Below are 72,089 nucleotides of genomic sequence, written 5' to 3'. Positions count from 1 at the left end.
GCATTATCGTGATAAAAAAACATACAATTTCGATTTGCCAGTTATGGTCGTTTTACTCTTATCGCTTCATTCAATTTATCTAACTGAACACAGTAAGTATCTGAATTAAGCGTCTGGTTGACTGAAAGTCGTTCAAAGTACAAAATACCTTGATAATTTCATCACACGGAGAGGAGAACTTTGCGAGTGTGCAGAATTAGTTTCGCAACTCGTTGTATTGGTCTCCTGTTCTGATTCACGTTCGTTTTCTTTGGAGATGGTCGTACGAAATCTACTTTTCACCACCAATCACTAAATGTTTTAAAAACGGATCTTTATCATTGCGTGCAAGCAAAGATACGCACGCTGCCACATGTCTATGGACAGATGATTTGGGAATACTTACCTGGTGGGTACTTTGAAGCGACTCTCGCTCTGAAAAGAACTTTCAGTATCTTTGTCAGAATGGTGTTGAGAGAGAGTGCGACACTGCGTTTCCTATGCTGGACAGAATTTCAGTATATGCTGGAGTCTTCTCCATCACTGCAATGATGACATTCAGCTGTAGCTTCTTTCCTGATCTTGTACAGGTATTGACAGAAGCAATCGTGTCGAGTTGCTCGTTTTTGTTTTCTACTCATTTATCTAAAATGGATAGAATTGCTCCAACGATTCTATGGTTCGCCACAGGTGCGAGCTTGTCCTTCCATTTTGCAAAGGTAAACCTCCTCGCTTCCCTTCTGATTTCCTTTCACGTTGGATGGAGCACGGCCGCCTATTTCTTCTATAATACAGGTATTCTAACTGTAAAAAAAGTCCGCCAGTAATGTACCGCGTCGTAAAATATCGTACGGTATCCTCTTAGGACACGGATTGCTGTACTTCTCCACCTACTCCGCAGAAGTTGTATCTTCCTGCCTTCTCTGTTGAGTGCGTCGCTCCATATCGGGGCTTCGTAAAGTGCGATTATTCGGCTTAAATAATTCGTCGTAGCATCCAACTGAGCGTCGTTCCATTTGTCGTCGAGGAACAGTTCGAGGTAATTCATCTCGCTCTGCACTGTAATTTTGGCCGGTCCGATGTTAACTACTTCGTTTCCTCCTCTCGGATTTCTTCTTCTTCTCTCAAAACAGAGGATTTCGGATTTCTTTGGTGCCATTTGGAGGCCCATCTTCTCGATGGCGTTTGCCATGGCCACGATTGTGATTTTCGCCTGGCAGATTGCTCTTTGATAGTCCGTGTCCATTACTAATATTAGAGTATCATCTGCATAGCAAGTTAGACGCACTTATGTTGACATTGGCGATTTTAAGACCGTGTCGTACCCTAAATTCCTCAGGAACGCCGCGATCTATTTACTTCTTCTTCGTTCCGTCACGACTTTCGTAGAGTATCATCAAATAATTGTGCAGGTAATTTTTCACGACCCTCTGTAGGTATTCGTGCCTTTCGAGCGCTTTACGAATCGTACTTTACCCGAAGGAGTTGAACGCGTTCTTAATATCTATTGATATTGCAATTGCAAGTGTCCCGCTGGCGATCACGTTCTCTGCGAGGCTCTTGAATTTCCTTATCGCATCGTTTATCTTCCTCCTCTGAAACCGAGTTGGTTTTCTGTTAAAATCAGGCCAGTCCACGATAGATACTTGACGAGCCGATTGTCACGTAATTTTGGGTGGAAAGACATCAGAAATCAAGCGTGGCAAATAGATTGATTTAGGCGGCTAGAGGAGCCCTTATTTGTCCAGTTAACTGTGATTGACGAGTATACTTGTCATGGCTCGTTCTGGCGACACAAAACTGTGCGCGCTCTCAACCGAGGGCACCACAGTTAACTGGTTAAACAGATTAATGCCCCTTATGACTAAGCAGTGTCAGCGATGGAAACCGTCCGGACCACTTGGACATTGTCCGGTGTTGTAAGCATGTTTAGTTTTCACATTATTTGTCGCATAAGCATGTTTATCCCTGGAATTTTGGTTGCCTCACGATCATAGATTATTCTTTCAAACAGTTTCTCAATCTTGTCGAACAGAACAATCGGCTAGTGAATTTTTCAGTTTTCCGGGTTTGCGAAGTAGGACCAGTCTGCTGGATTTCCAACTTCTTGGCAATGTGCTCATCTTCAAGCATGTCGAGAATAATCTTCGCAGTCTTGATTTCGGAACACTAAATGCCCTCGACGTCATGTTATTATTTCATGAGCCATCTCCTTCTCGGAGACGTCTTTCCCTGTGATCAAATAATCGGGTCCGTGGGAATCGGATCTTTGAGAATTTATCGAGTTGATCATCGGCACGGGCTCTTCAAGGACGGCGTCTCCATTGATTCTGTCAGTGGGGGCAACCATGGACGTAATTTGTTATTGTTGCTCGCGTAATATTTGCAGAAGCTCGTCCCATGGTCGTGCCTTTGTCTTCTTTATGGCGGCTTGTAGCTCTATTTTTGTCCCATATTTATTTACCATATAATATTTTATTACCATTATACACTGCATGTCTTATTTTAAAATTTGTTTAACAATTATTTTATATATACCTGTACAAATATATCTGCAACATATATATATATATATATATATATATATATATATATATATATATATATATATATATATATATATATACATTAATATTTTAAAAGTAAAGGTTCCGATAATGAAAAACCGATGATAACATATTTTTAATGAAAATATGCTTATTACAATAGAGGTATATATACAATTATATATTACATCTTATTTTTCATTTCTTCCAAATCTTTTCTTGTTTCATATTTCAGCTACTCGATCCACCTCGATACAAATCACAGAAAAGGAAGTCAATGACTTACTTCAAAATTAAATATTTCGTATAAACGCACACCCTTGCATTCAAAGCGCATTTATGTTACAGCATACGTTAATACATAACATATTACACAAACAAGACTGCTAATAAATAAAGAGAAAAGAAAATAAAGAGCAAGCGAGGCAAAAGTTCAGATGGCTTTGCTATCGAAATCGTAATAACGCGCACACGCATTAAATTTTTGGCAAGACAAAATCAGGAGAGTTGCGAGAATTGTATACTGTGACCACAGCCTCGCGTGATGAGCGTGATCGGTCGGATGCGTGTTGGCGTCGCCTGGATTATCGCGATCGTTTTCTCTTGGTTTGTTATCCACGGCGGCTTGTCGTGGTTAACTATAGAAAACATTTCAATTGTCTAATAAAATTCGTTTCTATATCTTCTGGTGTGAAGTTCTGCAAAAATATGCGTGCATTTAACATCGTGGCACGCCAGGAAAAAATCTCCGAATATGTCGACGGCCAGTGTTTCGAGCCAAAAAAGTGAATGGAATGTTATTCCTATAAAGTCTCTCTAAATACTAAAATAGTATTTCATAGATTTTAATTATCCTTTGCCAATTAATCGATCAATTTTTATTATCATCGAATCCCGTTACCTATTAACTTTTCTGTACGGGGTGTTAGAAAAAAATCATTCAACATTTACGTGGTATATAGACTGTACCCGCTAAAAAAGAACATAGTAAACATAGTTGAAAGGATTAACACTTTCTGAGATATAAACGTTCTTTTCTTTAGCGTTATAATCAACTTACTTGCTTCCATCGTATGCGATGTTTACTTCAGTGTTCATAAACCGTATTCTGAATGTACCCCATTTAAGTGCCAACAGTAGATTTCATCCAGAGTCAGCCTAATTTTATTATACGTAATGTGAGAGTGAGCATTTAAACACGTTGTTTGGTCAAAGATGGATTGGATATAATGGACCGTTTTTACCTAGTACAATGTGTTCTATATATAATATATATTTTAGATAAGATATTTGTGTTTTGCTAACACATGATAAATTTGCAACTGTATTTTTTAATCTGCGAGTTGTTATGTTTTTGATATTATTAGTTAAGGAGAGGGATTACAAAAATGGCTGTCAATGTCTATGCAACAAATGTGACCACTGAAAATCTGAGCTGGCACGATTGTCTGTAGTCGTCATTTACCAAGATCGAGGAGTTATACACTGGTGCTGTGTACTATCAATTAATCGTACCATTGAAGAGAGTCAAGTTCAAGGCTAATCTTGAACATGAGTGTATACAAAATTGTAAAATTTTACACTGGTAATTAATTTTCTAATTATATAAACTGAGAAATGGGAAAACCCAAAGATTACATATTACTTAAAAGGAGTCATATTTAATAAGTACAAGGTAAATCGAGATGAAGCGGCTGCGCTGCTTCGGTTTTTGCTGTGCTGTAAAGATGGAGGAAGAAAGAAGGAAGGAAAAGAGAGGGGAAGAACGTTTCGTCCTGGGCCTGCTAGTGGACTCATCAGTAAGGCTACCTAGCAGGCCCTGCCTTAGACGCTGGGATATTAGGGACAGTTCAGAACTTCTATATATTGGAAACGATGGGTCATCGGGTACTTTCAGGAAAGTGTAAATGGTGCTGTCCCTCTAGTGGCGAGTGCCGCCACATCACCCCCTTGCCAGTGGTGAACGATATCCAGCCGTGCGTCTTCGTTCTTCAAGGTGTTCCCTCAGGTGCGACGATGTGCGTAGAACCTCGTATGATGGTAGATTACTGGGTGTAGAATCCGCGATGCCATGTCTGCTGCTCCCTCGGAGCGCGGCGAATGCCGCGGTGCTCAAGCCTAGCCGGCGAGCGCGCTGCGAGAATACCAGCGCTGTGCAGTCGTATACTCTGCTGTCCTAGGATGGCCCGTGTGTAAACGACGAAGTTCGTCGCGCATTGTAGTAATTGCCGGAAAGTCCCAGTGATCCTTGCCTGCAGGTCCGGACTCCTGCGAGATCTTCGTGGGCTCGGCGTAGGGGCGTGGCCACCCTAGGAGAGGGGTTACGATTTCGGCGTGCTGCGGCGGTACCCAAGGCCCAACGATGAATACTTCATCCTCCCAGATGTTCTGGGCGAGGTTGTCGTCGCAGGTGGTATGCTCGACGAGCTGCTTCCTTGTCTTCCTGTGTCGTAGTAGGCTGCGTGTCCATATCACGTCGGGGTCACCAATTGAAGCGGCTGCGCTGCTTCGGTTTTTGCTGTGCTGTAAAGATGGAGGAAGAAAGAAGGAAGGAAAAGAGAGGGGAAGAACGTTTCGTCCTGGGCCTGCTAGTGGACTCATCAGTAAGGCTACCTAGCAGGCCCTGCCTTAGACGCTGGGATATTAGGGACAGTTCAGAACTTCTATATATTGGAAACGATGGGTCATCGGGTACTTTCAGGAAAGTGTAAATGGTGCTGTCCCTCTAGTGGCGAGTGCCGCCACAGAGAAATAAGGAATGTACAGTAAAGTATCTACAGTATAGTAGAAAGCACCACTTGCTTTGGCAATTTTACTCACATAAAAGTGTACAGTTACACAAGTTGAAATTAGTTTATAACACACAATCTTTTTGTATGTATCATGTATATTGTATGCATCGTATATTATCCATTTCATATATAAAACTGTGACGGGGTTCCGACGTTTCCTCGCCCTGAGAGCTCAGGGAGAGATCAATTAAGCGAACACGTTAACGGGTAAAACGAACTTTAATACAAATCGTTCTCTCGCTACAAGCTATACGCTTACGTACAACTTTTCGCGTGCTCGTGAATGCAAACTTTGCCGGTTAAAATGAAGGAATTCGAAGCTACAAGATCTCAGACTCTTGGACGCCAGCTACACAAAGTGTACGCCTATAATGTATGTATCATATAAGGAGATTTTCTGTTACGCGGAACGTTTCTCCAGCTTACAGGGGTCTACTATATACTAAAGCAAAACTGATATGTTTCATGTTTACTGTGCTACATAGATGTAAGATGTGTTACATGCTCTAGTTTTTTTTTTGTGTGTGCGTTGCCTGTTCTAAAGATCTGTCAGATTTTAAAAATCTATTAGATCCTAAGATTTTAAAGATCAGGGATGAGTATTTTAGGTGCTGGGTTCTTTGAATGAGGTGTAAGTCCAGTTTTGATAAAAGTTAGTTAATGTAACAATGAATGCAATCTGGTATGAACATTTTACCTAAAAACAATTTTCCAATACATCATGACTATTTTCAAAAACTTTTTCGTAATGATAAAAATTAAAAATGGCACATATTAATATAAAGTTGTAATTAAAGCAATTTAGATGGCATTATCTAAAGAAATATTGAAATAAGACCTTTCTATTTCTATTCATTTTTTTGACATATTTAGTGTGACGGAGACCCGCCTACAGTAAGTCAGAGAAGCTCGACAAAAGGGTTATTATTTGTCCAAACGCTTTAAGGTGTAAAACATACTTTAATCTAAAGCGATCTATCGTTACAGGGTATCCGCTCATGTACACTTTTCACGGGCTTACAAACGCAAAAAAATAATCACCGAAACGGGGGTATTTTGAAGGGGGCGGCAAGACTATAGATTCTTGGGCGCCAGCTACTCAGAAAGCAGCGAAGAAATAGACTACACAACCCGAGGAACCAGGGGCGGAACAACCCTCGAAACTTCGAAATGTTCCTTCTCTCAACTACGTCTAGCCGAGTACGCAAATTCGGGTCGCGGGATACTGAAGTCACGGCTTCTTTTTATATTGCCTCGACGCGGGTTTAACAAGGGCTACGGGAATTACGCAACACGCCGCGAATGACCGGGGATCACCACCCGCTTCACGATATCAGATACAATACACAATATGCAATAAAAGAAATGCAGCGGGAGAATGGAACGCTTTAGCGTATAAGAACTCACGCTCTCTTCTCCAGATTGTTCTGAACTTCGATCCTCTCTCTCTCTCCCTCTTTCTCTCGCTTTCTCTTTCCACAAATCTAATTCACTTGCTAATTCGCTCGCTAATTGAATTCGCTGGTGATCCTCGGGTCTCCTAGATCCTCCTTGGGGCTCCTTAGTGGGGTGGGCTGTACGCTTCGGTATTGTTCGGGGCATCAATCGGTGGATTTCGACGATCATCTCTTCTCGCCCCCTCGGGTGTCTCTGAGGGTGGTCTTCTTGACCATTTGAATTACGGTGCGCTTCGCTCGCCGCGCTCCCATGGCTCACCTGCAGGGCCGCTAGACTTTTGACTTCTCTTTAAGGGGGTTCAGAGGGGTTGAGATTCTTCTCACATCCCAAAGAACATCCTCTTCGTCGTAGTAGACGGCGGGCAGGGGTCACCTCTTCGCAAGGCCTACTCTGATGTTCATCTAATTGAAGGGTCTCCTCCATTGACCAAGCTTTCGACTCTTCCACCGCCGAGCCCCTCACGCGACCTCGGCGCACAGCTCTTCCGCGAACCCGCGGTCTGCTATTCAGCCAGAGGGACATCTTCTTCATGGTCGTTCCTTCCTCTAATTTCCCAGACGAACCCTTAAGATAGAGGGAGAAAGGAGGGGGAAGGGGGGGGGGGGGGGGTGAAGGACCTACCAACGCGTACTTTACGCTTCTTGCAAATACGGTTATCGCGATATCCGCGTTGCGCTCCTCGCACGGGTGGTGATCAACGAGCTAAGGCTAACAAAAAAGAAGGGAGGGTCGAGCCTTGTGACGTCACCACGTCATATTAGTAAAAATTTCATAAATAAACAATGGGTTCGATTCAACTGCAATCCCGTAAAATATATTTCATGAATGTATGATTTTCATACTTTGTTGACTTTGAAAATGATGTAAGTCTATTCGAGATCATCAAAAGTATAAATTTATTTTAACTAATACTTTAAAAACGATTACATTGTAAACATAAATCATTTTAATATTTAAAAAACATATCAATATATTTCGAACCATTCAAATACAAACCCTTAAATATTTCCATATAATATAAAATGGACTTATACCACTTAAAAAAAAGGTTCAAATAATGTACAACTAATGGAAAATAAAAAACTCAAACTCAAACTCAAATTTTTATTGACATCGCCTATGACGTGCTTACGAAGTAAATTGCTTCAAATTTATCTTTACTCCACGGGCGAAGAGGATGCAGCCATGTTTGCGTCATAAAGAACAGCTGTGCGTACCACTAAACAAAATACACGTACCACTTACATCCAATACTTATATTTGTACTAGCACTCAGACTACATATAGCACATATTACATAAACATTAAAAAAATGAGTATTATAGAGTTTTCATAGAAAGATTTTATAATAAAATGTAAACAGAAAGTAATGAATGAATGTGCAAAATAAAAGTAGTGAATACGTATGCCCAGACAACCAGCGATTGGCACGCCAGTGACACCGGGTGGAATGAAGCACTGTGCTAGAACGGTGCTCCCACTCAGTTCTCGTAACGGCATAGCGCTAGCACTGGGACGACACGCGTGTCACGGCACTATCAAAGCACCGCGAATAGCACAGGGGCGACACGGCAGTGCCAATGACACTATCAGCTCACCATAGTGGCATGCGTGGCAGTGGCGTAGGCTGATATTTACTAATGGAGAAGCTGTAACAGCTTCATAAAAATTATAAACGGATATTAAAAATGACTAAACTAAGCAGTTTATTTATTTTGATTCGAAAATAGATACACTGACACGAAAGAAAGATATAAAAATTTCTCTTTATTATACAATACATCGATTATTTTTAGAAAAGTTGTTAATTACTTTATCGTGAAAATTCATGCAACAAAGGGTTATATTATTTTTAATAATTCTTACAAACGATAAAACCATGTACCACAAGAATATATGTATCAAAGAAAAAGAAATAATTACGTTCAATATTTTCACCTGAAAATTGTGATACGCTAGTGAAGTAAACGTAACTTAATTAGTCCAACATTTTATAAGTAAATGTATCATTTGTGTTGAACCGTGATGGTATTATAGCGATGGTTTTCCCATACAACAGTACCAAAATGCAGCACCAAAATCCCTAGGATAAATCTCTGTAAAGTAAATAACCAATCCTGTAAAGTAGGTTACGCTTTAGGTTAAGTGTAGTTTAAGGTGGTGTTAATAAAACCAGAAGGAACAAAAGATTCTTTCACATTTGCCGCGAAAAATTTGTGTCGGTATTAGAACGAAAATTTATGAGAACATTCTTTTCAAGGTACTTTATCCCCTTGTATTCTTCTATATCGAAGTATCTGTTACAGAGCTATCTAGTGCTGAGAGCTATCTAGTACAAAACCTTTCACGTTTATGATTATTACATCGAAGCACGCGAATTGAAAACTGCCGTAGCTGTTTCATGAGGCTTAATGTAAATTGATTGCTGTATTACTGCTGCTGGAGGCACAAACAAAAACATGCCCATTGTTTTAGTGAAACAGTTTATGGAGAATTGTAATGTTATATGTTGCACGAAAAGTGATTTAGAAAATGGTAAAAGTTTCTGTACATACATACCCAGACAACCAGCGATTGTAGCGCCAATGGCATCGGGTGAAACTCTAAGCACTGTGCTAGCACTGTGCTATCAGCTCACCATAGTGACACGCGTGGCAGTGGCGTAGGCTAATATATACCAATGAAGAAGCTGTTTGCATAAAAATTATAAACGAATATTAAAAATGACTAAACTAAGCAATTTATTTATTTCGATTCGAAAATAGATACACTGACACGAAAGAAAGATAGAAAAACTTCTTTTTATTATTTTCTATAAACTATAACTTAATACAGCGATTTTTTCAGTAAAGTCGTTAATTACTTTATCGTAAAAATACATACACTTATTTTATAAATATTTTTTTCAACTCATCGTTAAAAATTCATGCAACAAAGGGTTATATTATTTTTAATAATCCTTACAAACGATAAAACCATGTACCAAAGGAAAAGAAATAATTACGTTCAATATTTTCACCTGAAAATGGTGATACGCTAGTAAAGTAAACGTAACTTAATTAGTTCAACATTTTATAAGTAAATGTATCATTTATTACATTTCCTTAAACAATATGCTGCCATCGTATTTAATACTCTCTATTGGCATGAATTTTCCTGACGAATTGAAAAAATATATATGGCTCTCTCAGTAACTATAAATGTTGGCAAAGAACTACCAAAACGTCTGTCAGTACTGACGTCTGTCAGTCTCTGACGTATTTAATTTGTACGGAATAACGTGATTCCCCATTAACAAATGTGACGCCTACGCCAATGCAGAAAAAATTTTTGAATGGAACGATGACACGCGTGTCACGCTGGTGCTGGCGCAGTGTCATTCGCACGCGTGTTACGCTGGTAACTAGAACGTGCTGCCACTGCGTGCCGGCATTTTAGCTAACCAATGCGGACGTAGATGACTACGGATCTGCTGACACTCCTCGGAAGTGTCGCTACAGTGCCGGTATGGTGTCGCCACCATCTTATCTTGTGTTGTCTGGGTATGTATCTACGGTCACTCACACTAATTACAGACACTATACATTGCCTGTATTTATTGCTATATGTAAGTAAGAATAATTTAAATACTGAGTTACTTATTTGATAAAAAAGTAGTAGTTTGAAATTCAGAACAATTTTTTCTGACAATAACATTTAGGGGTAGAATACATTTTAGACAAAAAGTTGTCTCAATAACCCACTAATGCAGACAGAGAAGCTGACGAATGAAAATTGTGTAACTAAACACAAAATACATATGTAACACATGTATAAACTATATAACTAACCATATAACTAAATAACTAACTATATAATATAAACTAATATAATATAAACTAATATAATATAAACTAATATAATAATAACTATATAATATAAACTAAAGTAACGCACCACTTCATTTGTATATGTAGACCAAGCGATAACAGGAAGGATTTGCAAAAAATTTATATAAACCCTTATATTGGGACGACTGGCACTAATAGGATAATATATAGTTTTTTTTTTAAATAAATATTTTGTACGTAAATTTTATAAAAATTTATGATTTTAAAATTTTATTGCAAATCTCCTTGACTTAATCCAATGGTAATGCATTTAAATACCTTGTAGTATCCTGTAAAATCTGATTGAAATGTCTCAGCAAGAAGGATAGTAGCATAGCAATACGTAAAATGTCATATAAAAGCAACTAGTAAATATTTTTGTCTGAAACTTTGAATGTGTAGTACTAAAAGCAATTCTTTACCAAAAATGTCATAATATGATTGTATTATATGACAAAAGGAAGATTTCCTTGCGGCTGCTTTTTAAGGTATGAAGAAAATGAAATCATTTTTCCTTAAAGCAAATCATGTAAGATATAAAAAAAAGATAGTTTTGAGGAGGCTTTACGTCTGTGTACATTACTATTGTGGCGGCACTCGCCACTAGAGGGACAGCACCATTTACACTTTCCTGAAAGTACCCGATGATCCATCGTTTCCAATATATAGAAGTTCCGAACTGTCCCTAATATCCCGACGTGATATGGACACGCAGCCTACTACGACACAGGAAGACAAGGAAGCAGCTCGTCGAGCATACCACCTGCGACGTCAACCTCGCCCAGAACATCTGGGAGGATGAAGTATTCATCGTTGGGCCTTGGGTACCGCCGCAGCACGCCGATATCGTAACCCCTCTCCTAGGGTGGCCACGCCTCTACGCCGAGCCCATGAAGATCTCGAAGGAGTCCGGACCTCCACGCAAGGATCACTGGGACCTCACGGCAATTACTACAATGCGCGACGAACTTCGTCGTTTACACACGGGCCATCCTAGGACAGCAGAGTATACGACTGCACAGCGCTGGTATTCTCACAGCGCGCTCGCCGGCTAGGCTTGAGCACCGCGGCATTCGCCGCGCTCCGAGGGAGCAGCAGACATGGCATCGCGGATTCTACACCCAGTAATCAACCAATACGAGGTTCTACGCACATCGTCGCACCTGAGGGAACACCTTGAAGAACGAAGACGCACAGCTGGATATCGTTCACCACTGGCAAGAGGGTGATGTGGCGGCACTCGCCACTAGAGGGACAGCACCATTTACACTTTCCTGAAAGTACCCGATGATCCATCGTTTCCAATATATAGAAGTTCCGAACTGTCCCTAATATCCCGGCGTCTAAGGCAGGGCCTGCTAGGTAGCCTTACTGATGAGTCCACTAGCAGGCCCAGGACGAAACGTTCTTCCCCTCTCTTTTCTTTCCTTCTTTCTTCCTCCATCTATACAGCACAGCAAAAACCGAAGCAGCGCAGCCGCTTCACTATAGAATACATTTCCGAGCTATTTAAGAGCTAGGAAAGAAGTTGAATACATTTGAATACATCAGTGCAGGCTTACCAGCTGAACTCATCATACAATTGTACAACCTCCTTCGTATCTTAAAGTAGATTTTACATTTGTTAACTACAAACTTTTATTTATTTGCCTCCATACTATTATACTTTTTCATTATGAACCAAAAATCTACTCTTGTTAGCAAAATAATATCTTTCCATCAAGCTGGAAATTTTTTATGAACTCTTTGGTAAAAATCGACCCTTTTCTTCTATTTATTTCATTTATTTGTAACTTTTTCTTTGCCATTTGATCTTGGATCATTAAATTCATTAAATTCATTTTTCTTATTACTCTATGCTCTTCTTATGACTCTATTTTAAGCCCTGTTTTTTCCTAATTTTCATGATGAATTTCTGAAGCTAATTGTGTGAAGCATTTACATGGAGATGTTTTGTAATTTTCTACATTATTATTCTTTTTTCCTTTTCATTCAGAATTTGAGATGGTTCTTTAAATTCAATTTGGTCTCCTTTTTTTTTATACATTTTATTAATATTTATAATTGTTATCTGTATGATAAATTGCAAATTGTATTTTGTCAAAACAATTCTCTTTTTTGTATTAAATTTTAGATGTTAAGACTCTGAAATACAACTTTCTACTAAGGGAAATTTATACTTCAGTAGTTTATACATAGAGCAAAGCTATTTTGCTCTTAAAGTAATCGTTTAGAATTAATAAGTAATAGAATGTACAAAAGTGTTAGAATATTAGTTAAGCTACTTAGTTAGTTAATCTACAAAAAATGGTTTATATTCTTATAAAATAAGCAATATAGTAATTAAATTATTCCTACTTATATATAACATTAAATACAGGGAATGTGTAGTGCCTAAATATATATATAGTAAATAATCATATTTATACTTGGTATATTATTTAATACTTATTTTATTATTTAAACTAAAAAATAACTGAAGCATAAAAAGTTATTTAAAAACTAAGAATATGTTAAAAAATACTGTGCTAAAGAATGAGCTGCGCTGAAATGAATAAGGTAATGTCCTAGTAATTACACTTTTAAACTGATGGTTACAACGATTAAAACTGTTTATAATTTAACGTAAGATGGAGTATTTTTCAGTCATAATGTATATTGTTACCTATCATTTTCTTAAAAAGAAGTATTAAAAGTGTATGACACCATGATAAATTGGTTGAGTGATTAGACAGAATAAAATTATATTTCTAAAGAATTCTAATGGAAATGGTTGATAAAAATGAACAGTTTTTCACACTTTACAATCTTAAAAATTTGAAAATGGATATGAATTTAATATAAAAAATGTAAAGGCTTACTAAATAATATAAAATATAATGTTGTATTGTCATAAAGCAGGGTTTTCTTCTTTCTTCTGGAAACTTTCAATTCAATTCAATTCGGGAAACTTTTTCACATAGTTTCTAATCTCTCTTCCAAATTATTTCCGGCTTGTCTATTTCTTTGCCTTCCTTGTTCTTCTCTAATCTATAATTCTATCTTTCTAGCTCTTTCTTTCCTATATTAATATTAATTAAATACATTTTCTAATCTGTTTGCAAAGATTTGGAATAGATTTACAATCCATTAATTGATTTCTTATCATTTTATCATTTGATCTCTTCATAATTTTACAATTACTTTTTAATCTTTATTATGTTCCTCTCTCTCTGCAGTGTTTCATAGGTTTTTAAATGATTGGCAACGTAAAAAGTTAGTAGAGATAATTTTTTATTTTCTCAGCTTCATGTATAGTTTTTTAAAATTCAATATTGACAAATATTATTGATAGTGCCCAATGATTAAGTCGGCTCTAATAGCTAGGATTTTTACCTTATATGAGTAGGCATGTATGTTATAAATATTAATTTCACTGAAACAATTTGAAAGACTGAAGAATAATTAGTAACTTAACATGCTTCATATGTTTGTAATATATGGAGGTTACATGGTTCAAATCAACACAATTTATACAAAGGCAGAAATTATACTCAATAGTAGATACTGCACTATCCTCTGTTTTTCTAAATTCGTGTTAACAAAATTCGATTAAAGCATTTCATTAGTTTAACCTAATACTGTTTGTACCTTTTTAAAGAAAATATAAAGATGTATCAATTCATGAGAAAAAGCAGTTATGTTAGAAGAACTAAGATGATTTTAGTTTTGTATTAAATAGAGACTGTTTGTATTGTAATTCTTTTATATGTAATTTGTTAATATATGGTTATTAACTAACTCTATGTTTGGTAAAAACATTTTTATCAGTTTATCGAAAATGCATGCAAATGAAAAATTGAAACGACTGTTGAGTATGTGACATTTAGAGGTGAAGGATAAAAATATTTACATTTGTTTGAAATTTTTTAAAAATATATTTTGGAAATCAATTATATGTTACATGTACAATGCCTAAATTTAAATCATAGCATAAATTGATGTTGGCAAGGGATATTTCAGAATCTGACTCATCTACTATTAAATATTGTTTTATGTTTCATAAATTATGTTTCCTATTTTTTCAATATATGTGCATTTATTTATAATGGAATATTGTTATTATTGCCTTAAAATTTTTCAGCTATAGCATATCTTATGCATTTAATTTTCATGCTTTGCTTTCAAGGCGTCTTCTGATGACTTTCATACGAGTACTATTGCATTTGATATATGTAATATCTGTTGAATGAAATAATAATTTCTGCAAGATTGCCGATCTGTTGTATGTCAACTATATAACAATGAATATAACAATCTTATTTTATTAATTTTTGTAAACTCTATTATATTAATTTTGTGTTCATGTTAAATAACTTCTAAAACGGTAGCCAAACTAAAGATCAGTTTATCCTACTTTAAGCAAATCCTACTTTAAGTATATTAATTAATAGTCACATTTTTTTAATTGCTTTTAAATTCGTTTTGTTAAAGATTTATTTATTATGATTATCTTCCCTTACTTGTCATGTTTTAAAGAGCAAACCACTTGTGATATATTGTCAATTGTTAAAGCATTGAATCAGAGGTGGATAGACGACAATTGAAATTTATATTGTTGGATAGACGATACTTTGAATCTTATACTGTTGGATTCCGCGTGAATGGAATTACAATTACTGAATCTCGGTTTATATATGGTTATTTAGAATAAAGAATACCTTGCGGAGGGCTGTTCTATTAACATGTTCCCATGTAGACCGTTTTTTTAAGGACTTTCCATTTAGGCAGCGTGGGGTGTATGCACTCCATGCTTTACAGTTGTATTGTTTTGTTTCTGGCATATGCCTTACAAGGATTAAAATAATGCAAAAATCATAACTATCAAGGAAAGAGTGTATAGTTTAAGATGCATAACATAACAAATCAATAAATTTATTTTTCTAGGAATTATTTGAACAAATACCTGGCTGAACGTTACTCTACTAAGCGAGTTGCATCCTGACACATAATTTTTTTGTATCATGTCTATATTAGTTTAAAATAAAACATTTTAATTGAAATCAAATTCGTATAGAATTACAAAGGATGTTACGGTGAACATTGTTAAAACATATAACCGTATTATCAGCTAACCAATTTAATATCCCAAGCAGATCGATGAATGTTCAATTTTTAGTTATTCAAAAGTTTTATTTCCAACATTATTTTAATATTATTAAATTAAGAATAATATTTAGAAGCATTAGAAATTCAATTACATAATTTTTCTGCATGAAAAAAAACAACACTCTTCTACCTTTTTAAGATTGCTTTTTGAAATATTAATTTTTGTAATTTGCTATTCCAACAAGAATGATACAACAAATTTCTCTAATACGCGTTTATACATATATTAAATTAAATACATACTTTTAGAATGGAGAAGGACTTATGATGTCGTAAAGCATATGAAAATATAATTGTATGAAAAAAAGAAAACAGTTGCAAAATTTGAACATAATAGTTCGAAGTTTATCTTTTACGTTAACTGAAATAAATAACCAGCAATATTTTTTCTGAGAACAATCATTTTCTAAATTCTTAACTTGTGACGTTAACGCGTTGCAACGTACTATAAAAAAAAGAGAATAACGGTTGAAAGGAAAATTTATAAATGTAAAATAGTTAATAATTTCCCATCGTTTCTGTTACTATTTTTCTACGCTTTGTTATATCCCGTTAATGCTTAATATATGCGCATGCGGAGATATAATTTTATTAAAAAAATCATTGCGACGTTTGGGCATAATTGTTCAAAGTTTATCTGTTGCACTAAATGAAATAAATAACCAAGCAATATTTTTATGAGAACACTTGCTCTCAATATTTTTAACGAATATTTCCTCTAATTTTTTAATGTAATCACAAAACTAACTGCTTGCCATATTTAAAATTCCAAATATTATTGCCTTCTTGATTTTCATCAGTTAGGAAGGAACAATTACAATTTAAAGTAATCTTGTTTTTATTTATAAATTGTATACACAATTTGTATACTAAATTTTTTTTTTTTAAATAACCGTGTACATATTCGAATGCATTTGATTCTGGCAGATCCATTGCACGATAATCATGCTTCCAAATGTTTAAAATTGGACGATGCTACGGATTCTGTGAACTCTGTAGAATTTAACGCGTCGACAACATTTAATATCTCGTCAAGATCAGTTGTACAATTCTGCGCTTCCGAATGTTCCATAAATTTCATACTAAAAAATTGATTAAAACGCGCATAAATTGTATAGGTATTGGATTAGCGCAATTATTGTTTTATTGTTGGATAGATCCAAAGAAATTCTTGGCGCAATCTTGATTTAAAAAATATTTTTAAAATGTTTATACTACTTTATCGTAACCTAAACAAATCCTCGGCCGAAATCCGATTTTAGCGGAATGCTATCTCGCGGATCAGACGGAAAGACAGACAAAACAGGCTTGGCGCTTAACGTTTTATAATCATATCTATTTCTTTACAATGCATTAAGTAAATAATATGTTTCAATATTATTAATAACAATAAATTAAAATAGATAACAATACCAAGAGTGGAACGTAATAAATAACAAAACTAAGAGTGGAATAATATATAATAAATGACACATTGTACTGTTCACAGTGATACTTAGATTCGCGTCTCACCACCAACCGTACATACAACGCACCTTCGCTTTCGATTTTTCTTCCCCGACCGGTATATCGAAGGAAAATGTCTCCCTGTGAGCCTAGTGACATAATTATTTCCTGACCTGCTGCACCGATGATATTCTTAATTTTTGTGGTATTCTTGTAATATTTCCCTAATCAATTGAAGGTGAAATTTCGCCATTGTGATTTGTTTTTTTGTGGTATCTTTATATAGGCAGAATGCGTTCCAGACGCAAACATCTATCAAGTGGAAAAAGTATTTGTGATACCACTTCAAACTTGTGCGAGTTGTATTGATAATATTGGATTGCCTGGAAAGTTCGTGCCGATTTTTTAGGAAAATTAAAACGCAGCTAATTTAAATATAGGTATACATTTATTAAATTATACAGGCACCATTCTGTTCCACAACTTTTCTCCATCTTTCATGCAATTTGAGGATTCCGTCCTTCCAGAATCTCTCAGGTTTTTCGGCAAAAAATTTGTCTAAATGAGTTTTTATCTCAACCAAAGAGTTGAAATTTTTTCCATTAAGGGAATTTTGTAATGATCGGAAAAGGTGGAAATCCGAAGGCGCAAGGTCTGGCAAATACGGTGAATGGGGTAAAACATCCCAATCAAACTCCAACAATTTTTGCCGAGTTGTCAAAGACACACGAGGTCGGGCATTGTCCTGATGGAATACGACGCCTTTTCGATTCGCAATTTCTGGACGTTTTTGTTCGATTGATGTCTTCAGTTTATCTAATTGAGAGCAATACTTTGCAGAATCTATTGTTTCATTATTTGGTAAAAGCTCATAATAAAGGATTCCTTTCCAATCCCACCAGATACAGAGCATTACCTTCTTCGAATGAAGACTGGCTTTTGGGATGACTAAAGGTGGTTCATCGCGTTTTTCAACGACCTTTTAGGCTGAGCGTTTTTATAAATTATCCATTTTTCATTCCCCGTCACTAATTGCTTCAGAAATGGTGTCTGCTCTTGTAAAGCAAGTCGCAAATGGAGATGCGGGCCGACAGATTTTTCTCCGTTAATTAGTGTGGAACCCATACATCGAGACGGTTTACATAGCCAAGCTTCACAGTATGATCGTAGATGGTTGATTTTGGATTATTTAGCATTCTTGCTAATTGACGTAATGTTGAGCACGGGTTATTCTCGATTTCTGTTTTAATCATATCTTCGTCTGTGGTGGACGGCCTACCTGGGCGTTCTTGATCTTCAAGGTCGAAATTTCCAGCTTTAAACCGAGGAAACCACTTCCGCATAGTTCTTTCAGCTACAGCATCTTCGCCATAAACAGCGCATATCTTGTTTGCCGCCTGTGTAGCATTTTTACCCTTTCGGAAAAAGAAAAGCATTATGCCAATAATGCATTCTATTTGCTACCATAATCTATGACGTATAAAACTGATAAAAATTAACGAATCGCAACTAAACCTTTTTCCAAGTATGGCGGAGGTTATCATCTTTTGGAATATGTACTATTAATATGTACTATTATACATTTGAATTTTAGATTAAATTCATTTTTTCTCGACTTTTTCGGTACTTTTGCAAATTCTGCGGTATAGATAGTGGAAAGCATATAAAATTCATTTCAATCAGACCATTTCATTGACAATAATATTCGGTTTCTTCATCAGAATCACTTTTTGAACCAATGATTTCCTTTATCCATTGCTCTCCTTTCAAACGTTTTACACTCATCCTGAAGGGAACTAAATTGAAATTGTACATTATACATTTCAAAAATTAAGCAAACATACAATATGAGCAAACATACCAATTTGTTTTTCGTAGCTTATATAGTAAAGTAATGCGCACTATTGAGAGTAATCATACCCACATAACTTTCCGTGGGTGCCGTTAAGGGTCAGCAGTAGTACCCACGTAACTTTTTAAGAATGCCGCCAATAAGCGGCGGTAGGATCCAGAGAACGTTTTGTGGATAACGTCAATGAGCGGCGGTAGGACCCAGAGAACGGTTCGTGAATGCCGCCATTGAGCGGCGGTAGGACCCAGAAAATGTTTCGTGGATGCCACTATTAGGCGGCGGTAGTACTGAAAGGGTTAATTTTGAGCCTCCAAGTAAGGAGGTATTCTTGGATTTTGGCGAAGGTATCTTAGAGTTGCGATTGTTTTTTCGGATTCGCCTGGGTTATGTTTTTGGTCGCATTTAACGTATCTATATTCCAAGTTAGTGATGTATGATATTTTATACTACGATTGCCAAAATGCATGCCTGGTTTTTTAGAATAATTATCACAATACTATCTTGTTTAATGACTTTTGCCAGGTTTATTTCTTTGAGAGCAGATGTTGCAATCCTTCTATTCTTATCTGCCAGCAGTTAAAGCATTTCACTCGAACGTGTTTATTATTACTACTAATTACTTTTATACTGTTTAAACGTAGCAATGATTTATGCAAAAAATCTGTCTGGTTTTTACTTCCAACAAAGACTTTACACCATGTTCTTTAGAACTAGTTCTGGTTGGCGAACTTAAAATATGAAATAATTTATCAAAATGATCAATGAATTCTACCGTTCCGTCGACCTCATTTGGAAGTAAACGGGTAAGCAGTAGTGTGTAGATACCCGCAGCTGCATGGTTACCAAATGCTTGTACAGCGTATTTGACTTCAATTTTGAGAAAGTTATTCATTGTTTACTATCTTGGTTATAAAATTCAACAATATGCGAGCACGAAGCGCTTTTATCATTAATTTAAAAATTATGTTTGAATCAATTGTTTCGTGTAGCTTTTATTAAGTGTAGCGTGTCAAACATATAAGCCACATTTTATTGATTAACCGAAAACGTGGAATTTTTAATGGATATTCCTAAATTACGGAACAACTGTACAAAATTAGAGACGCCATGCACTGTAATTAGTGCATGCACCATATAATGAACTGAGAAGCGCCATCGCGTTGCATAAAGTACTAGAACTCAATTACTTCGACACGTTGACACTTAGAAGCGCCATCCTGTTGCATCGATCTCTAGAAATTACATATTTTTTAGTATAGAAGCTGCTAAGCAGTATTCCGCTGTATAGAAATTTACAATGTATTTGCTTTGAAACATTGAACTGAGAAGCGTCAACGTATTGTATACAACTTTAGAACACAATTACTTTGACACGTAGACACTTAGAAGCGTCATTCTGCATCATAAGCACCGTAACCGTTCAATTTAATTATTATATCAAATATAAGATTCTTTAATATGTTACTAGGGTATGCAGACTCCACGAAACAAAAGTAAATTGGTATTTTTCAATTACCTGCAATACTACGTGTCATTATAATTAAAGTACTCTTTGCAGTTTTGGATGTCTGGTAACCTCTATAATTTTCGAAGCCAATTATTTCATCGTGTGATATATTATAGAATAAGAGAGCCTTGAAACTCATTTCATGTGCTCATAATAAGTAGTGATGCTCTGTAAGTGGCAACGTTTATATTTTTAATTCAAAAGCGCGAAACAATTTGTTATTAATTATGATCTCCACATGGAAGTTACTCAACGATTTCATGGGACAGACGACTATAACAGCAATAAAATTGTATCTCTTTGAACAAGAATTGCGCACGTTGCGCAAAATCTTAGCATACAATTTACAATATTGAAGCTCTAAAGATGGAACAATACAAATTGTTGACGCTTTAGGGATTAAGCATTCACGTTAGTTCTTTTTGGACCGTTGGCTCGGTTCAATATTCTTATTGCTCGCACTCGTGCTGTGGAAGTGTTTGGATGTCGGGTCCTCTTCTTCCAAGATCTTCTGGGTGTTCTTAATGGGCTGAACTGTGCGTTTCGATATTGGTCAGTAGCTAGTTCTCTCATGAGGCGATTGACGACACTTAAATCTTCCTGAAACATGCGGTTGTCGCATTGTCACTGGCCACCTAAAGAATCTCCTCGTTATGTCAGTCTTCGTCAAGGACTGTCCTTCTGCATTCTGTGGCCTAGTCTTGACGTTGCTAAAGTCATTGGGATTGTGTTGATTGGTCTCTGTAGGTCGTCAATCATCCGAGCTTCTGGTGTTTCTCTTTCAAAGTTTCCTTGTCGTTGTGCAGTGCTTACCTCCTGGAGGTCTTCCTGTAGAAAGGATGGTGCGTCCTCCTTGCTTCCTCTCTTTTCAATGATTTTTCTTTGATCATCTCCAGGTCGTTGCAGACCTCTTTAAGAGTATCTTCTCAAGCCGTTCTCATTTGTACTTTGTTTTGGATCTTGTTTCTTGTCGCGTTTTGATATAGAATTAGGGCTAGGAAAGATGTTAGCATTAAGAGGTGAATCCCCTCCAGTGTTCAGTTGTCTGAATCTAAGTTAAATACTGTCATGTGGAATGGTGTAGATAAGATGCCATTAGATCTGAGTATTTTTCCAGCTCTTAGTGTTTCTCTATGAGGACCTGGATCTGCATTGTCAGGCAGAGCTCTGATATCAAAGTTAGGTCAAGGTGTATCTTGTTGAAGTGTTCAGTTTTATCTTCTTCAGTTGGGCTGTCCCATAGTTGCGTGCGTCCTTAATTTAGATCAAGGCTACTACATCCAACACTACCGTTACTACATTATCTCCTTCCTTTACAACCAAAGAATGTCTTCTTAGGCCTCGATAGCACCCCCAACACCATAGCTCATCTGAATCCGTTTAGGCAAGGTCCCAGAGAGATTGCAAGGAAATATACGTGGCCCTTTGCAACAGCTCATGTTACAGTGTTACACAATATTTTTTACAAATATCTTAGCAGAATATTATTGTTTACAATAAAGAAGATACATAACAATAAGAGGTAAGTTTTTTTTTGGTGCCTGGTGTTTCTCGTATAACTGACCTCTGTGTCTCTTCTTCATGGGCAAGGTTTAAGAAAAAAATACTTTTGTCTCATCCAGGAGTTCTTCAACTTTAACTTAATTTTTGATTTCAAGACATATGAGAATGTGAAAGCTTTCAATAAATAACAGTCTTAAAAAATAGAATACAGTAATAATAATAATTTTTGGCCACACCCTGGTGTGGATCCCGTGACCCATAGTTTAAGAAACTCAGGTCTAATCCATGGACAATCTTTGAGTGTGGTTTTTTGTCCGCCATCGTTAAATTCCAACAGGTTTTCAAGTGTTTTGTTAGGTGGTATATTGCCAGAGCCTAATTAATTGAGTTTTGAGCTATATTGAGGTTCAACCGACTCTTGTTCTCCTAATTTATATAAACATAAACATGAGCGATATGAATTAAATCTTGGAAATTATATTTGAAAGTTTTCTGTAATTTTTTAATTTGTTTCTCGATGTAGTAGTACATTTTCTGTTTGAACTGGATGTTCTTCTAAAAACTGAAATTGATTTTAAGATATACAGTATGCGCCATGATATGTGTATCATTTGGATGCAATCATTGAAGTAATGCTTTGCACTCGGCTCCCTTTCGGACATTCACAATAGAAACTATATGTAATATTTTGATAGGAAATTAGAAAATAGAAGATATTCCTAAAATTAGAAAATTGAAACTAGAATTCGAAGACAGAAACTATTGCAATATTTTTTAAATTAGCAATATTTTAACAATAGCTTCTATTTATTCTAAAATAGCAATATTTTAGGAATAGCTTCCATTTTTTAATTTTCTATTACTGGGAGATGTGGGTCATAAAAACTAATGCTAAAATAGTAATATTTTAATAACAGGAAATTAGAAAATACAAAATTAGGAAATAGAAGCTGTTGCTAAAAGTAGAAAATAGAGACTATTGCTGAATTATTGTTATTATATATAAGATAGCAATATTTGAATTAAAAAAAATTAGGTTTATCTAATGTTTCTTCTTTTAAACAAATTCTTATATTTTTTAACTGATTTGCTTTATTGAAAAAAGTGAAAGACTAACTCAGATCGCTAGAATTTAATATTGTAGTAATACGTCTACGTTTTTGTGGACCTAATTACATCTTTATTACCATTACAATCGAAACTCTTCATTTTTATCGAAACTTTTTGCCTTTACCTAGAGAAATACCTCAAAAAATTTCGCACAAATATGAACTTACGATGCAAACGAATTAACAAAATTTCAGGAACGGAAATTGGTATTTTACATTTACATAGTGGTTCCTAAGTACCGCGATTGTCTAACACCAGGGTTTCTTAAAATTTTTAGTATGAGTAGACCATAATATTTAGGAAAATTTGTTCTAGGACCCCATAGACATTGCTGGCAAATATTTTTTCCACTTTTGACCGTAAGACAATGTAAAAATTTGCAATAACAATCATTTTTAGCTACCCCAATTGGGCTCGCGACCCATAGTTTAAGAAACTCTGATCTAACGATTATAAAATGAACGCTTGATCGGAAAAATAATTATTTGCAAATAACGAAAATCGTTTTACATAAAAATAACCTAGAATTTTAATAACTGCTGTTATTAAAAGACTCAAAATAACCAACAATAATTTACTAAAAATAATATAGGAATAAATGCAAATAATAAGTAAATAACTTCGAAATCCAAAATGTATTCAAATTTGATCAATATAACGATCCCAAGTAACAGACAAGAGTTCTATAGGAATATTTGTTCTATGATGGTTTGATAGTTTTACATCCATTTCCATAATCTTTGGTTTCAAATCCCATAGAAAACTTGTAGGATAAATTAGATAAATTCAAATAAATTTCAAAATTGAATTACAAACAAAACGAAAAGAATACTACTGCTTCATTTTCACAACTTCAAATCAAATGAAGACTATGACTTCAGCAATATTTCTTCAAAACACTAAAACAAACTATTCTTAATACGCCTGAACAATATAAGATCATTAAATATATATAAATATACAAATAGGCAATAATGCATACGTGTATACAAATGTATGTAGTTTCCTTCCTAGCTGATAAATAGCTTTTAATGTATCCTATAGCAATGTAGAAATGTAAGGTCTTCTCAAAATCATCTTTTCTTTGTCTGTTACATAGTTTTCTTCGTGGAAAAATAATTTCATTCCTTCATACTGTAAGGAGCTAACGGAGCAGCTATGAGCAAAGTTTAGTTTTGCCATGCATTACAATTGTATTAGGGACCGTCAGTGATAAAGACTTCATATTTCTATTCTTACATATGCAAAATTTCAGATAAAAATATTTATTGGTTATTTTTATATGATTTTTGCAATATTGTTATGCTACTATCCTTATTGCTAAAAAATTGATGTCAGATTTCATAAGAAATTAGAAGACATTTAAATACAATCTCACTGGGTTAAAGGATGCACGAAATAGATTCACGATAAAATATTAAGATCACAATTTTTCATAAACTTTATGTACAAAATATTTACTTTTTATAAAATGTTTGTGTATTAACCTATTAATGCCAATTTGTTGTAAATTTCAAACTACAATAAATAATGTATTTTTTTGTAAAACAAGTAACATAGTATTTAGATTGTTCTTATTTATATACAGCAATAAATATAGGAAATATATAATGTCCGAAATTAGTAGGAGTAATTGTATGTACATATGTATGTACAGAGTCGTAAGTTCGAATTCATATCTCTATTTTGTACATCACTTTTCGAGCAAAATACTAATATTCTGCATAAACTGTTTCACTAATCTTAAAACAATTGGCACGTCCTCATATGCATCCCCAACAATAATATAATACAGCAAACAAGTTACAGTAATGGGCTTCTCGAACCTACTGCAATAGTTTCCACGTGCTTCCAAGTAATAATCATAAACGTAGCAGGCTTAAAAAGAATTTACTGTACTGGTATTTGTGATCGTTAATGATGATATTAATTTTAAATTTTGTACTGGATAGGATTCACTGTAAAAGATATCTCAATATGGAACAATACAGAGGGGAGAAGTACTACGGAAAGAAAGTTCCCACTAATTTTCGTTTTAACAAGTCGACGAACGCGGGAGATGAGAGGGAATTCCTTTATCCTTTTGGTTTAATTAGCACCACCTTGAACTGGAGCAATTTAATCTAGAACCTAGAACGTAACCTGCTTTACAGAACTAGAATTTAATTATTGCCAACTGAACTTTTTGCTATTTTCTTTTTATCTTAGCGATTTTGATACTGCATTTTGATACTATTTGTATGGAGAAGAACGCCGCTCTATTATTATGGTGGTCCGGTTTGAGCTTTTTTGGAGGGGGACTGTCATCTGTGTTGAATGATAAATGAATCACAAGTTTCTTTCGATATATTTATTGGTAAAGCGGATTCTAACTTCCACTAAGAAATCTTTGCGACAATTTTGTTTGACAAATTTATGTATCCGTTTATAAATGTTCTCTTTCACCCGTTCGTTTCGGTGATTGGTCACCTTACATTTTTGGGTAAGCCAGTCACCTTATTTGTTCGCATTGGTGCCGCCCTTCTCATCGTTTGGGAAAAAAATCTATCAAATCTAAATAAATATGCGATCGAAATAATATAAATGCGCGATCAGTTCGACGATTGCTTAAAGAAAATTGTTATAGTGAGAGATTGGTAATAATGAAACCATATACCGTGGTGGAGCGACTTTATTTTCATCGACTAATCGAAATTGAACGTATCTGGTTCAGATGGACGACATATGGCGTGGCGTAAGCGAAACGAAACTTCAGAACCGTAAAATTTGTTACGAAAGATAACAGCCTAGCTTTATTTCAGTGCTATATTTATTATATAATGTTGACTGTTACATAGTGATGGATTATGTTATTATACAGACATTTATACGTACCACGTGTATGTGTATTAGCGTATGCTTGTTGGATTATTTCAACGTGTGAATGTAGAACCAAAAATGAATTTTGCGTTAAGAAATAGAATCCTGTATATAAACAGGATTGTATATAAACATTTTTTTATCAGTCTGGTACACAATGTCCGTAAATGTAATGTTTTTCAGATCATAGTAAACAGTCGAGGGTAATTTAATTTCATGTTGCACGATCAAGCGTAAAGTTTGTATGTCAACTTTATCGGCACGACTGCTCTTGTTGTGAAACGATTTCAAATCTTTGGTATATTCCAATAGTATACCACCAGGTGGCAATGGGGTATTATTTCTGTCACGTTTTTCATTCCTTCCAATCGTGTATGGGTCTATTAAATCGTTAAGTGTGATAAACCCGAAATATGTAGCAAGAAAGCACTTTAACGCTTCTTTTGAAAATTCAACAGCGATGTTTGCAGTTTCGATTTCGTTCATGCGTTCCAGAATTAGTTTCAGCTTTGTTCTTGTCCCTTAGTTCGTTCTTCTTAAAGATTCGTTGTCTTTTGCTTCGGTTCAGCAGTTCTTTGCCGCCCGGTATCTATTTCAAATGGTCAAAAAATTTACATTGTGGACTTTGAACTATCGTCTTTTCAAACTCCCCCCATATTATGTGAATAAATTGCAACAAATTTATAGACGCGGTTCCTAATTTTCGTTTGTTGATACGAATAGCATCGGTTTCCGAGCCGGTTGCGCGATACTGCTCGGTGCATGTTCTCGCGTTGTGTAATTCCATTAACGATCTCTATGTCGTTATTATCTCTTGCATGCGTTCATCATCACCACTGGCTCTTCGACGGGTGTAAAGAGTCGTTTGGTCAACTCCATCGAGTATAGGTTCTCTGCAAGAGGAAAATAAATATGTGGTGTAACTGGGCCCAGCGCATTCTCGGCAAAAAGCGATCCGTTTGGAGTAACTATATCACTGCTTGTTCGTAAAGGCATAGACGATAAAATACTACACACGGAATTGGAACTTCGATTGGGAATTTTGATATTACTATCCATATGACAAATTCTTTAACAAATAGAGAGATTAATCTGGCCAAATGTAACGAGGACCAAACGTACAAAACTCGGATAACAATCATGTAGCTCGGAATATTTTTCTTTATACAGATAATATCGATTGTTTTATGTATAACAATGCAATTTCTTCCATTTTATTCAAAATTCCATTTTAATTTATCCGTAATGATCCTATCTATGACCGTCTTCTGTTTCTTTACATTGGTCATAGCTACACTTACTCGTTTATCCATTAGTGATTGGTAAGTAACAGCTGCGTTGTTGTTAGCGGAACTGGTCGACGGTTGTTGGCCCATGACTTGCTATAAAGTTCTCAATTTTATCCCCTATATACTTCGTCTGAAGCATGCGTTGGTTCTGTTCGGACTGCTCCATCTATAAAATAGACGAAATTGCGATAAGTATAAAGCGCAGGGTTATATGTACCATGTCTTATACTATACGCGGATTTGCTTCCTACAGCTTGTAGGTATGCAATTTATTTTTTAATTTTTTTTTTACTATATTACGTCTACAACTAGTTTCACTGAGCTAACCAGAAAATTTGATGGATTAAATGACTTGCATGTGGTAAGCACTCATAGCGATTACCGCGATCATTATATGTATGTGATGTTTCTATTCTTTACTTCTGCAGGTTGGCTTGTTCCTTTTTAGTCTTCCGTGTTGCGAAATGTAATTAAGACCCTTGACGGTTTCGTGATACCTTTTCGTTAATAATAATAGTAGTTCCTCCGTGAGCAGTTCCGTGTGGATAGGATAATTGATGCTATATATTTTGTAATTGTAAATATTAAAGTAGATTTTGCCAGTAAAATGAGTTAGGATTAATTCTACTTCTCGTTTGTGTTGATGCAAACCGTTAACATTCCACAAGGCTATTCTAGTGTTACTAGATATTGTTATGCTTTGTTGATGATAATGATAAGCAGTTTTATAATCATATTTGTCTGATCTAATGTATGTAATTAATGTAGAAAAAATTTCACAATCTCGGATGAGCACCAAAAATTGGTAGGAAAATCTCTCATTGGTGTTAGAAGGACAAATAAATCTTCACTGTTGTTAATAAATAACTGTGTATATTGTCAACTAATAGTCTTAATCACTAAACGCTCTGTACTTCCTAACCCTAACTCGCTCTATTCTCAATCGCTGTTCGCTATAATGCTCGATGTTCACTCCGTCGCTGCTCACTAAACATTGACTAATCTTACACTATTGCGGCTCGCTAAATACTGAACCTCTTACACCCACAACTCACCCTGTTCCGCTCGCATTCCACCGGTTTCCATTCTTCAAACGCTCGTGGTCACGTACAAACCATCGTTGACATTCTCAGTCGCACGATCCTGTCACCAGGCCCTGCGGAATATCATAATTAAAAAAAAATATTATTTAACAAAAAATTATTACTACTCAAAAAAAATATATTATTGCTTAAAAAAGAATACCATTACTTAAAAGAAGTATTATTAGTAAAAAAGTAATATTATTACTTTAAAAAAATTACTGCTTTAAAAGAAGATATTACTAAAAATATTACAAAAATATTACTTAAAAATCTACCCATTAGGTTACCTATGTGTTAGTATATGATAATACAGGTATATTAAAAGTCTATCGTCATTTTGTGAATCAGATAGAATTTTTTATGGATTAAATTCATTCTTTTGCAATTCAAATTTAGTATCTGCAAATTCATACATCTAGTGAAACAGATTCATCTTTTCGCTAATTGAATTCATATCTCTTCGACTCAGATATAGTTCCTTGTAAATTAAATACAGTTTTTTACAAATTTAATTTACGTTCGAAGGCGGCCCTGTTACAAATCACATTCATCCTTTCGTAAATAAAATTTATTCTTTTGCTAATTAAATTCATTCTTTACAAATCACATTCATCCTTTTGCAACTTAAATTTATCCTTTTACAAATCGCGTTCATCTTTCTGGAAATCAAATTCATCCGTTTGCAAAATAAATTTATGCTTTTACAAATTCAATCCATCTTTTGGCAAGTCAAATACGGTTTTTTGTAAATTAAATACATTTTTTTATTACATTTATATTACATTACATTACATTACATTACAGTAAATATATATAAACAAATATATTTTTCTACAAATTAAAATCCTTTGGAAATCAAATTCATCGTTTAGCAATTTAATAATTATTTAATAATAATTTTCTTGCAATTCAAGTCTCCCCACTTGTAAATCATATATACCCACCCCCCGATTTGTTTCTCGAATGAAATTTATTCTCCTTCAAATTGCACTCATCCTTTCGAAAATTGCATTTATCCTTTCGCAAATAACACTTACATTTTCAGTCCTTCTGTATAAATTAAATATCGCCCAAAGGGATTGAAACACTGACCAGTAAAAATATTTGGTCGACGCAAAAGAACAAAGGAAATAATAAAGGGATACAATAAATGCGTAGGATATGCAATCAATTATGGGCATCTTAACATTGGTCTGGTCAGAAAGTCCTTTCGATTTTTTTTGGTGGAATTGAAACACGGTTTTTATAGAGTGTATAAACATTTTATTAAATTATATACCCTCCATTTTGAACCAATACTTTTTAAAAAATTCATTATGCAGTCAATTATGAATATCTTAATATTGGTCTGTTCGAAAAGTCATAGAGAGAGACAGAGAGAGGAATACTTCTTCATTCAACTTGCCACTTTGAATCACTCGAATTAATATTTGTGCCAGTTTTAAATAAAAAAAAAAATATGTAAATTGTATGGAGCAACGCGAATTACAAGTTTCAGTATAACGCGTTTCAATTACAGTTACAGTACAAGTATTCAGTACAACAAGGGCTTGTACACTTATATTTAAAGTTTTAAGTGTTTATATTCAAAGTTCCACTAAATATTTAAAGTTCTTTATTAAGTGCTAATAATACAAGAACGTTGTTTGCGAGTGCAAAGTTACGCTTGCTAATTAAATTAAATGTTAATAACGTTAGCTGGGTAACAAAAGTTTTTCGTTGTACCTCAAGTTCAAGCTTCATCTCCCTGGACCAACGATCTATGAGTCCACATTTCTACTTACAGTATTAAGTACTCGTTTCTCGTTACGATAGCACACCTTTTCTATTTGTTACGTGGAGAGGAGCTTGAAAGAAGTAATAGATAGAATAGTATAAAATATTAAGAATAGTATATGATATTTATTTTCTGAAATAAGTTAATGATACACATGTATATGTTACTATGAAAGACAGTAAGTTGCAACAGTAGAAAAATGGTTTTTCACTTTAACTGCTGGTACTGTTAAACCTTTACACTTGGATGTCCTCTCCAATATTTGCCAGAATTATTTTATATACAACTGTTTTTTATAAATTTAGTATACAGTCAACCTATATTATAGGAGGGTTTACGGTTTTAGAAATGTTTTATTTTTTATTGAAAAGGTTTCCAATATTAAATGTGTTAGACGTTTCCAATTTACAAGGAAACTTGGCAATTTGAAAATATAAAGAATCTAAAACTTTGCACTTACGCTACTAAAAGAAGTACTAAAACTTTTCATATTATCGGTTTCTATCATCTACATAGCGAATATAAAAAATTTGGAAATAGAAAACATCCCAGACAACCAGCGATTTGGCACACGAGTGACACCCGGTGGAACGAAGCACTGTGCTAGGACAGTGCTGCCACAGTATACAGCAGCGAAGCTTTCTGTCGGCAACTTTGATGTCGGTGTCCCAAAAAATTGAGTGCGCATGCGCCTCAGAAAAATTCAGATCGCAGTGGCATCTCAATTTCAATTTCACTTGCATTTTTTTACTCTCTATCTGCTCAACTTACTTTTACGTTTAGTTAATCAAAATTTAATAAAAATAATAAATGTATTATTTCTAATACACTGAAAAATAAGAAAAGAAAGCAAAAATCGAAAAAATATAAAATACGCATGTCACTATGACTATAAAAATATAAGAACATAAATATTATACAAGATAAACAAGAGAAAATATAATGAAAAATACAAAAAATATTATACATTGTATATTTTATTTTAAAATTTATTTTCAAGTTATATTATATATACTTAATACCTATATATACAAATATATCGGTAACAAACATATATCTTAAAAGTAAAGATTTCATTAATGAAAAAACGAAAATATCATATAAAAAATATATCAGAGTTGGAAGAAATAAAAAAAAATATATATATATATATATTTTTTTTTTTTTTTTTTTTTTTATTTCTTCCAACTCCTTTCATATTTCATATTTCAGCTACCCGACATAAATAACTGCAAAGTACGGATTGAAGTAATTCCATTGATTTTTGTTATTCCTTGTAAGTTCGTGGGCTTGAAAAAAATAGTGACAAGGCAAATTTTTTAGATTGTGAATCATATTTTCTGCCACGTTTACTTTTACATTGTGCGCCTATTTGTCTAGCTATTAAAATCTTCTGGTAATAACTTATAACCTAGTTCCCTCAAATTGTTATATTCATCTTGTCTACTCGTGGTGACTGGTTTTTCGTTCTTTTCCTTCACATACAATCGCCGAAATTGTTCATGCAATGTTCTATTTTGCGCTGATAATTTTTTACCTTGTTCGCATAATATTTTATTCTGAAACTATTATTTAACAATTTCTTTGTATGAGTCGTCACCAGGCTCCTCAGCCTCTGTAATATTCAAGTCTATCAGATTCATAAAAAGGACTTTTAAATATATGATATACAATTATATAATTATAAATTAGCTGACACAAAATGAACAACAAAATAATATGAAATAAAATAAAATAAAATACAGTAAAATTATAAACTTACGATTTCATTACTTCTATCTTAAAATTACTGGTAGCAGAATGGCAGGTTAGCAGAATTATTTTAGAGGTTTCTGCATTGCTGAAAACAATTTAGATATAATTTATACATTTAATAATTGAAAATACAAAAATTCATTATTCCATTAATATATATTACCTACTCCCTTCTGAAACTTTTACAGCCTTTTCCACACATATATTACTACAACAAAAAATATATATATTATAGAAAATTACAAAAAAATATAAAATATAATTTTAATTATTCTATTAATATATATTACTTAGTCTCGCCTTCAATTTTTACAGCATCTTCTGCACATGTTATTTTGTCTGCTAAGAAAGAGAGAGAAAGAAAAACTAAAGAGCAAGTGAGGCAGAAGTTCAGATGGCACTGCGATTCGGAATTTATTGACGCGCATGCGCATTAAATTTTGTGACACAAAATCGTGCTACCTGCGCTACTGTATACTGTGGTGCTGCCACTCAACCCCCGTAACGCCACAAGCTTAGCACTGGGACGACACGCGTGTCACGGCACTATCAAAGCACCACGATATAGCACAAGAGCTACGCGGTAGTGGCAATGACACTATCAGCTCATCATAGTGACACGCGTGGCAGTGGCATAGGCTGATATTTACTAATGGGGGAGTTGTTTTCATAAAAATTATAAAAATTAAAAATGACTAAACTAACCAGTTTATTTATTTTGATTTTAAAATAGATACACTGACACGAAACAAAGGTATAAAAACTTCTTTTTATAATTTTCTATAATCTATAACTCGATACCGCGATTTTTTTGCAAAGTCGTTAATTACTTTATCGTAAAAATATATACACTTATTTTAAAAATATTGGTTTCAACTCATCGTTAGAAATTCATGCAATAGAGGGTATATTAAATACGATGACAGCATGTTATTCAAGCAAATTTAATGAACGATATTAGTGGTCCTGTATATAGAAGAAATTGCCAGATTTCGGTAGCTTTAAATTTAGAAAAAATTTCGATTTCCCTGGGACGCCTTGTAAAATCGGAGGGGTAGTACTTTCTTAATCTCATTAACCTACTGGATATTATTGGAATATCTTTACTTGATAATTTGGAAGAATAGGAATATTTGCCGTCTAACCAGGAAGATAATAATTTTTTCATTACACCTAGACATACGAGATGCATGTATTCGAAAGGTACACTCCAAACGGTATCAAAGATAGTGGACTTAGACCTTCTTTGTGATGGTCCTCATCAAGACGTCTAACATACGTCTCATCATTTCTGAGAGAATGGTGTACACCAGTGAAAATATATCTACTTTTCTGACGTACATTGCTTACTTTGCACTTAGAACAAGGTTGGTAAGACGTATGTCCCCGATGATTTAAGATAAAAGCTCGAGCTTTTATAGTTGGTGCATCAGCTATAAAACATCTTACTGATAATGGAAATGTTTTGCTTACAAACTGCAGCAATTCAAAGTTCGATATGCTTTTTACATATATCTCAGAAACTGCGAAAACTTAGAAAACGTAGATACATCGTTGAACAGGTCAAATTACCGCTCATGGTAGGTAAGACAGACTACACATTTCTTCCAGAAAAGTAAGAATAAAGAAGAAGCGAATCCTGAAAAATGTATTGTACGTATATCGCATATAGAGGAAAGATCGTTCAGTTTAAAGGTGATCCAATTACATTTTATGTAGGAAATTGTAATCGAAATTTAGAAAATGATCATTTAACTGGTCGTAGTAGGTTTAATGTCAAAAGTACAATATTTTCCTTTGATTTTGTGATAATCCCGAGCACGGAATTGCATTTAAATTATAAATAGTCTGTAAATTTAATTTCTGTGAATTTAAATCGTAAGGAAAAGGAATAGTTTAATGTGCGAGAGAGAGAGAGAGAGAGAGAGAGAGAGAGAGAGAGAGAGAGAGAGAGAGATTCTCATACATTTATATCTTCGTTATTGTAGGAGAAAGCTGGAATTGAAGCGGCCCAGGGTGCCGCCTGGTTTTCGTCACCTTCGAGCCAAGCTGAAGAAAAGGGAAAACGATAAATTAGGCCCTTCTCTGCTGCGCTCCATTATGGAAAGAGGACCGCGCGATTGCCATGCAAGGACAGCTATTCTTTCTAAGAATCACTGAGACAACCTACAAGTCTATTGTAAATTTAATTCTATAACATTTCTTTAGTAATGAACTAACGTGTTTTCTTACATTTTCAAAAACACATTAACTCGCTTTTAAATGCCTGCTCTTGAGGACCTCCTTGGATTTCTCTTTTAAGGCCCGCATATTTGTATGTGTCCTTTGCATAAACATCCCTCGCTAGAAGCGTAGGACTCTTCAAAAAACGCAATCTGGCGCGCAAATAGAGTGACATTGAGATATTCCTTAGCCATCTTTTCCGGCATCAAGGATAGGTTGCCCTAAAATGTAAAGTGAGGTGAATAAACAAAAAATGCGTTACGCCATCGAGAGGAACGCGATCATCCGTCAGTTAAAATTTGGAGATCACAGAAGTAACATGGAACGAAAAAAACGTATGATAGCAAAACTGACGCGCTATGTGACACCGGATTCGGAGGACGAAGCGCCATGGAAGAAAAGGACCAGGAACATAACATTGGATATAGAGAGAGACATTAACATATTTCAAAAAATGCAATTTTCCAAAAACACAAGTACACAATTAACTCATACACTATCAACCGCACAAAATTACATATCGCCATACGCACTTCACACACTTCCTACCATACAAATTTATACATCAACATACGCAGCTCACACACTTCGTACCACGCATACATCGACATACGCACCTCACACACTTCCATCAACTTCTAGAAATTACCAACACACACACGCACATCACACACCCACTCTAATGGAAAAATTAGATTCCATCCTCGACAGTATGGAGGAGATAAAAATGCAAACTAGGTAAGTATACAATATATATATTATAAAATAAATTTCCAAATTTGTTGTGCCATTTTATAGCATTTTTCTATAAATGTTTCTAGAAGTCTCCAGGAAGCTATTTATTCCTTAAATACAAGGGATGTACGAGCATTAAATATGGAAAAGCCGTCCTAGATTCCGCTTTAAAGAATCGAAGCGTTAATACGCTTTCAGAGCTTGTAAGTATAAACATAGGAAGAATAGAACTATTTATTGTTATAAATTTCTATTAAATACATTTAATATGCATATTTATGTTTGCACAGGTTGCGTACCTCCAACAATTAGGCGGCTTCAGTGCAAAAGAAGCAATAGCCATAGCAATGAGGGAGACCTTGCACGACACAATTTCGCCGCACCTCTTCTGGTACGACAAGGAAAGAAACAAAGCAACATTAGCTGTCAGGCGGTTGAAATTTGCAATATATAGTACGTATTAATTTTCCTTCGTATTCATACCTTGTTTCTATGTTGTATTGCAAGTAATGCATGTTCACTACTTTTTCCTTTCAGAAGCTGCATGTTCAAACAGTTATTTTCTAAAGCCTACCAGGAGGCAGTTTCAGGAATATGCGCAGCAGGTTCTGCGAGCTTGTAAAGAAAGGTACAGAAAGGCAGCGGAACGATAGGGACCAGCTACTGTCCATTTTTGGAACAGAGACGAAGCTGACGGCGAAGAATTTTAAGAGGTACATTTTATTTCTAAACGAAAATACTCTCAATAACGTAAAATTATTTTAAATAACATTATATTTCACTATTTTATAGGAAAGCAATATATATATACGACGGTTTCGTCTATTGTTTATTAATTATAATTAGTTATATCTTTATTATGTATTAATTATATCTTTATTATTGTCTATTAGTTATATCTTTACTATTGCTTATTAGTTATATCTTTTAATTTTATAGTTTAAAATACATATATGATAATAAGAAGTAGAACATTTTTTTTGCACCCGTCTCACAGTCTATTGTAAAACATTTGCATGATTACTTTACATAAAAGCACTGTACAAGTACGCTAGAAAAAAGAATCGCGAAGCAGGATGGAAATGAAAGAATGGAGAATTGAAGTGAATTGTCTTCATTCCATTGTATTTTATATATCTCTTATAATTCCTACAAAAAAAATAAAAAATTGTTGTCGACTTCCTAATTACAGAATCAATTTTATGGTACGGACACAATTAACTAGCTATTTTTGAGGACTTCCAAATATTACTTATCTTTTTCCTTATTACTTTAATTTTTCTAAATGCAGAGATTAGAAAGGTTGTTTTGGAATTTGTAAAGATTCGCATTTTTAGTGTCTTAACTCAATACCTATGACGTGCCATAAACTCAATACGCCTAATTAGTATTCCGTTCGACCGCGTAATCCCAAGCGTTACCCTAACGGATCTTTCCGGGATCCTACCTCTAACGACCGGGCAACGATCATCTCTTCACCGAAGAAGAAGCAGCAAAAGAATCGGCTCGTGGCTGCTTCGGTTTTTAATATATAAGATTGTACAAATGTAAAATAGTCAGTATTAAATTAAGTATTAAACTAAACATTAACCCAACTACTAAACTATTCAATCAACACAAAAAAAGTCATCTTCAGCATTCCAACCGAACAATTACACAAGGCGAAGTTAGGGAAGTAACAGCATGAATATTTATTTCATAAGTAATTATTATTTTATAATTGTATCTTAGAAATAATATTTTCATTTCATGACAAGTTGAAAGAAATATATATGGCTCTCTTAATAACGATAAATATTGGAAAACAACTATCAAAATGTCTATCAATACTCATATGTTGAACACCTACTGACATCTAACGGTTTTAATTTGTATGAAAACACAGGTTTCCTGTTAGCAAATGTGACCCAACGCCACTGCTGAGAAGATTCATGAATGGAACGACGACACACGTGTCACGATGGTGCTGGTGCTGTGCGATTCACACGGCGTGTTACGTTGATGTCTAGAACGTGCTGACAACGCATGCCAGCATTTTAACTAACAAATACGGTCACAGATGGCTACAGATCTGCTGACACTCCTCGAAAGTGCATCTAAAGTGCCAGGACGGTTTCGCCACCATCTTACCATGTGTTGTTTGAGTAAAAGTATGCAGAGTCAAAGTAAAGAAGTAGCGCGAAAAGGGAAGAAGAATGTGAAATAACAAAGTAATACAAGGAAAGAAGACTGAAATCAAATAAAAAGAAAAATTTGACTCTGATCAAATTAAAAGCAACATAGTGATAACCGATAAACAAATGTTACAAAGAGTGACATCGAGGCTAAGTTAGTTTAAGTAAAATAGAATAAAATAGCTTAAGGCTAGTTTTAAGATAGCATAATATTAGAATAAGAAAAAATCTAGTCCTTAGCTAGTGAGGGCGATGTACCGGGAGTAAGGAATAATACTCGACCTTTTTGCTCTCAATTTTAATATAACAAACAACAATAATGGTGTAACAAATTCTTAATAGTGGGGGCGATGCTATGGCCACGATTCCTTCACGTCGCTACGCGACTCTACTAAAACTCTGATCGAATTCACAATTCTAAACGAATATGGAGGTTGTTCTAAACGAACAGTTCTAGACGAACCGGGTGTTCTAGCCGAACTGTTCTAACCGAACTATTCTGACCGAATCGTTCAAACCGAACTATCGCGAGGACGAAAATGTCGTCCCTTAAAAATGCGTATAGAAGAGGATGGGAAAGCCAAGAATGCAAAGGATGGATGCACAGACGGGGAGAGTGAACGCTTCCACGAAACGCAACGGACGGAAATTGGTCATAAATAAACCAAGTTTAAGGATCTTCTGTACGCGACTGGGCAATGCTCAGTCGCGACAAAATCTCAAAGGAAACAATTGCTTGGCCCGGATGATGGACACGAACCAGACGGGTATCGGGTTTAGGAAGCGCGCGGGCCTGGTCGCCAAGTGCTAACCCGCGGTGACCAGACCTGCGCTGTGTCGTGGGAACGCATTGTTATCTCGCTAGAAAATTTACGACGAGAAAATACTCGTAATCGTAGCCGCCACACTAGTAACTTTAATATAAGATAGTTGGTAACACTTAGCGTAAGGATAATGTTAGAAAAAATATAAAAAAAAAGTCCTATTCCTTTTGAAGCCTTGGAGTTGTACGGACGTCGCAATAACAAATAAAAAAGTAGTTCACACGAAATACACTTGTTGATCATTTTTGAATAAGATCTCCCAATTCTACGAACCACCACAACATGATTTCTCAAACGTCATCTACCGATGGGAAATAATCTAAAACTAGTAGAAAATAGCAAACACAAATATAAAAATAAAGCTCAAACCACAGTAACAGAACGGCGTTCTTCTCCATACAATAGTACCAAAGTACAGTATCAGAATGCTTAGGGCAAGAAGAAAATAGCAAAAAGTTCAGTTGGTAGTAATTAAATACTAGTTCTGTAAAGCTGGTTACGTTCTAGGTTAAATGTAGTTCAAGGTGGTGCTAATAAAACCAAAAGGATAGAGGGATTCCCTCTCATTTCCCGCGTCCTTCAATTTGGCCTTAAAACGAAAGTTAGTGAGAACTTTCTTTTCATGGTACCTCTCCCCTCTGTATCGTTCCATATTGAAATATCTGTTACGGTGAGTGCTATCTAGTACAAAATTCAAAATTAATATCGTCATTAACGATCACAAATACCAGTACAGTATATTCTTTTTTCGCCTGCCACATTTATGATTATTACTTAGAAGCGCATGGAGTGGAAACTGTCACAGTAGTTTCGAGAAGCTGATTAATATAAGTTGTTTGCTGTATTATATTATTGTTGGGTATGCATATGAGGACATGCCGATTGTTTTAAGGTTAGTGAAACATTTTATGTAGAATATTAATATTTTGCTTGAAAAGTGATTTACAAAATGGCAATGTGGATTTGAGCTTTCGATTTTCTACATATACATATGTATATACAATCACTCCTGCTAATTTCCGTCACTATACATTTCTCGTATTTATTGCTGTATATAAGTAAGAATAATCTAAATACTATGTTAGTGCCATTTCATTTTTATATATAGGCGAAGCGATAACAAGAATTCATGAACAATTTAAAAAAACTATTCCATGTTTATTATTCCAACTATTCTAAAATATGGATGACTGGGATTAATGGGTTAATATTAAGACATTTTATGAAAAGTAAATACTTTGTATATAATGCTTATGAAAATTTATGATTTTAATATTTTATCGTGCATCTATTGTGTTTAACTCAATGACATTATATTTAAATTTCTTCTAGTTTTTTTTATGAAATCTGATTTAAATTTTTTAGCAACAGGGATAGTAACATAGTAGTATTAAAAAAGAACATAAAAACAAACAATAAATATTTTTATCTGAAATTTTGCATGTGTAATAATGAAAGCGTGAAATCTTTATCAATGATGGTATCTAATACAATTGTAATGCATGGCAAAGCTAAACTTCGTTCATAGCTGCTCTGTTAGCGCTTTATAGTATGAAGGAATGAAATTATTTTTCCATGAAGAAAACCATGTAACAGACAAAAAAAAATGATTTTGAGAAGACTTTACATTTCTACATAGCTATAAGATACATTTAAAAGCGATTTATCAGTTAGGAAGGAAACTATATGCATTTGTATATATTGCATATGATTTACATGTTGTAGGAACAGTTGCGAGTATAGCTAATCATTTGATGAGTGGATTAATAATCTTATATTGTTTAGGCGTATTAAAAATAGTTTGTGACGGTTTTCCCGTTACAATTCGCAAGAAAGGGGGTAATTATACCAGTAATACGGGGGTATATAACAATTTTAATCCGGAGTTAGGTAGGTGTACAAAATATCCGCGTGACTAGACTTTCCGCGGATTCGCCAACGCCAAGTAACAGAACAAATTAATTGCCTAGCCAGTGGGTATTTCGAAGCTGCGAGGTTGGGACTTTTTGGACACCAGCTACTCAAGAAGTAGCAAAAACTAATGGCCTACGCAACCCGGGGAAACTTCGGGGCAGAATAACTCTCGAAACTTCGAAATGCTCCTTCGTTCGACTACGCCTAGCCGAATACGCAAATTCGGGTCGCGGGATACTGAACTCACGGCTTCTTTCTATATTGCCTCGACGCGGAATTACTAACAAGAACTACTGAATGTTACACGGTACGCCGCGAATGACCGGAGATCACCACCCGTTATACGATATAAAATACAATACACGTTATCAGAAATGCGGCAGGGAAAATGGGACGCTTTAGCGTATAAGGACTCACGCTCTCTTTTCCAGATTTCTGGATACTGATTCTCGTTCCTTTTCTTCTCTCTCTCTCTCCACAAAATCGCTCGTTATATCTTTCGTCTGGTCGCTTGCTAGCTCGCTCGCTTAATGCATCCACTGGGGGTCTTCGGATCACCTAGATCTTCCTTAGGGTTCCTTGGTGGGGTAGACTGTACACTTCGGTATCGGTGTTCGGGGCATCGATCGGTGGATTTCGGAGACCTTCTCTTCTCGCCCCCTCGGGTGTCTCCAGGGGGGGTCCTCCTGATCATTTGAACTGCGGCGCGTATCGCGCGCCGCGCTTTCCACGGCTCACCTGCAGATCCGCTGTATATCTTGAATTTCTCTCTTAATGTGTTTAGGGGAGGGGTGGAGGTTCTTCTCACACACAAAAACCATCCTATGCGTCTCCATGGACGATGGTAGCGGTCATATCTTCGCAGGGCCTTGGATCATATCCCTTGGATTTAAGAGTCTCCTCCTTTTACTCACTTTCCGACTCCTCCACCGTCGATCCCGTCACGCTACCTTGGCGCACAGCTCTTCCGCGAACCAGCGGTCTGCCTATCCGATGATGGGACGTTTTCTGGGACGCTTCTGCCATCAGCTCGCCAGTTTAATCCGTAAGATAGAGAGAGAAGGGAAGGGAGGGGGGGGCTGAAGGTTCTACCATCGCGTACTTCACGCTTCTCGCAAATACAGCTATTGCGATGGTCCGCGTCGCGCTTCTCGCATGGGTGGTGATCAGGGAGCTAAGCTAACCGAAGCAGGGCGAGAGGGGGGGGGGGGGTGGTGGTGGTGGTGGTGGTGGTGAAGCGACCTTTGTGACGTCACCACGTCACAAGTTTGTTTTAGTGTTTTGAAGAAATATTGCTGAAGTTATAGTCTTCATTTGATTTGAAGTTGTGAAAATGAGGCAGTAGTATTCTTTTCGTTTTGTTTGTAATTCAATTTTGGAATTTATTTGCATTTGTCTAATTTATCCTACAAGTTTTCTATGGGATTTGAAACCAGAGATTATGGAAATGGATGTAAAACTTTCAAGCCGTCATAGAACGAATATTCCTATACAATTCTTGTCTTTTGCTTAGGATCGTTATGCTGATCAAATTTGAATACATGAACTATTATACTTTTTCTTTATAAACCAAAAATCTACTCTTGTTAGCAAAAGTAATATTTTTCCATCAATCTTGAGATTTTTCAATGAAGTCATTGGCAAAAGTTAATCTTTTTCTTCTATTTATTTCATTTATATATGGCTTTCTTCTTGCCATTTGACTTTGGGTTACTAAATCTATTAAATTTATTTTACTCGTTACTTTATGCATTGTTTCACACTAGTTTTTCCACATTTTTATGATGGATTTCTAAAGCCAATTGTGTGAAGTATTTACACGCAGATTTTTTTAATTGTCTGCGTCATTATAGTATTTCCCTTTCAATCAAAAAACTTTGGGATGGTTTTGTTTTCAAAATTCAATCTGGTCTTATCTTTCATATGTTTTAACAATATTTGTTAAGTCCCAGTGGATTTTACTGTTTGAAATATAGCCACATTTGACAAACAGATATCCGTAGCAGGAATAATCTCCAAAAAGCCACTACTTTCGAAGTCGAGGTAATTACTGTTTATTCCACATACCTACTAAAGGTAGTCGTCGTTTCTTTAAATCTTTGTGCAGTTTTCCTATAAATCAAGTCGAAGCGCTTTTTGGGTGTATTGCTTGCTACGGTCAAGATTAGGACATGCGGAACTCACGTGTGCGTCACCCGAGGGTAAGACTGGGGACCGACGGTTTGGGGCGGTTACTTTATCAGAATTTGCAGTAACCAATAATAGTCTACAGTCGCTTCCCTCACCAAACTTCGAGAAATGTGTAAGGACGAATCCGCATGTCCTAGCTAAAAAAACACACCCACCGGCGAGTCTTTATATACGCCGGAATAGTTAGAGAGTCCATGAAAATAACAAGTATTTGTCGAGAATCAATTTGTCGTGAGAATCAATGTGTCGTGAGAATCACAAGATTTTGTCGAGACTCAAAAGGAATTTGTCGAGAGTCTTAAGGGAGTAACAACCGTACGATATACATACACAAACCTTGTCGACTACACTCCCCATCAGTCACCGAAATACAAACTATAAAAAACATAAGTGGTTAAGGATCATTTTTCAACAAAGTCTAATCCCTTAATCACACCCACGTTAAATCAAACGTCGTGAATTAACAATATTCATGACTATAACTTCATTTATTACAAACAATTGTACTATTCTATAACAACGTTTACCTTTTCCCCTATAATAAATTACAAGTTGTCCCTTTTTCAAAATAAATCTTTTTTTTATGTATTAAATTTCAGATGTTAACAATCTGAGATACAACTTTCTATTAAGGTAAATTTATATTTCAGCAGCTTGTATACAAAACAAAGCTATTTTACTCTTTTAATAATTTTTTTAGTTTACTACGTAGTAGAATCTACTGAAGTGTTAGAATCTTAGTGTTACATCAAAATGATACAACCTTTTGTTTTTAGTATTATATCATAAAATGTTACTTTTGGAAATAAATTTGTTTTGTATTTTCAATCTACAATAAATACAGTTTATCTTTTTACGAAATATTTAACATAATATTTAAATTATTCCTACTTATACATAACAGTAAATGCAGGGAATAAATATATGCATATATGTTCAGGATGATGTATTAAATGCTTATTTCTTTCAAATGCGCCTATGTGACTTCTTCTTCCAAGACTAAAGGTTGACTGCCCAAGAGGACACGGTAAGAGACGAACATGTCCTCTTGGGAAAGTTTCCCCCGTTTTCGTATGGGCCGTTTCTCAAGTTCACTTGGATCTGGTCTATATCACCCATTCAAGACGGACAGGCAACGCCATATATCAATGCATTTCCAGGCATCTCCAGATGCCTATGAAAGATTCTCTCGACTAAGAGTTTATTTTGCATATTCAGGATGTTCGAGATAGGGTGCAAGGATACGAAGTCGTTTTTAGAGCTTTTTTATTTAATGCTTTACCGAGGGATCTCTTTACCTCGTTGGTGCGATATATTTCCCGTGCCTTTCAATTGGTTATTCCCGTTTTTACTAAGTGCTAGTCGCTAACATTTTCTACCCTTAGGCCACCGCCTTCTCAGAGAAGGGTGGTGGTGTCTCTAGTGGGAGCTCACTTTGTCATTACCATATTTGGTCATGTAGCCAGATTTCCGCTGGGCCTGATACCTGTACCGGGTAACCAAAGGTAGCTTGACCATTGCAGTGGTCCCTTTGGAAATCCCCGGTTTATGGCTTCCGCATGTGGCATCGAGACCACTTGAAAAAGTTTATTATCGCATACACGGAAAATGTTAAAAACTCAAAACGGTTCCTCAAAAATGGCTTGATTGCTGCGCATACCATAAAATGTACTAGTTGTTTTTAGCGGAAGACCTTCTATTGTGCTCTACTGCTAGCCGCTACAGTCTGTTGTTTCGTTTTCGTCAATGATCATATCACGTATGACTCACCGGTTCTCGTCCGATCACCGATATTAAGATGCGTTGGGCGTGGATAGAACTTAGATGGCTGACCGCTTGGGAACTCCATGTTTTGTTCGCTTACATCCTTTTTTTTGCCGTTTCTATCTTCTTTATCACTTCTGCGTTTCATTTTCCGTCCATTTCTCTCGAATTTCGCGATCGAAGGGTGAAAGGGGGTTAGAAACGCTCGCTGCGTCGACTATAAAACGAGACACCAGCGAGGGCTCGGCAATTTTATATCTTGCATCGTCAGGTACCAAACTGAACAAGGGAGCAATCCTGCCATGACCCACTCGAATTCACGAGGACCTTACAAGAGCGCGCGACAAAGAGGAAACGTACGACAAAGAACTCGTTGGCAGCATAGAGCAGCGAAAGTGACATCTGTTGCTTGACATTCGTCAACGATCATACCACGAATAACTCACCGGTTCTCGTTTGGAGTTTCATGGCGTTGTGCGAAGAGTGCGGTTCGTCTTAGTAGTAAATATGGAGAACTGAATATACAGTTATAACGCAGCCTTAAATAAATAAGGAAAGAATGCGAAATTACTATACAGTTTTTGTTTTACGTAATAAAACAAACAAAACGGTCGAATTCTCTTTAGCTGATTTACTAAACCAGACATAACCTTTTCACATAGCAACAAGTGCAGACCACGCGGTCGACTAACCTTTTCAGTATAATCGATAGCGATGCAGCACAAACAAACAGTAATCCCGCAGAGAATCAGTTGCTAAGTGGAATAAGAAACGTTTATAAACAAGGGTTAGAAAACTCTCTAAAGAGGAAGTGGTCCAGAGAACCTGAAATGATGCAGCAGGAACGCAAAAGGCTATTATCATATAGAATAGAGACTGTGAATAGGTTCACAGTGCTTACAGAAAGCAAGAATATGGAAACAGATGTTACAACAAACAGCAAACAAAACGAAACAAAAGGTAATTATAAAAACATTGCAAGGAAACTACCACCCTCTATGATGCACGGCATAGTAAAGGACCATAAAAAGTTCATAGAACTAATAAAGAATGTGGTGAGTAACAAATTTTTTATAAAATATCAGAAGGATGCAATTTGCGTGCATCTACAGGATCATACGGATTATGAAAAACTAAAACTAGCTTCGAGAGAAAGGAATTTAAGCTTCTATACACACACGGAGAAGGACGAGAAAAAGAAAGTCTATGTCATAAATGGACTATACGAGAACATAGATGAAATCAAAATGGAACTACAAGAAAAGGGTATCGGCGTGGACAATATTAAACAAGATGAAGGGTACTACAGGAGCATTATACATGATCGCAGTGCCAGTCAGTATACACATCAAACAACTGCATGCAAGTATAACTCATATTTACAACACAAAAATCACATGGAATAACTATATTGCGAAAAGAAAAATAACACAGTATCACACATGTCAAGAATGGGGATATTCAGCCGTTAACTATTACGCGAAACCGGCATGCATGAAGTGTGCTGCAAAACACCATATAAAGGAGTTTGAAAATCCACCAACAACACTAGCAAAATGTGTAAACTGCGGTAAGGATCATCCGACCAATGCTACAGTTTGTATTGCATATCAAAATAGAATAACATGGCTGGACAAATCCAAAACGCCAAAGCAAGATAGTAAAAGTAAACACATGGAAGAAGATGTTTACAAACCCGAGCTAAAATTCATGCATATTTTCCAGAACTGGAAAGAACACAACGAACTAAAACCACATCAACGACACCAATAATACAAATACCAACAACACATAATTATTGGACTCAAAATGGATATGTGGCGGCTACGATTCCGAGTATTTTCTCGTCGTAAATTTTCTAGCGAGATAACAATGCGTTCCCACGACACAGCGCAGGTCTGGTTACCATGGGTTAGCACTTGGCGACCAGGCCGCGCGCTTCCTAAACCCGATACCCGTCTGGTTCGTGTCCATCATCTGGGCCAAGCAATTCTTTCCTTTAAGATTTCGTCGCGACCGAGCGTTGCCCAGTCGCGTACGGTAGATCCTTAACCTTGATTTATTTATGACCAATTTCCGTCCGTTGCGTTTCGTGGAAGCGTTCGCTTTCTCCGTACGCGCATCCATCCTTTTCATTCTTGGCTTTCCCATCCTTTTCTGTACGCATTTTTAAAGGACGACGTTTTCGCCCTCGCGACAGTTCGGTTACAACAGTTCGGTTAGAACAGTTCGGATAGAACAGTTCGTCTAGAACACTTAGTTCGTCTAGAACACTTAGTTCGTCTAGAGCAGTTCGTTTAGAACAACCTTCACATTCGTTGGGAATTGTGAATTCGATTAGAGTTTTAATAGAGTCGCGTAGCGACGTGAAGGAATCATGGCCATAGCACCGCCCCCACTATAAAGAACTTGTTATACTACTATTGTTATTGTTGTTGTTATATTAAAATTGAGAGCAAAAAGTTGAGTGTCATCCTTACTCCCGGTACATCGCCCTCAGATAAAACAAAATAATAGAATGTTATCACACAGATAAGGTGGAGAGTGTTTGTTGCTTCGCTGCCGTCAACGATCATACCACGCAAGTCCAGTCCCAACTCTCGTAGGGTACAGTCATCCCTAGCGACCGACCGGAAAATTACCTCCGACCGCACGGAAAATCTCGCCATAAATGCTCGCGAAATCTGCGAACCCACAATACTCACGTCAAACAAATTATACGACAAGCGTTCCCAGTGACAATACCGCATAAACCTGACAAAACAGGGAACGCAAACACAAAATGTGGGACCTCAGTTCCGCGAGCCGCTAACCATGAGAAAATCGACTGTCGCAGCCAAAAACAAGAACATCATCCCACCGAACTAAGCATAAGAAATCATGAAACAAGTAATACAAGCCTCCCTAACTCCGAAAGCACGCCGTAAAAAACGACCAAGAGCAGAAACCGAATCTGAAATGGGCATTGACATCGAACTCCTTTGCGCTGTTATTGAATGCCCTGAAATCGTCGCCGAAACTCGCGTCCAAGGAAAAACCTCCGCCAATAATTCTCAATGGAACCCCAGCTGGCATCAACCTATTCATCAGCAAATTGAAAAAAATAACGAAAAAGTTCCAGCTAAAGAACATCGGCAGAGCCACCCAGATCCATACCACAAACCCCAAGAACCATCAGCACGTCAGAGCAATGCTCAAACTCAAAAACATAGAATTCCACACATACGGACTCAAATCAGACTTCAGAGGAAATACGTATTCAGAGGTCTCACATCCACCTTTCAGCCATGCGACATACAAAAAGACATCGAGCACCAAACTAACAAGCAGATCACAATCCATCAAATAACCAAAATACTCGATGATGACACAAAAAAGTAGCTCATATTATTTATGGGCGTTAATCACCCAGTACTACAGACCCAGCGCGCATTGCAACTTGAAACAAAGGTGCGTCAGATGCGGAAAAGACCACGCCGCAAAGCATTGCGAGCGCACAAATACGCAAGTTAGATGCGCAAACTGCAATCAGCAACACGTTGCTAGCTACAGGCAATGACCAACGAGGAAAAACTACGGATGGAGAAAAGACCATAAGAGTCACTGACGCATATAACCTCACAATCGTCAACAATACTGGCGTACCAGTTCCATCCCAACAATACCGGAGTAGGACGGACGACCTCTCCTACGCGGAAGCAATCAGGACCTGGATTGTGCACCACTCATCAGCCAATCAACCTTCTGCCGGTCATAAACCCTCCGAAGGCAACCAGGTAGAACCCCCGACGACCATCTCTTGGACACCCATCGGAACTCCTAGAACTTTATGAGGAACTGAACAGCCTAAATATCGCCCAGATCATCTCTGAAATTAAAGCGTTCATGAGGGAGTAGAAGTGTGGCGGCACTCGCCACTAGAGGGACAGCACCGTTTACACTTTCCTGAAAGTACTCGATGACCCATCCTTTCCAATATATAGAAGTTCTGACCTGTCCCTAATATCCCAGCGTCTTAAGGCAGGGCCTGCTAGGTAGCCTTACTGATGAGTCCACTAGCAGGCCCAGGACGAAACGTTCTTCCCCTCTCTTTTCCTTCCTTCTTTCTTCCTCCATTTTTACAGCAAACCGAAGCAACGCCGCTTCAGAAGTAAGCCAACTCAGATACCGAAAAAGCAAAGGCAATCCTAAAATACAGGCGTATATTTGAACAAAATGATTCCTAACCGAACCCAACCACCTACCCTCATGATTTACAATGTACAATACCCCCGATTGTCCCCCCGATTGGCATTGCCTCCGACGATGAGAGGGATATGGTCGTTGAAGAATTCGTTAGGACGGCGAGCCTTGTCGATATAAGCAAATATACTGTAGCGAAACCTTCTGTCAGCAACTTCGATGTTGGCATGCAAAAGAATTGAGTGCGCATGCGCGCCATAGCATATAAAATTCCAGTTCGCAGAGCCATCTGGATTTCAGTTTCACTTGCATTTTTTTACCCTCTATCTACCCAACTTATTTTTACATACACATATATATCTCATAGCATATTTATTTCTTTATTTATTTATTTATATTGTGACGTGGTGATGTCAGAAGACTGGACCCCCCCTTTTGTTAGCTTTAGCTCGCTGATCACCACCCGTGGGAGGAGCGCGACACGGACCATCACGATAGCAGTATTTACGAAAGGCGTAAAATATGCGTTGTGAGGGCCTTTTCCCTTCCCCCCTCTTTTCTCTTTCTCTATTTTATGGTTTCGTCTGACAAGATGGAAGAAGGAACGACCATGGAAAAGATGTCCTTCTGGCGGACTATCAGACCGCGGGTTTATGAAAGGCCTGACTGACTGTGAAGTCATGAGGGGCTCGACGGTGGAAGAGTCAAAAACTTGATCAATTAAGGAGACCCCTCAACCCGAGGAACATTAAAATAGGCTCTGCAATGATGTGTCCTAGACCGAATGGCCCAGATGTGGCACGCATCGAAGAGACGCTGGGAAAGATGAAGTTAACACTCAATTGCCACGAGTCGGTGTCCTAGACCAAATAGCTCTTATGTGGCAAGTGTCCGATGAACGTCATAAACATCCCACTCCCGCTAACGGCATATGAGGAACATAGTTCGAAGTAGGGACATACAAATCGTCGAAGACTGAAAATTAGCGATGATCTAAATACACAAAAGGCCTCGCTCTGTAATACCAGAAAAACGAGACCCTATATATTTCGAGAGACGTATATTTCTGCTCACTGTAGAAACAGTGCATAGCTGCATAGCTTCACTGCCAACTGCTTGCGTCGAGCGATTCTCCTCCCTTGTATTAGGATTCACAGTCTTCTGAACGAGAAATACATCGTTCAAAAAATCCAGTCGAAATTTGCTTCGACAGACAATTCCTCAGTCGGTCAAAGTCCTTCTTTCATGAAATAAAAAGACCAGGGTCAGAGTGAGCGTGCACGCGTGCATGTAGTGAGTTCGCCTCCCCGAGTTTCCCCGTGGATGCTCCGTCGGTTAGGATACGTCCCTGGAGACGGAGTAACTGAGGGACTCACCCGCGGAAAAGGCACCGTAGCACATCTGGATTTTTCCATCGCCCGTTTCAGTGCCACGGTGTAAACTGGGAGGTTGAGGACAAACCAATTGGCATATACCCGTATCGGTGAGGTGGCAAGTCGGACACCGTCCGGGTGCTAGACTAATGATAAATCCCGATACATTATATTAAAGATATGTTTCCCGTTCTCCGCGCTTAATTTGTAACCTCTTTGTCGAGCTCCGTTTGCGGATTGTAACGGATTTCCGTCACAAAAATTTGGCGCCCAATTTGGGCCCTGAGAATTTTCGACAAGAAAGTGCTCGCCTCGACGGGACACAACCGGTATTAGAGATTTGAACTGTAACGTTCGAGAGTTCTGTTTACGGGTCGTAGTGACCTATTGGGAACGTTACCATTTTTCTTTGTTCGAGCGAGGATCACCACATGCGTTATCGCTCCGGCGTATAATATTTCAAGGCCGCTACTGTTGACTGCCGGTTGCTAGGTCGGATTCACAGGAATTGAAGATTCAAAATTTGTCTTCCTGTTAACACTTTGACTGCTACGCCAAAATCATGTTTTGTTCGGGACGCCACGGGAGTCCATTTATTATTTACAGCATATATGGCAAAATAAAAATTAATTGATTGCAATATTCATTTAGTAGGAACTCTAAGAAGAGATAGAAAGGGAATACCTGTCGACGTCAAATTTAAAAAATTGAAACAAGGTGAACTTATCGTTATGCAAAATAAGAAGGGGATTATGATCCTCAAGTGGAAAAACAAAAGAGACATTTTTATGCCTTCAATGAAACATTTAGCCGAAATGGTAGAGGTCCGCAAAAAATATTATGTTTGTGATAAACCAGTAGTAGGTGTAGACTACAACAAAGGAAAATGTACTGTAGATTTATCAGATCAAATGATAGCGTATTCTACACCACATAGAGGAACCCTCAAGTAGTACAAAAAATTAGCTTTAGAGTTATTATTGAATACATCAGTCTCGAACGCGCCGATACTCTATAATCTCGCAACGAAAACAAAAATCAAGGTACCAGAATTTAGAATGGCACTCGCAATGTACCTTACACAGTGCCATTCACCAACACTGTTAAATACACCTGTTCGACGAAGATTGCTGCACGAAATGCAGAAGAAAGAAGGGCAAGCGTACCTGGAACGAAAATTTTGCAAAGAGTGTTATAAAGAAAAAGTCAAACTGTTAGGATCAAAAATTGCTAAAAATCGGACCAGAAAGGTGACCACCTACTGTCCAGATTGCGTTGATTGACGCCACATTTGTGATTAAAGTATTTTAACAAAGTGCACCGTTAGATGCAAGACTAGTTCTAATGTTTTCTTTTATTGATGTTCTAATAAAAATTTTCAATTGTTCAATAAGGCACTTTTTATTTCAAAGTATCTTCTATATATCGGCCATATTCAAAATGCACTAACTGTCAATTCTCATTCATTTTTTACAATTGTAAACAGTTGAAGCGCTCCGGCCACCAATGACAACCGTGGCGTCACAAGAAATATCGTGGCCGGTCATATATGACCAACATGGCAGTCAAAGTGTTAACCTTCTTGGGCCATTTCAGTGAGAGTAGTTCTGGCTTCCTTTTCATTTTAAGACATGACACCGACATCCGTGGAGTCTCTGAAACTCCTTTAGGCACTAAGAAAATACAAAGACACCGCCGAATATATTAAACTAAAGTTAAACGGACTCACAGCCCAAGTGTGAGTAATTGGTTGTAGGGGAGCAGCAGTGCCAAAATATACGGTGATGGGTATGAAATCCTGTATGAAATGATGTTTATCCTGGACATATGGACCATGGCAACTTTTCAAAGATATTAAAAGCGATGAAGCTGACTGACTCGTCGTATGGTCAGTCACTACACGGTAATGGTAGGCTATTGACTAAGGAAGTTCTCATTGCCATTAACTATCAAGGGACTACTGACATCCTGGATACTGACCACACCTTAAGACAGTATATTGAACTTAATGACCAATGGTATGATGAGTGCCTATATCAGATAGATTTATGGAGATTGGGACAGTCAGGGGGGATTTACTTCACGTGTAGACCAAAGAACGAACCGAAGAAGAAGAAGAAGACAGAAAACGACGATTACTTGTGGGCAAGAATTTACAAGAGCTGGAAGAGCTAAATGAAGAGGGTCATCCAGTGTCATTCCAGTGTTACCATAGAGGAACGGATGGCTGAGGCCTATTGGTTGGCAGGCTTTTACCCAGAAGATATTCAACCCGCCATAATACAGAGTTTCAAGGAGATGACATACCCAATTGTGATAGACGATGTCGGTAATGTTTGGTTACGTAGAAGTTAGCGTGGCTCAAGAGAGTTAGTAACATCAGTAGACAACACTAAGCTAGTAGTTTGCAACACTTTGGTGGCGATAGTTTATGCAACTGGTTTGACAATAGAAGAATTGGTTGAGACAATGGGTGAATTGACCTATGAATTATCTGGGAGAATGCCAGGCCAAACCAAGGTCATTGAGCTGACTATGTTGAGTCAGTTGTCTGACGGAGACGATACAATCATCATCCGGCCTGCTAGACTTATAGACCTCATAGAAGCTGGTATAGAAAAGCCCTTGAGAAGGTAGAGAAAAAGCGTTAGATCTGGCGAAAAAAGTGGTATGAACATGACAACAAAGTTCTCAGGATTAGAATTTTGTAGCCACAATTACTCACTGGTTCTTACAGGACTGAACAATATGCCTGTTAGGGCTGGTCAGTTGAACCAGAGATTGCGATCAGACGAACATACACGTGCATGGTTTCTTCCAAGTCGGCCTGTATCTAATATCTTTAGAAAAATGAAACTAACATTAAAAACCAATACAGAAATCTAGAAACCAGAAGATGAAGAATGTGTACTCATCACCTGGTCGAAGATAGTGAGGGCAATGTAACGGGAGTAAGGAATCACCCTCAACCTTTTTGCTCTCAATTTAATATAAAACGGTCAACAATAGCGAAACAAGTCTTTAAATATTGGGGGCGGTGCTATGGCCACGATTCCTTTCACGTCGCTACGCGACTCTAATGAAACTCTAATCGACCTCACAATTCTAAACGAATATGGAGGTTGTTCTAAACGAACAGTTCTAGACGAACCGGGTGTTCTAGCCGAACTGTTCTAACCGAACTATTCTGACCGAATCGTTCAAACCGAACTATCGCGAGGACGAAAATGTCGTCCCTTAAAAATGCGTATAGAAGAGGATGGGAAAGCCAAGAATGCAAAGGATGGATGCACGGACGGGGAGAGTGAACGCTTCCACGAAACGCAACGGACGGAAATTGGTCATAAATAAACCAAGTTTAAGGATCTGCCGTACGCGACTGGGCAACGCTCAGTCGCGACGAAATCTCAAAGGAAACAATTGCTTGGCCCGGATGATGGACACGAACCAGACGGGTATCGGGTTTAGGAAGCGCGCGGGCCTGGTCGCCAAGTGCTAACCCGCGGTGACCAGACCTGCGCTGTGTCGTGGGACCGCATTGTTATCTCGCTAGAAAATTTACGACGAGAAAATACTCGGAATCATAGCCGCCACAATAGTATCATATTTGTTATTATACCCACATATAAGGCCGGTTAGACATAGCCTTAGCGACGGGACAGGGCGGACCGGGCACTCGTTGTCGAGTGAGACCACGTTGTTTTCCTTATTAGTACCCGTAAGTATCCGACTTCCTATTCCCGTCCCTGTTATCGGGTCGCGCAAGGAATAATTAGGGTAATTGAAAAAACAAAGATCAGTATTGAGATAGTTATTGAGTTGGAGCAAGACACGCAATACGCTGTACATCTAACCGCTTCTTCGTTCCCTTTCCTTGTTGTCCCTTCTTTTCGGTCCACTATCCCGATGCGATACTGAATGAGTGCAAGTGTGAGTGCTTGTTCAGGTTGACTAAGAGACAACATTTGGCACCTTCTTTTATGCTAAAGAAGCCGTGACGTCAGTATCCCGCGGGTCGTAATTGCGTACTCGACTAGCTGTGGCCGAGATAAGGAGCCCTTCGAAGCTACGAGATTCATCCATTCTCGTAATTTTCAGATTCGCGTAGTCCCTTTTGAGTGCTACACTTCGTGTAGCTAGCGTCCTCGCGTTTCGAGTTACTTCGTAGCTCGAAGTCCTCCCAATAAGCCGACTATTTTGTGTCCGCGAACACACCCAAACTTGTACGTAGACGAGTATCTCATAGCGAGAGATCGAGTTATATTGAAATCTGTTTTAACCGATACTGTGTTCGTGTAGTTAATCCCTCCCCGAGCTCCCCGGGCGAGGATACGCCGGAACTTCTTCATAACATTCATATGATTTTTAATAAATAATGAAATATGATTAGCATTACTTTATCCTTTCTTTATTTCGTCATCTGATTTTTGTAAATACCATTTGAAATTTTGGTTTTTATGAGCTTTTTCTCAAACCTTAGAAAATTCGTCAAATTGACCCGGTAATCTTCGCATAAGTATGAAACTTTTTTGCAATATTGTACCAAATATATCATTAGCTCTTAATATATTATAGAATATTAATTGTAGGACTAACTTGGCGCTCGGCGGACGCGCGTGCCTGCCACTGAACGTCCCATCCTTTCCATGAGATCCCGCACTACTCAGCTTATAAAATTTCTTTCAAAATTGAATATTCATAGATAAGAAATTTCAAAAAAAATTCAAAGAGTAGGAAAGTAATTCAAAAACATTAAATACTATTGACCTATACTCTTATGCATTGACATCAATATTACAGGAAAAAGAAGAAATAATTTGTACTAATAAAGTTACTACCAAAACTTGTTGATTCATCGGCTTTTGGTTTTCATTAACTTGACCATTCTTGATTTCCGCCAAGATCATTGAGGATTCAAAAGTAAATATGTACGTACTGTGAATAGAAACTAATATAAATTGTAGTAAAAAATATGTAATGCAATAATTGTAAAATACAATGAACTCACAAGTTTAATTAATATTTCCTGTGGGATATGATATAACAGATCACGATACATATTTTTAAAATGATAGTATTTTTTAGGCGCATATGTGTATGGTGTCTGTAAAACTCGATCAATATTGATCGTAAATAAGCAAAAGATCGACCATCTAAAATCCATCGATGATACTAAATATGATTAGAATTAAACCAATATTTTTCAATTTAAAATCAATAACTCTGTTTATGCTTCACGATTTCGCGATTCGTAATTACAGAGTGCATTATGAACATATGTGCACTCTCCTGAAATAATACCAATTTATAGACAATCTTTAAAAATAAATCGTAACGCTCTGGAATCACAAAATCGCTTTTTTCATCAGAACGAAACACATTTGTTAAGGTAGAACGCTGTTACTGCAAGAAGATATACTACACAATTATTTAGAAACAGGACATGCTCTTCGCAAAAACATACATTTGCTGCCACACCGATAAGTTTTCGTTATCTAATAAATGTGAAAGCAATAATTTATTTGGCTCATATTCAAATGCTACGACCAATATACTGCATCCAGATAATTCCGGGATCGAAGAAAAATGCCTGCCTACGATATTTTCTTCCTTAGAATTTATTCTTCAAAATTTTTTCGTTACAATCTTCATTTACTGTAAATAACCTTTTACTGTAAATAATCGATCTTCTGATATCCTATCTTGCGTCTCACATTTCCAAATGGGACAACGAAAAATCACCTAAGCATCTTCCAATTAGTCCGAAAATTGTTCTCTGGACTAACATAGTACGTGTAGATAGCACTGTACGTGACAACTACTGGCTTGTGGCTATGTAAATGTAACTGCTAGCCAGCTTCAGAATTCTTTGTTGCGCATTAAGCGTCGCTTGTTTAATTTTCACAGCAGAAATAAGCTTTGATGCGATTTTCTTTTCCTTCCATTTTTTGTCATTAGCACTGAAGTATTACAATACTTTCCAAACGTGTATTGTTTGTTGGTGATGTTAATCTTTTCAAAGGGATACCATTTTATCACTATGCTCAAAACTCCACTGACAATTCGTGTAGGATTGCAGGTATCTTGTTAAACTTCCTATCCGGATTCGCAATAAGGAGAACAGAACTTCGCCTTGGACACCATCAGATGTCATTAGTTGGACCGAGCAGTCAAGAAAGAGTGGTTAATGTGGCCCAATATGGAATTTATGATTGCCATCATATCCCCTATGACAGTATTAGCTTTTCACCAGAAAAGAGAGACTCAGTGACCCACTTTTTTGGTCCGTTAACTACTTTCTTATGTTACCTGATATCAGATAGACAGAGTTTCATACGGTAAGTGCGCTTAGTAAGCGCTTCGTACTTCAGTTCCATGCAACAGGAAGGGGCTTCATAGTGTCTACGAGTCGAAGTAACGGAGTTCTAACGCTTCATGCAATGCCATGGTGCATCTTTTTCCATCGTTTCAGAGTAAGTAAGCTGTAATCTTCTATGCATAGCATTATGCTTATCTTTATCTTCATTTCTAAAGAATATGAATTCTATAGTTCCATGCAACAGGATGGCGCTTCATAGTGTCTGCACGTCAAAACAGTAGAGTTCTAATGCTCCATGCTATGTGTTGGCTCATCTAATTTCAACGTTTCAAAGTAAGTAAGCTGTAATCTTTTGTGCATAGTATTATGCTTATCTGCTCTTACATTTCAAAATAGTGTGGATTCTTCAGTTCCATACAACAGGATGGCGCTTCATAGCGTCAGCGTGTTAAAGCAATAGAGTTCTAATGCTTCAAGGAATGCGATGGCGTACCTCATTTGAATGTATCAAAGTAAGGAAGCTGTAATCTTTGATTCATAGCATTATGCTTATCTGCTTCTACACATAAAAGGAATGTGAATTCTAGAGTTCTATGCATCAGGAGGTGACTTCATTTTGTCTGCGTGTTAAATGCAATGGAGATCTAATGCTCCATGCAAAGCGATGGCGCATCACATTTCAACGTTTCACATTAAGTAAGCAGTATTCCTCTGTACATAGCACTATGTTTATCTGCTTCTGCGCTTAGAAAGAATACGAAATATATAGTTCCATGCAACGGGATGGCGCAGCAAAGTGTCTACGTGTCAGAGCATTAAAGTTCCAATGCTTCACGCATGGCGATGACGCATCTCATTTCAACATCACAAAGTAAGTAAGCTACATCTTCTGCAGAATGTATTTTAAGAAGACTTTCGGTTTTAAAGTCCTCATTGCTCATTTATGTTATATCTTCTTCACTTCCAACTGTATACTACCCAAGAGGACACGGTTAAGGGTGAACGTGTCCTCTTGGAGAAGTTTTTCCCACTTCCGTGTGGGCCGTTTCCCACACGCACTTGTGTCTGGTCTATGTCACTCACTCAAGACGAGCAGGCAATGCCATAAACTAGAGCCCAAAAGCCTACAATTCGGCCAATCCTGACCATAGTGGCCGTCCTCAGTCTCTTAGATACAACTTCTTTTCGAATATATACAAAGTACCTATCCCTATTAATATATACAAAGTACCTATCCTTAATATTATATACAAAAATACCTATCCACAATTATTAACAAACATACAAAATGAAATTATAGCTACATCTATAACCAGGCTATTTACATTGAAGATCCAAAAGGAAAGACAATGAATAAATAAATTAACTTGCGAGAAAATCAAGCTCATAAGGAACATGAAAAAAAATAAAAACAATAAACTAATGTATATCCTAACCTAATATCTAATTATTAAAATTAGCGTCGTTTTCTAATATTAAATAGCACACGTATCTGTGCCCACGCAACTATTATTCTAATATACTGATATACAAACTAATAACACATTAACATACCAATATACATATGTTTACCTACAACACATACAAATATGGTTACTATCTTAAAATATATAATCTTACTTAACCGCTTTCTAAAATATGTATTAAAACAACTATGATTTAGGTGTTAACCTCCTAGTTCGCCTGAATCCATGACTTCATCTGGTCTTGTCCTACGATTTCTGTAAATGGTACGCGGGTCAGCTAGAATCCTTCTACGTCTGTTACGATATATCTATCCCTATCTAATATTTTCTTTATACTATAGGGGCCCTTAAATTTCGGTATTAGCTTTTTGTTTACTCCCAGTGTCGAATCTACATTACGAATTACTACGTAATCTCCAACTCTATATTCGGTTGCTTTTTTATGCTTATGTTATATGTGCGTTCATTTGCTAGCTGTGAGTTTGCAATGCTCATCGCCGCCTCTCTTCGTACGGATTGAGGATCCCTATGTGCTTCCCCTTCGACTTCTAGGTTCGCTCGTAGGTTGTCTGGCACGTTGCCGTTCTGAATTATAACGAATAGTAATTCCGAGAGGCATTTGCCCGTCGATCGGCAGATCGTGTTGTTTAAAGCATATTCTACTTTCCCTACGACCCGGTCCCATTTCCCAGGTGTTTCCGATGATATTGCTAGGATTGGAGTAATAATTCTGTTATCTCGCTCAACCTGTCCTTTTGCCCGCGGAGTTCCTACTGCAAGTAGCACGTGCTCTACTCGGTTGTTTTCTATGAACTCTTTGAATGCACTCGACGTAAATGTTATTCCTCTATCACTAATCAGTCGTCTGGGTGTAATGTATGTTCTGAAGTATTTTATTAAAAATTCTATCGCTTCCTCTGATTTTGTAGTTTTGCAAAGATATAATCTAACAAATTTCGTAAATCCGTCTATGATAACTAATATAAATTTATAGTTTCTGCCGCTCTTTTCCAAGGGACCATAGTGGTCGACATGGATCGTTTGTATCGGCAAGTCACCCTTTTGCAGGCTATGTAAGTTACCTTCCTGTTTGTCACTAAGTGGAGAAAAATTCGATATATTTTAAGCAATTTCCAATGTACTGTCGGACTTTCTGCCGCATTTTCGGAAACTAATACACTCTGGTTATATATTCTACTACTTTATCGACTCCTAAGTGTCTTAAATTGTCATGACATGTTCTAATTATATTATTTTCTAAGCAAGCCGGTACATAAGATAATAACTTGTTGTTTCCTATTCTCTTGTAGACTAACCCACCCTTAATTCGTAATATTTATCTTCGCTTATTTCTAATCGGTTTCGCAGTTCACGAATAGTCTGATCTTGGTATTGTTTATTTGAGAGCGTTTGTTCCAGTGTGTCTGATTTTAGTATCAGCATCGCGTTATAGCGACTTAATGTGTCTACGTGCAATATCTTAGTTCCGCTTCTATGTTCGATTGTATAATCATAATCTTGCAAAGACATTGCCCAACGTGATATTCGCGGATTAACATTTTGTTTGCTGAGTGTTAATCTAAATCTATCGCAGTCAGTTATTATTTTAAGTGGGATACCGGATAACTAAATATGGAATCCTTTAATTGCGTAAACTACTGCTAAACATTCAAGTTCGAAGCTGTGGTATTTTCCTTCTTGCGTCGCCGTTCTTTTACTAAAATAAAATACTAGTTTAAAAACCTTATTTGGCTGTTTCTACAGCAAAATTGCACCGAATCCACTACTACTCGCATCATAATGCAGTTCTATTTCCAACTTCGGCGAATAAATTGCTAACACCGGATCCTTTGTCAAACATTGTTTTAACGCGACGAGTGCTTGGTTCTCCTCTGGCCCAACACGAAAAACGGTAATTTTTCTTAAAAGATTACTGTACTAAGGTAAATCACATATTGGTCTTGCAGTAATTGATTAATCCTTAATAAATTTCCGGAAATAGCTTCCTAAACCTATAAAGCGTTGCGCTTCATTAGCGTTTTTGGATACCAGGTAATCTACAATGGAATCGATGTTTTCCTTTGCTGGTGATATGCTGTTATTACTAATTGAGTATCCTAAATAAACAATCTGTTGGAATAAAAACGAACATTTATCTAATCTAAATTACAAATTATGCTGGTTTGCTAGTCTAAATACCTCTTTCAAAATATCCAGATGTTCGTTAACAGTTTCTGTTGCTATTAAAATATCGTCAAGGTACAATAAAATTTTATTCTGTGTTATTAAGTCATTGAAAATTTCGTTCAGATATCTTTAGAAAATACGGAGTCCGTTGGTTAAGCTAAATGGCATCTTCAGGTATTCATAAAGGTGTCGTAAATTACGTGTATTTAATAAATGATTCCAAGACTTTCACGTGGTGGAATCCGTTTGTTTTTTCTAATTTTGAAAAATATAATTTATCTCTAAGCTGATCTATATAGTCATCGATTAGTGATACCGGAAAATTGTTTCTAATTGTATTTTTATTTATCTCGCCATAATCTACGCAAAGTCGAATTTCTACGGTTTTCTTCCTTACTAATACTATTGGGCTGGCACATGGCGTGTTACTCGGTCAGACGATGCCCTCCTTCAACAAATCATCTAAAAGTGTCCGCAATTTTTCTTTGTCCGGAAAAGCTAATTTCCGTGGTCTAAAAATAATTGGCTTATACATTTTTAATGCAATTACGGCCTCGATTGAACATGGACTGTGCCCTTCCCTGTTTATTTCATTGCAGCTATTTTGATTTATTTGTTTTATTGTATTAGCACTATCGCTGTCTACTTAAGGATCAGTCTGCAGTTCGTATTTCGCTGAAGTTGGGTTTCCCAGATATTCTACTTGTAGTATTTGTCTAATAACAGTCTCCATCCCTGAGTCGCAGCGCTCATTTTCTTTTACTCTAACCTCTACCGACTGTTCCCCGAATACTACCGAGATTGTTGGTGAATGAATAAAATCTCGGCCTAATAATGCGGCGTAGATCATTGTTGAGTCCGGTACAACGTGAAATTTTATCGCTACCCTTGTCTTATCTATGCAAACAACGGTTGTCATTGCGCCTACTATATTTACTACGGAATTGTTGATACCGTAATATTTCTTTAGTTTGACCGGTTCTAATTGAAAGGAGGAGCAGCAGGAGGGCAGCAGGCTTTCCTTAATTAAACTAATGGACGATCCCGAGTCGAGAATTGCTGTCACGGCTAAATTGGTTACCATCTCGCAATTGTCCTGGACTGTGCAGGTCATCGTCGTCAAATAGAGTGTCTCTGCATCCGGTTGAACAAGGTATGCCGTCGTGGTGCCTTGCGTCGGAGTCGGGGCTAGTGCGGATGTCGGTGCTCGTCGTGGTCGTTGTACCTGCGATGTCGAGGGTCGCTGCGGACAGTCCTTTGCTCGATGCGTTTTTTCTTCAATCGTGAAGAAGGAACCCCAACCCAGCTTCGGTCTCCGGCAGTCCTTCTTCCAATGCCCCGTCTCGTTGCAATTAAAGGAACGAATCCTTTCTTCTTACCCACCATTCTTGGCTGCTTGTTTCGCCACGTTCGACTTCTTAGGCTCCCTGACTTCCCGTTCGTTTCTAAGTGACAGTTTTCTAAACGCCTGGAGTAATTCATCGGCCGCTTCCAACCGCTGCATACGGACCTGGTCCCTTAACCGAGGGTCTGGAACTGAAATTCTGTTAGCTAAACAAATTTCGTCGTGGTAGTAATCCGCAAATGATTCCTTCTTCTGCCATTCTCGCCTTTCGAACTCTCTCATGGCAGCTAATCTGTCCACGCGATGGTCAAACATTTTTCTAATTTCATCCAATAAAGCTGATGCCGATAATTCCATCAGACTTGGTTTTGAGTGGAACCATTTTAGGGCTCTGTCATGGAGTTGTAAGGTGATAATAGTCGAGGTCACGCAATTATCCAAGTGGTACATGATTTTCAAACGTTTCACTTATTGTTTCCAAATTTTAAACGTGTTTTCCGCTCCCGAAAATTCGTTCAACAAGTCTGCAACCATACGAATGCTGGCGGTAGACCTGACGCTGGCATTACTTTCGACCAACTGCGGTGTCGTTGATAACGCTCTTTCCCTTCTTAACAGTTCTAATACGCACGGCAACAGATCGCGTTCATATTGGAGGATTTTCACCTCCCTGTCCATGAGCGAGGTGCCTGATCTGGGTGTAGGTGATTTGTCTCGCTCTAAACGTTCGGCGCTCGTTAGATTCGGACTCGGCATGTCCTCGGCATGTTCTTCTTCGAGCTGCTTTTGGATGGCAATCATGATACCTGGATCGGACATCAATAAACGATTAGTCAGCTTATTCTTACTGTCAAACACAGACAAGTCTCTGGCTCTTAAAAAATCTTTTAGCTTAACCATCGTCAAATCGCACAATTCTTTCCTGCTACCCACCATGATGAATTAGAGAAGCTACTTCACGAATGCGATTAAACACAGTCCACTAAATGGAACGTCATTTCCACGTTATCTCCTTAGCCAAACGACACTAAAAGTCGCACGAAACAAAACGTAACAATTCGCATGTTCAAAAGTTGATAGTGACGAAAAAATCTCAAAATTTCACGCACTATCCAAAATTTTGTCCGAATCCCACTTCCGATATTTGTGGATGGTGATTTAGGAAGACGTTCAGTTTCAAAGTCTTTATTGCTCTTTTCCTTTCCAATGTAATCGCCTTCACTGCCAACTGTATACTACCCAAGAGGACACGGTTAAGGAAAAACGTGTCCTTTTGGAGAAATTTTCCCCACTTCCGTGTTGGCTCTTTCTCACGCGCACTTGGGTCTGGTTTATGTCACCCGCTCAAGACGAGTAGGCAATGACTTAAACCAGACCCCAGATGCCAGCACTTCTATGCACATTATTATGCTTTTATGCGTCTACACTTCAAAAGAATGTGAATTCTGCAGATCCATGCAACGGGATGGCGCTTCGTCGTCTCTACGTGTCAAAGCAATAGAGATACAATACTCCATGCAATGCGGTGACGCACTTCACTTCAACATTTAAAGTAAGTAGGCTGTAGTCTTCTATGCATAGCATTATACTTATCAGCTACTTCACTTCAGAAGAATGTGAATTCTGCAGTTTCATGCAAATCATAGGGTCTACGTGTCAGCGTAATAGAGCTCCAATGCACTATGCTACGCGATGGTGCATCTTTCTCGATGTCTCAAAGCAACTGAGTTGAAAACTTCTAAGCATAGCATTATGCTTATCGGTTTCTACACTTCAAAAGAAGTGAATTCTACAGTTCCTAGCACCGGGATGGCACTCCATACAGATTACCTGTCAGAGCAATAGAGTTCCATTACTCCATGCAATGCGGTGACGCATCTCATTTCACCATTTAAAGTAAGCTGTAGTCTTCAATGCATAGCATTAAATTTATTTGCGTCTACATATTAAATGTATGTGAATTCTACACAATTATCTTACTTCAAAACATTGCAATGGGATACACCATCGCATAGCATGGAGCATTGGAACTCCGTTGCTTTGACGCGCAGATATTATGAAGCGCCCTACCGTATCAAGGAACTGTAGAATTAACATACCTTTGTAGAAGCAGATAAGCATATTGCAATGCATAGAAAATTGCAGCTTATTTACTTTGAGACGCTGAAATGTAATACACCATCGCATTGTATGGAGCATTAGAACTCAGATGCTTTGATTCGCCGACAGTATCACGCTCCATGCCGTCGCATGGAACTATAGAATTCACATTCTGTTGAAGTATGAAAGCAGATATGCATAATACTATGCTCAGAAGATTACAGCTTATTTACTTTGAAACGCTGAAATGAGATGTGCCATAGCATTGTATGGAGCATTAGAACTCTGTTGCTTTGATTTGTAGACACTATGAAGACCCCTCCCGTTGCAGGGAACGGAAACTTCAGGAGAGGTGTGTCAGCTCGTAGCTCAGAATCGTTTAGACGTCCTGCTATTGCAGAAACCATACGTTAGAACGCTGGGCTCCAGTCACACCGTGAGCGGTTCAGGAATCGGAACGAGGGTGGCGACCGTCGGCTCACAATACCCGTGGGCGGCGGTTGCCGTTTGCAACCTTCGATCGAAATGGTCTTTGTCCCGCACTGTGTTTGCGCGGAGGTGCTGGCGCCTGACTTCTCTGTACATGTCGTGTCGTGCTACTTCCAGTTTAGCGACGATATCGAGGGGCACCTCAGGCACGAAGTGGTGTTTCGTTCCCTGAGGGGGAAGAGGCTCTTAGTCTCGTTAGATGCCAATTCTCGGTCGTTACTTTGGGGGCCACAGAGCACAGACGATAGAGGAGCTCAATTCGAGGAGCTCATTCGAGCGTTCGGCATGGAAGTTGTGAACGACGTTGAACAGCCGCCTACCTACTGGTCGACCAGGGGTTCGTCTTTTATCGATGTTACTCTCGTGTTGCCATCCATGCTCCCCTTTGTCCGGGGCTGGAGGGTCAGGAGCGGCTGTGTAAACAGCGATCATAACGCCATAAATAGCGGGCTGAGAGTGCCGAGAGCCGATGCGGCGGGACGGGGCGAAGCAAGCACTCGGTTCGACACTCGTCGGACCGATTGGGAGCTCTTTTCCGAACGCCTGACCGATCAGTCTAGATCGAGGCTCGAAACCTTAAGGTTCGAGTCTATGACAGAAGTCGAAAGGATGGCAGCAACGCTCGCAGAAGTCATTTCCGATGCCTGTGCCGCGTCAATGCCACGAAAAAGAATTTTTAGGAAGTCCAATCCGTGGTGGACCCGCGAATTAAGGAAACTAAAGAAGTTCGTGTACCGTCTACGTTGTGCTCTCCAGGGGGAAAGAGACGAGACCGGTCGTTATGAAAAACTACGAAAATATCGTACTTCTTTGCGAGAATACATTAGGAAGGTGAAGCGGACGAAACTCGAAAGCTGACAGCAATTTGTAACGTCGAACGGGAAATCGGGGCCCTGGAGTCTCGTATATTAACTCCAAACGAAAAAACTCCGAGTCGGGAGAGTACTCAGTACCCTCTGGCGCGATAGCGAGACAACGTGTAATAGTCGCAAAACCGCTAGCTTGCTCGTGAAGGCCCACATTCCAGACGACTGGAAAGTAGAAGACATGCCGGCGCAGCGTGCAATTAGGGAGGGTGCACGCACCGCACCCGACACTCCCGACGCTGCTCCCTTCACGAAGCAGAAGTCGCGAGTGCAGTTAGAACTTTCAATAATGAAAAGGCACCAGGATCGGACCACATCGAGGTCGTCGTGCTGAAGGTCGCAGTTAGAGTTATCCCCGGCGAAATTACACGGCTTCTCAGCGGATGCCTTCGATGGGGCGTCTTTCCCTTCTCGTGGAAAGAGGGCTGCCTCCAAGTTCTCCTGAAGGGTGAGGGGAAGGACAAGAAGGATCTAAAATCCTACCGTCCGATTTGCCTCCCCTCGGTTATAGGAAAAATGTCGAAAACCTTCTCAAGAAGCGTTTATACCAGACGTCGCTGGCTCCCGGGGATCTCCGATCGGCAGTACGGGTTTACGTCCGGGAAGTCGACGGAGGACGCGGTCGTGGAGCTGCGCCGCATGGTCGATACTTCCGAGCATCGACATGTGTGGCGTTGCTCTTCAACATTTCTGGGGCTTTCGACAGCGTCTGGTGGCCATTAGTTTTAGAGTCATTAAAGAAGCTCGACTGCCCTCGGAAAGTTTTCGGGGTAATGTCAAATTACTTCGACGGCCGACGGGCTAGCATCGCCCACTGCTTGCTGAAACCTCATGTTCGACGATCTCCTGCGGTCACTCGAGACCACAGTTGAGAATAGGTTTGTCGCCTATGCGGATGATTTCATCGTTCTCGTGGGCGGTAATAGCAGACGCGAAATTGAAAATCAAGGTCAACAAGTCATTGACCAGATTCTCCAATGGTGTAGCTCGGCGTATGGCCTTATGGCGTGGTAACAGACTCGCGCCCTCTCCCGGAGGCGCAACACTATCAACACTAATCCATTCAAATCGTAAAACAAAATTGACACAGAGTCAAGACAGAAAAGATCTTCTTCTCACTGCTAAAGTCTTGATGGAGAACACACTCAGTGCATGGGCGGATGTTATAAGAGATGGCTTATAGCAAATGACGAAAATGTGGTGCGTGTCCTGGCCCCTACTGCAAGCTTTGGCTAGCCGAGAGGTAGGTCCAGGTTGAAAGATTTTGCATATGCCCTAGTAGGCGAGGTAGCATATTCGAGCCCTCTTCCGGGGCCGGATTTATAATAGTCCTGCCCCTATCTACTTTCTAGCGAAACCACTGCCAAGGGAACGGGCTTGGAAAAATTGGCGGGGAAAGAAGACCCTGTTGAGTTTGACTCTTGTCTGGCATTGTAAGGAGACATGAGAGGTGTAGTATAAGTAGGAGATGGTAATATCGCCGGTGAAATACCACTATTTTCATCGTTTCTTTATTTACTCAGTTGGGCGGAGCGCGTGTGCTGGTGTTTCAACCCGGTTGTCACGGAATTCTTGAGTCAAATGTATATGAGTGACGTGTGGTCTACGACCGATCGCCAATTATACTCCCGCGTGATCCGATTCGAGGACACTGCCAGGCGGGGAGTTCTACTGGGGCGATACATCTGTCAAAGAGTAACGTAGGTGTCCTAAGGCCAGCTCAGCGAGGACAGAAACCTCGCGTAGAGCAAAAGGGCAAAAACTGGCTTGATCTCAATGTTCAATACGCATAGAGACTGTGAAAGCACGGCCTATCGATCCTTTTGAAGAATTTTCCGGCTTGAAGAATTTTCAGCAAGAGGTGTCAGAAAAGTTACCACAGGGATAACTGTGGTGTGGCGATCAAGCGTTCGTAGCGACGTCGCTTTTTGATCCTTCGATGTCGGCTCCTCCTATTATTGCGAAGCAGAATTCGCCAAGCGTCGGATTGTTCACCCGCTAACAGGGAACGTGAGTTGGGTTTAGACAGTCGCGAGACAGGTTAGTTTTACCCTACTGATGACTAATCGTTGCGATAGTAATCCTGCTCCGTATGAGAGGAACCGCAGGTACGGACATTTGGTTCACGCACTCGGTCGAGCGGTCGGTGGTGCGAAGCTACCATCCGTAGGATTATGCCTGAACGCCTCTAAGGCCGTATCCTTTCTAGTCAAAGGAGGCAACGATATCTCTAGGAGTCTCGAGTGTGTCGAAAGGCTCAAAACAATGTGAATCTACTAGGTGGTCGGTCGTGCCCGCGCGGTCAATCATCGTACGAGCCCAAATTTGTCGTACGGGCGTCTTTGGATCCGTCGTCGGGATTTCGCCGAACGATGGCCGCGGCGCTCTAACGATTGATCATGGGTACACCAATTTCGACGTTGAGACATGGAATCGCCTGTAGACGACTTAGATCCCTGGCGGGGTATTGTACTCGGTAGAGCAGTTACCATGATGCGATCAATTGAGACTCAGCCCTATGCTTGGGGAATCGTTTTGGAAGCTAAACGAGACTCCACTCACCTCTCCCCCGAAGAAAGAGAGAGTTAAACGGAAAAAAAGTAAAAGGAAGGAGGAAGCGCATAGCGTGAGAGAAAGAAAGAAAAGGAAAGAAGTACAAGCCGCTGGCAGTTGGTGTTTAATAATTTTAATATTAAACGCCAAGTGCCAGCGGCTTCTTTTACAACTCGTCGCAAAGCAATACGCCGCTGGAACTTGGAAAATAGACGACCGTCACGTCGTAACAGACGCCCATGGAGAAAGCAACACACCGCCGGCATTTTGCAAATAGACGGCCGACGGCGTGAACAGAATAAACACGCTTAAAAAAGAGAACTGAAGAACATGCTCAAACATAGGTGGCCGCTCAACGGCGACTGCGTACTTCGATAACCAAACCTAGACCGGATAATACAACGTGCCCGTTGTACAAGTCGCATTACTCACAGTCAAGTACCCGACGATACGGGTTTGAGTTCGGCTAGTAAAGAATAGCGCTCGAGATTGACAGCAAAATGCAAATGTCGAACCTGGAGTCAAAATTGGTATATTGACGGTAGATTGACAGAAAAATACCCACCGAGAGTCATAATTCGTATATTGACAATAGCTTGACCAAAAAACTCTCACCGATAGTTAAAATTAGTATATCGACGATAGTTTGACAAAAAACTCCCACCGAGAGCTAAAATTCGTATATGGACGATAGTTTGAAGATAAAAATTCCAACCTAGTATTAAAATTCGTGTATTGACGATTGTTTGACAAAAAGATTTCAACAAATAATTAAAATTTGAATATTGACAGTAGTTTGAAGAAAAAAGTGCCCACCGAGAGTTAGAATCCGTACATTGGCGATAGTTTGACCAAAAAATTCCAACCGAGAGATAAATTTCGTTTATAGACGATAGCTTGAAGAAAAGATCTCCAACGTAGAGTTAAACTTCGTATATTGACGACTGTTGGACAAAAAGATTTCAACATATAGTTAAAATTTGAATATTCACAGTAGTTTCAAGAAAAAAGTGCCCACCGAGAGTTAAAATTCCTACATTGACGGTAGTTTGATCAAAAAATTCCCATCGAGAGTTAAAATTCGTATATAGACGATGGTTTGGAGAGATAAATTCCAACCTAGTGTTAAAATTCGTGTATTGACGATTGTATGACAAAAAGATTTCAACATATAGTTAAAATTTGAATATTCACAGTAGTTTCAAGAAAAAAGTGCCCACCGAGAGTTAAAATACCTACATTGACGGTAGTTTGATCAAAAAATTCCCATCGAGAGTTAAAATTCGTATATAGACGATGGTTTGGAGAGAAAAATACCAACCTAGTGTTAAAATTCGTGTATTGACGATTGTTCGACAAAAAGATTTCAACAAATAGTTAAAATTTGAATATTGACAGTAGTTTGAAGAAAAAAGTGCCCACCGAGAGTTAAAATTCGTACATTGACGGTAGTTTCACCAAAAAATTCCCATCGAGAGTTAAAATTCGTATACAGACGAAGGTTTGGAGAAAAAAATTCCAACCTAGTATTAAAATTCGTGTGTTGACGATTGTTTGACAAAAAGATTTCAACAAATAGTTAAAATTTGAATATTGACAGTAGTTTGAAGAAAAATGTGCCCACCGAGAGTTAAAATTCCTACATTAACGGTAGTTTGACCAAAAAATTCCTATCGAGAGTTAAAATTCGTATACAGACGAAGGTTTGGAGAAAAAAACTCCATCCTAGTATTAAAATTCGTGTATTGACGATTGTTTGACAAAAAGATTTCAACAGATAGTTAAAATTTGAATATTGACAGTAGTTTGAAGAAAAAAGTTCCCACCGAGAGTTAGAATCCGTACATTGGCGATAGTTTGACCAAAAAATTCCAACCGAGAGATAAATTTCGTTTATAGACGATTGCTTGAAGAAAAGATCTCCAACGTAGAGTTAAACTTCGTATATTGACGACTGTTGGACAAAAAGATTTCAACATATAGTTAAAATTTGAATATTCACAGTAGTATCAAGAAAAAAGTGCTCACCGAGAGTTAAAATTCCTACATTGACGGTAGTTTGATCAAAAAATTCCCATCGAGAGTTAACATTCGTATATAGACGATGGTTTGGAGAGAAAAATTCCAACCTAGTGTTAAAATTCGTGTATTGACGATTGTTTGACAAAAAGATTTCAACAAATAGTTAAAATTTGAATATTGACAGTAGTTTGAAGAAAAAAGTGCCCACCGAGAGATAAAATTCGTACATTGACTGTAGTTTGACCAAAAAATTCCCATCGAGAGTTAAAATTCGTATACAGACGAAGGTTTGGAGAAAAAAATTCCAACCTAGTATTAAAATTCGTGTGTTGACGATTGTTTGACAAAAAGATTTCAACAAATAGTTAAAATTTGAATATTGACAGTAGTTTGAAGAAAAAAGTGCCCACCGAGAGTTAAAATTCGTACATTGACGGTAGATTCACCAAAAAATTCCCATCGAGAGTTAAAATTCGTATACAGACGAAGGTTTGGAGAAAAAAATTCCAACCTAGTATTAAAATTCGTGTGTTGACGATTGTTTGACAAAAGGATTTCAACAAATAGTTAAAATTTGAATATTGACAGTAGTTTGAAGAAAAAAGTTCCCACCGAGAGTTAGAATCAGTACATTGGCGATAGTTTGACCAAAAAATTCCAACCGAGAGATAAATTTCGTTTATAGACGATAGCTTGAAGAAAAGATCTCCAACGTAGAGTTAAACTTCGTATATTAACGACGGTTGGACAAAAAGATTTCAACATATAGTTAAAACTTGAATATTCACAGTAGTTTCAAGAAAAAAGTGCCCACGAAGAGTTAAAATTCCTACATTGACGGTAGTTTGATCAAAAAATTCCCATCGAGAGTTAAAATTCGTATATAGACGATGGTTTGGAGAGAAAAATTCCAACCTAGTGTTAAAATTCGTGTATTGACGATTGTTTGACAAAAAGATTTCAACATATAGTTAAAATTTGAATATTCACAGTAGTATCAAGAAAAATGTGCCCACCGAGAGTTAAAATTCCTACATTGACGGTAGTTTGATCAAAAAATTCCCATCGAGAGTTAAAATTCGTAGATAGACGACGGTTTGGAGAAAAAATTCCAACCTAGAGTTAAAATTCGTATATTGACGACTGTTCGACAAAAAGATTTCAACAAATAGTTAAAATTTGAATATTGACAGTACTTTGAAGAAAAAAGTGCCCACCGAGAGATAAAATTCGTACATTGACGGTAGTTCGACCAAAAAATTCCCATCGAGAGCTAATATTCGTATATAAACGACGGTTTCGAGAAAAAAATTCTACCTAGAGTTAAAATTGGTATATTGACGACTGTTCGACAAAAAGATTTCAACAAATGGTTAAAATTTGAATATTGACAGTAATTTGAAGAAAAAAGTGCCCACCGAGAGTTAAAATTCGTACATTGACGGTAGTTTCACCAAAAAATTCCTATCGAGAGTTAAAATTCGTATACAGACGAAGGTTTGGAGAAAGAAATTCCAACCTAGTATTAAAATTCGTGTGTTGACGATTGTTTGACAAAAATATTTCAACAAATAGTTAAAATTTGAATATCGACAGTAGTTTGAAGAAAAATGTGCCCACCGAGAGTTAAAATTCCTACATTAACGGTAGTTTGACCAAAAAATTCCTATCGAGAGTTAAAATTCGTATACAGACGAAGGTTTGGAGAAAAAAACTCCAGCCTAGTATTAAAATTCGTGTATTGACGATTGTTTGACAAAAAGATTTCAACAGATAGTTAAAATTTGAATATTGACAGTAGTTTGAAGAAAAAAGTGCCCACCGAGAGTTAAAATCCGTACATTAGCGATAGTTTGACCAAAAAATTCCAACCGAGAGATAAATTTCGTTTATAGACGATAGCTTGAAGAAAAGATCTCCAGCGTAGAGTTAAACTTCGTATATTGACGACTGTTGGACAAAAAGATTTCAACATATAGTTAAAATTTGAATATTCACAGTAGTATCAAGAAAAAAGTGCCCTCCGAGAGTTAAAATTCCTACATTGACTGTAGTTTGACCAAAAAATTCCCATCGAGAGCTAAAATTCGTATATAAACGACGGTTTGGAGAAAAAAATTCCAACCTAGAGTTAAAATTCGTATATTAACGACTATTCGACAAAAAGATTTCAACAAATAGCTAAAATTTGAATATTGACAGTAGTTTGAAGAAAAAAGTGCCCACAGAGAATTAAAATTCGTACATTGACGGTAGTTTCACCAAAAAATTCCCATCGAGAGTTAAAATTCGTATACAGACGAAGGTTTGGAGATAAAAATTCCAACCTAGTATTAAAATTCGTGTGTTGACGATTGTTTGACAAAAAGATTTCTACAAATAGTTAAAATTTGAATATTGAGAGTAGTTTGAGGAAAAAAGTGCCCACCGAGAGTTAAAATTCCTACATTAACGGTAGTTTGACCAAAAAATTCCCATCCAGAGTTAAAATTCGTATACAGACGAAGGTTTGGAGAAAAAAATTCCAACCTAGTATTAAAATTCGTGTATTGACGATTGTTTGACAAAAAGAATTCAACAAATAGTTAAAATTTGAATATTGACAGTAGTTTGAAGAAAAAAGTGCCCACCGAGAGTTAGAATCCGTACATTGGCGATAGTTTGACCAATAAATTCCAACCGAGAGATAAATTTCGTTTATAGACGATAGCTTGAATAAAGATCTCCAACGTAGAGTTAAACTTCGTATATTAACGACTGTTGGACAAAAAGATTTCAACATATAGTTAAAATTTGCATATTCACAGTAGTTTCAAGAAAAAAGTGCCCACGAAGAGTTAAAATTCCTACATTGACGGTAGTTTGATCAAAAAATTCCCATCGAGAGTTAAAATTCGTATATAGACGATGGTTTGGAGAGAAAAATTCCAACCTAGTGTTAAAATTCGTGTATTGACGATTGTTTGACAAAAAGATTTCAACATATAGTTAAAATTTGAATATTCACAGTAGTATCAAGAAAAATGTGCCCACCGAGAGTTAAAATTCCTACATTGACGGTAGTTTGATCAAAAAATTCCCATCGAGAGTTAAAATTCGTATATAGACGACGGTTTGGAGAAAATTTCCAACCTAGAGTTAAAATTCGTATATTGTCGTCTGTTCGACAAAAAGATTTCAACAAATAGTTAAAATTTGAATATTGACAGTAGTTTGAAGAAAAAAGTGCCCACCGAGAGTTAAAATTCGTACATTGACGGTAGTTTCACCAAAAAATTCACGTCAAGAGTTAAAATTCGTATATAGACGATGGTTTGGAGAGAAAAATTCCAACCTAGTGTTAAAATTCGTGTATTGACGATTGTATGACAAAAAGATTTCAACAGAT

General features: G+C 37.5%; 2 protein-coding genes and 2 pseudogenes across 2 annotated transcripts; 2 read left to right on the top strand and 2 right to left on the bottom strand.

Moving 5' to 3' along the window:
- Positions 1-17,689: 17,689 nt before the first annotated feature.
- LOC143432440 (histone-lysine N-methyltransferase SETMAR pseudogene) lies at positions 17,690-18,674 on the bottom strand (annotated as a pseudogene).
- Positions 18,675-32,909: 14,235 nt separating this feature from the next.
- On the bottom strand, positions 32,910-33,554 carry LOC143432439 (uncharacterized). Its single transcript, XM_076909114.1, has 3 exons — positions 33,548-33,554; positions 33,304-33,498; positions 32,910-33,232 (listed from the first exon to the last, which is right to left on the bottom strand). Exons 1-3 carry the CDS (start codon positions 33,552-33,554, stop codon positions 32,910-32,912), a joined length of 525 nt encoding a protein of 174 aa, XP_076765229.1.
- Positions 33,555-43,777: 10,223 nt separating this feature from the next.
- LOC143432441 (5S ribosomal RNA) lies at positions 43,778-43,896 on the top strand (annotated as a pseudogene).
- A 5,889-nt stretch (positions 43,897-49,785) lies between these two features.
- LOC143432438 (uncharacterized) lies at positions 49,786-50,637 on the top strand. Its single transcript, XM_076909113.1, has 3 exons — positions 49,786-49,789; positions 50,006-50,242; positions 50,348-50,637. Exons 1-3 carry the CDS (start codon positions 49,786-49,788, stop codon positions 50,635-50,637), a joined length of 531 nt encoding a protein of 176 aa, XP_076765228.1.
- Positions 50,638-72,089: the final 21,452 nt, after the last annotated feature.

Source organism: Xylocopa sonorina, unplaced genomic scaffold, assembly GCF_050948175.1.
Source record: "Xylocopa sonorina isolate GNS202 unplaced genomic scaffold, iyXylSono1_principal scaffold0240, whole genome shotgun sequence".
Taxonomy (NCBI): Eukaryota; Metazoa; Arthropoda; class Insecta; order Hymenoptera; family Apidae; genus Xylocopa; species Xylocopa sonorina.
This window is presented reverse-complemented; position numbering and strand designations above follow the sequence as displayed.

Coding starts and splice junctions, on each gene's coding strand:
- LOC143432439 (XM_076909114.1), bottom strand. Junction 33,233..33,303: donor AAGCAATGTACGTCAGAAAA/GTAGATATATTT, acceptor CGTCTTGATGAG/GACCATCACAAAGAAGGTCT.
- LOC143432438 (XM_076909113.1), top strand. Junction 50,243..50,347: donor AGACTACAACAAAGGAAAAT/GTACTGTAGATT, acceptor TGAATACATCAG/TCTCGAACGCGCCGATACTC.